At 38.5% G+C, this 72,089-nt stretch overlaps 2 protein-coding genes across 2 annotated transcripts in view; both read left to right on the top strand.

The window, feature by feature from the left end:
* The first annotated feature begins 12,448 nt into the window (after nucleotides 1–12,448).
* On the top strand, nucleotides 12,449–39,985 carry LOC135700884 (endocuticle structural glycoprotein ABD-4-like). The gene is made up of 3 exons (XM_065221542.1): nucleotides 12,449–12,653; nucleotides 12,722–12,916; nucleotides 39,626–39,985. Exons 1-3 carry the CDS (start codon nucleotides 12,642–12,644, stop codon nucleotides 39,818–39,820), a joined length of 402 nt encoding a protein of 133 aa, XP_065077614.1. The 5' UTR covers nucleotides 12,449–12,641; the 3' UTR covers nucleotides 39,821–39,985.
* A 31,986-nt stretch (nucleotides 39,986–71,971) lies between these two features.
* The window catches only part of LOC135700873 (endocuticle structural glycoprotein SgAbd-3-like), a 1,011-nt gene continuing 893 nt past the window's right edge, over nucleotides 71,972–72,089 (top strand). Inside the window, exon 1 of the mRNA XM_065221530.1 lies at nucleotides 71,972–72,089. This exon is cut by the window's right edge and continues 200 nt beyond it. The gene's annotated coding sequence lies outside the window, so the exon portion shown is untranslated.

Below are 72,089 nucleotides of genomic sequence, written 5' to 3'. Positions count from 1 at the left end.
ACGACGCACACACTTATCTCGAATCTCTCCTGCAGAAAAAGCATACGAAGTCGAGCATGCGAGAAAATGAGCGCTTCATGTTTGCTTTTAGGCTGTCTATAATCAGAAGCATGGAGAGAGCAGTGGAGAAAGCACAGGTCTAATAATCGCAACTTCCGTGGTTGGAGTCCAGTCGGCAACCTTTTTTCTATTTTTTCGACATAATTAATTTCACTCACTAATACACTCTACATTTTTCGGTCTCCAATTTTCTTACATCGGACCACAGCTAGGTATATCGCATCCTCGGTTCATGCGGTCTCCACTTACATCCTCTGATGATTAATCCCACATAATTGTAAGCGAATCTTACATCCACCGGTTGGGTGTATATTGTATAAATCATTCATTACATCACGTATAACTGTTACACCCACTCGTTTGGTATGGTATGTCCACGCATCCTTTTATCCCTGAAGATTCATGAAATGAATCGCTGTATCGAAGCATACCCGATATAACCATTACTTTAGGAGACCTGAACGTAGAAAAGTGTGATAGAGTCAGAAATCCTATTTCAATCACACACGAAGAAAGAATAGAGTCCGTTCAAAGCATTGTAGCATTTTTTCTATTGTATGCACTCCGCAAGTTAGGTTGGACTGTATTTCCTTTGCCATCTTACATAGCTCGATGTACACTCTGAAAAATCTTCACGTCCGATTGACCAGAAAACATAGGTCGTCTTCGTCCACCCTATTTTTCACGTAACTTTGACCGGAATTGCACGTAGCCGATCAAAATTCACCTTGAATAATCTACGTGATTAGTCAGGTAAATAAGACCTGATTTCCACGTACTGCTTACGTGAAATCGGGGTGGAAACTACTGGACATCTGGTAAGTTTTTATTTAAAATGCTTTTCATGTAATTGGTACGTGAATTTTTAATGAGAATAATTGGAAGTATATATTGAAGCTTTCAATATTATTCAATTTAATCGGAAAGATATAATTTAACGTGTTTCAATTAATACTTATATCTACTCATAAAATTGGAAACTATTGACTAATTGATTATTATAAGGTAGAAACGTAAATGAGTTTTTTTTATTTCTGGCAAAATATTAACACCTGTTTGCAGACTCAAAATGCTGATGTCACCGTCTGAAATTATAATACTGGAAAAAGGCTACATATAATAATAAATCAATTAATGTAAAAGAATCTAATTACCGTCAGCAAGCGCTGAGGAATTTTGAATCTTTTAGGACTTCTTCCACCATAAACGTTTGTCTTCCACCACGCTCGGTGACGCCATATTGATTTTTTTTGCGTACCTGGAAATCACAGTAATCTCGTTTCACGGAAATATCGAATTTCCTGACACACAAACACAAATACACTAAATCTGTTTACGTGAATATATGGTAAATTTCACCAACATGTTTAGCGGACATGACGTGTAATGCAGTTCAAAGTTACAAACGTCACGTAACATGTGAGATTTTCTAAATACAAATCAGCTACGTGATATTTCACGTAAATCGAACGTGAAGATTTTTTTAAGAGTGTATGTATGCTCATTAGAGTGATGCAAAATTTGAAATTTTCGCTCCAAAATACTTAAACGAACCAAAATCGGATTCTGACTATCCTCTCAAAATTTGAACCCATTTGGTGAGAAACTGAAATTGCACAAACCACTTGAAGTTTGTATGGGAATTACTATGGTAAAACCAAAATTTTTATTATTCATTATATCGGTCTGCTTCAAAAACTTTCAACTGTACTTGTAGGAAATTCAGCTACAGCTTTGCTCAAAACCACTTTTTGATTAAATGCAAGGATCGAAAGTTATCAATGGTTCAATGCACTGATGTCTTATGATTATGCTCAATCAACTGCTCAGCAGGCAACATTTGTGTTTCTGGGGTGTTGAATAGGACTCAAAAATCATGGCTACTATGTCACACTGCAAAATACAGTGTTGCCTACAGAGCAGCTGCTTGATCATGTCATAAGTTTACCAATCTCTTAAATAATTAATAACTTTTTTTCCTTTCTTGTTGTACATAGAAACGATTTGCAGCAGAGTTGTAGCTGAGAAAATTTTCTATAAGAATGGCTATCGAACTGTTTCGCAGCTCAATATGGAAAAAGACTAGAAGGCAATGAACAAAAAGTTGAGATTTCCCATAGTAATTTACATGTAAACTTCAAATGGCTTGTGCGAAGTCTGTTTCAAACCAAATGAGTTGGAACTTTGGGAGGCTAATCAGGATCCGATTTAAAACCATTTAAGCACTGTGGAGCGAAAAAGCCAAATTTTGCATCAGTCTAATGCTCATAAATATCCAAACATCAAAAGAGTGTTGCTATGATTTCATTCGACAATAGAACTTTTGTCATCCTTAAATTTATAAACACTATCTAGGCATCTACACACTAAGATTATTTTACCGAATTCTGTGAATTTTTTACGAAATCTCAACAGCTGAACGTTTGGTAATCAATTCGGTGATTTTTCACAGATATACGGTGTAAAATTACGGGAAAACTGTGAAAAATAACCAAACTGTTTACCGAACGTTCAGCTATTTTGATTTCGGTAAAATTTCACAGCTTTCGGTAAAATAATTTTAGTGTGTACGAAATAGAAATATGTTTGCCATATTTGGACCCTTGAACCAAAATTATGGACCAAAAATGGGTAAAACCAAATTAAAGCAATATTAATTGCTTGCCTAACGTCAGCTAGTAGTAGTAATTTCATATGTTCTCAAGACAAACTAAAATTTATATAACAAAGACAAAATTGTAAAAAATAGCACTTAAGGCAATTGAATGAGCCTGGAAAAATAAACGCATTATAAAAAAAGCACTTAAGGCAACAATTGTGAAACGGTCTACACTGATTGACAAACAAACAAAACAAACAAAGATCTCCAAGAAGTCAAGAGAAGGAAGTCCAAGAAATCCATTTGGCATATAAGCCTATATTTTAATTAAAAGCTATGATGTAGGACCAACCGGCCAAAGGGTACTAGGTCATTCAGCTGTTAGGTCAAATGGGACATTAAGACGAATGCGGAGTAGTGAGATAGAAATCATTTTAGAAGGCTTATAACAACAGGTATCAACCTATACATCAAGTTGAGAACCAATTTTGCGTGCTCATACACATCAGTTTCTATCATGAAAATGTACGTGTAAATCAACCGATGTACTGCATGCCCCAATCACACTAAACACCAAATCATAATGAGCGGTTCACCGTTGCAGAATTCCCCTACTACTGTATCAGAAACACTCTCCCTCCCACCCTCAAAGACCCCACGAAATGTCATCTCCCATGCGGGACCAGCTCGTGTTGGTTGTTTTGTCATCGGCTGACTCTCTTGCTGTGGTTGATTCAGCAGAAATCACGGCAGGCGGCAGGAACAGCCAATTATATTAACGGACACCACCGACCGGACGACCCATCGTTTATGAATGAGTCGGCTTCTCTCGTCGCGGTTCTCGCTCTCTTACGACACTTACCTACCTCTTCTTTAGAGGCAGCAAGCGCAAGAAAGTGCAAGTAAGTGTACACATAAATTTTCCAGCCACACACTTCGGATCGGACGGGACTAGCTCTGCAGGGGAACTGTGGGTAAGACGGACAGTGGGGGTAAGATGGGCAGTAGATTGTTTGATGGTTTTGTTGAATTATTGGGTTTTGTCCAATCCACTCTTATAGCGAATTCGTTTATTATCGGTGCGAAACCGAACTTTTGGTTAGTGTGAACCTCAACCTGAGCTAGGTTTTAAAAAACAAACGAGCAAACTAACGTTAGTCAGTAAACAAGCAGACCCAATCTTGATACCCGATCCAGGTTGGAACTGAATAATAAATGAATTCGCTATTAGTTTACGATATTTGATGCACTTCAGAACACACAACGTGGTACGGGAGCTGTCAAATGTGAAAATATTAACAAAGCAAAAAAAAAAAATGGTCATGCGGCGATGCGATGTGCAATTCCTAAGGTTGTACAGCACCAAAACAGTAGAATGCTAACAACATTGATTTCGATTCTGTTTAACTTCTAGGTTGTTTGTTGAAATAAGTAGTTAAACTTTGTTTTAACGCAAGCGTGTGGATGCGTTTTCTTAAATAGGTTAGCATCGGATTAAGACAATGCCAATAATTAATAAGGAATGGTTTTCAGTTATAGGACTTACTAAATATTGTGAAAGCCTTGAATATATGTGTGACATAGATTCATCGTCATCGCTAATTATCTAGTTCTTGAAAGCTCAAGTGACTTTATGTATCATATGGTCATTTTGGGCTCTGTTGGCTTCCTCCACCATACTACAGACGTGGCCAATGCGTTCTTGGGTCTTTATTATGACCTACAATAATCACTAGGGTGGTTAAACATATCGATTTTGCTCCACCAAGCTCAATCGATTTCAAATCAATTTCTGATCATTCTCTAGAAAATTGAGCTAATTTGGTTGCGAACTCATACTTTGAAGTTTATATGGGAATTACTATGGGAAGAGTGAACTTTTTGTTCTCTTCATCCTAGCCTTTCGCCGAATTGGTTCAAGGGTATTATTGCCAGATATTGTTATATGAAATTTTATCAGGTGGGACTTTGCTCAACACCACTTTTTAATTAAACGTCGATTTAATAAGATTTTGATTGATTTCGAAGCGTATATATCTTACTGATAAGATTAATCGACAGCTTTCAAGGCAACACTGCATCTTGAACTGTGACATAGTAGCCTGGATTGTTTTTGCCCTACACTGGAAGAAAAAAGTAAGTTATTTTCACTCATCTTGGCACTACAGTGCAGGAGCCCAAGCATGATAGAATTCTAGAATGATTCAAATGGAAATCAGAAAAAAAGGAGGAAGATGTCCATTGAAGAGTTCCAACTGAATTCAAACTGATATGGAACCCAGTAAAAACATAAATTCCAGAATTTAGAATCATTTCAAAATCATGAGACTTCAAATAAAACGCGTTCAAGCTTTAATTTTAGTTATTAAATAAAAATTATTGTTTGGCATAAAATTATTCGTAATAGTCATGCGCATAGAGGAGTTACCTGTAGTTAGCTAAACTATGTGTGAGTACAACGATTTTAGACTTTGATTGCCACTTCAGCCAGGTGAATTTAGCTTTAAAATAAAATTTCCTACTAGTCTACTAGATGTTGTGTGTTGTATGCTGTCAAGAATTAAATTATAAGTCTGATCAACCTCAGAGTAATGTTAGAATTTTCAGAGCAAATAAAGTCTTTAGGACATATTCTAGTACTGCATCAAATAGTAAGGACTAAATCGAATATTAGTTAAAAAAAAATCCATCCCATCAAAGTTGCTAGATTCTTTGCTTCTCATTATTTTTTAAATAATTACAGTTTAACAAACAATTCTAAAAATATGTTCTGCAGTATTTTACCAACAATTATTCTTTTTGTACACACTGTGTCATTACTTTTCTTCACTTTTGGATGATTTTAGCAATGCTAATAAGTTATTTGCTTTATATAATTTATTTAAACATGTAATTCATAAACATTCTGGTACTTTGAATAAATTCCAGACGATTATACTGACCAATTTTTACGGGAGATTGGTATATCACTTTGATTTCAATAGCATTATGTAAAAAACAGAAGATTTTGAAGCATTCCAGATTTTTCCAGATTATATATTTTAACTGGTCCAGATTTTTCTGAGAATGACCTGGCAACGCTGACTGTAGTTGACACATTTTCTGTGATAATCGAATGCCTTTCCTTCCGACACTTTCAAACAAGCTATCAAATTACAGTTTCAAACTAAAATGTCATATGACACGCTCTGTCATACGACACTGTTACCGAAGACCGTCACGAATGTATGTATTTTAATTTTTCTCATAGCAAGAGCTGCTGATGTTGTGCTTGTGTGAATTCTGAAAATAGCAAGCAACGATGTCCTAGTAATAATATTTCTGATCAGAAATGGTTTAATTTACACCAGATTCAGGAACTAGAAAAAAATCACACATGTCATATGATAGTTATTTTTGCTCGAATGTTATTCTACCGTTTGTTTTGTGTAAGAGAGACGACGGTAGAGCATGAGAGTACAAACAGACGGTCGTGCACGACAACAAAGCGCGTGTAGTAAAAAACGTCAACCGTTTCAACCCTTTGCTCACACTTTACTACCCCTTTTGGGTAGTTTTGCTCCTCCTGCTTTTGACAACATCAGAAGGAAAAAAGGAGACAAACTACACACATAGAAAAAATCATGCAAATTTAGGTGCTCTGAGACTGACATATACGAGCGTCAATTTTGACATAAAATTGAGTCATAATAGACGCGAAATTCAGTTCAATCAAACGTATTTTTCGTCGAGTAACGAACTTTTCAGACTCGGAGCTCTTAATTTTACATGACATGTTTGTTTACGTCTCATTATTTATGTCAAAGATGGATTCCGTCACGTGTAAAATTTGGTATTTTCAAGTGTGTAGTCAAAAGTAGGTAAAAGTTGGGTACTTTTTTCTTATCGTGTACTCTTTGCGCAAAATACACCAATGCTGCCTGCTGAGTAGTTAATGGAGCATGTCAGAAAAATATTTTAATAATTAATTAATAAGTAATTATCCTGAGGTTCAACTAAAATGTGGTTGTCGTGTTTCACTGTTTTAATTTGGTTTCTTCTTTGATATTATTTTGTATAGTTTGTACATCACGTCTGAAATGTCGAATGAAGGGCAAATCTCGCAGATCAACACAATCCTCGTGCAGCAGACGGATTTCACGCCAACTCGTCTTCGGAGTTGGCAGCACCCTCTTAGAACCTTATGAAACTTTGTGGGTGTGGAGACTTAGCAATTTTAAGCAACTTTGAGTACTTATTTTTTTCAAAATTTATCTCGCCTAACATTTGATAAGGGTCAAAGTTTTTTGTCGATTTTTTTTTCAAATCGATATAGCTTAAAAATGACAAGCCCTACAAAATAGTGATGTATGGCGAACTTTTAGCAAATAATCTGAAATTTTATAAAAAAAATTTAAATAAATAAAAAAAATGGTTTCTACACTCTAAAAAAATATATTTAAAAATTAAAAGTCATTTTCCCAAAAATGGTACCCCTCAGATTTGCTTGATATTTTTTCTCATGAAAGGCAATATAATTACCTAACTTTTCTTGATACATCGCAAAGTGGGCGCTTTTAAGGAAAAAAAGTTGTTCGAACAACAACTTTTTCATGTTAATTTTTTTTTTAGTGTGTTTCACTCAAAGTCGAATTGTAATACGCGCACAACCTTATTAAAATCTGTTGAAACTTAATGAGCATAAAGATTTTGACCTTTTGATAATCTGGGCGTGCTTAAAACAAAAATCTAGCCTAACATTTGAAAGGGCCTAATACAGAGGATTTTCCTGCATTTCGAATGGTGTTTTAATAAATTAAAACTCTAGTGTTTTTGTTTAGTGCATAATTTATTTTCCTATAATTCTCCATACATAATTTGAGTTTTTCATTGATTATTAGTCTATCGGAAACAGAGTGAAATTTTTCGGAGTTTCCTTTGAATGTGAAAATCGCTTAGTAGAAATTATGTTTTGAGAAATAGGTACAAAACAATGAAATTTTTGTGTACCAGGTATAGTTTTTACATGACTGAACAGCTCCTTGAGTTCATCGGACATCTTTGTGTATTGATCATTTGATATGAAGCAGAAGTTCAATTTTGTTATGCTTGTATCTGTTTGTTTAACTGCCCAGTCATACAGTTCTTGTGGAGTTGTGATTGTGTTTCCATAATCTCGAGCAAGACTTGCTCTCTTTGCCATTCGTTTGAGAGTTCCTCCAATTGCGTCACATGGGCCTTTCCCATGAGACGTTGCGAAGAAGTGCCATTCTGCTTCCAATCCATACTTGGACTTGAAGTTGCACAAACTGGCAAAATTCTTTTTATTTTTGTAATGAGCCGCTGCTCCATCTGACATGAAAGTAATTTTTGTGAAACTAATAGATTGTTTAATGAAATCTAACAATTTTGATATAAATAATTGAACTGCTATTGTATCATGGGTCAATACTTCTGAAATAATAATAAAGCTTAAATTTTCCAACTTGTTTTCTTTTATGTAGTAAATTTCGAAAGGATGTATCGTAGCTTGATTATTGTTCCAATGATACCCCTGTGCTGAGTTTTGAATAATAAATGAATAATTTTCAGAAAAGTCGCAAATCACTAAAATTTCATCGTTTTGAAGAGAATTTTTTTTATTACTTAGGTAAGATGATTGCTCTTTATGAATAAAATCATGGGTTATCAGCTTTTCAACTTTTTCCGTCAAATATTGAACAAACTCATCTGCAGGTTTAATAATAGTTTCCAAATTACAACGGTCGGTAGTCAACCACTGTTGAAATAAAACTTCTTCCATATCATCTGCTTCTAATACTGATGTAAGTTCCCTCACGATACTATCTGTGGAAATGCATTCTTCACATGTACGATAAAAACAATCTATGGTTCTAATAGGACTACTGCAAAGTATTTTGTCTGCAATTTCTTTATATGAATCAAATTTTACACTATTAATAATCAATTTAACATTTTCATGTATAGTACAGACACATACATTATGTGTACCTGTACTATCCAACAGTATGCAATGCTTTGGTCGGAGCTGAGTGAACGAAGTAAATCCGATTTTAACAGTTTTGTATTTCTCTTCAAAAATCATAAAAGCCTCTTTAAGAGACATCATCAATAAACGTTTCTGAACATGCTCTTTATATCCATTTCGATATTCAGAAACATAATCATTACTTCCTGGCATAGGCCTACTAATATCATCACTGTCAAAGAAATTTAAAACAATTTGTTTTTCAGTATCATTAAATCCATGACCACTTCTTGCTTTCTTACTACAAAGAATACCTTGTTCTTTGACTAGCCTTTTCATCTGTTTCACTGTATGATGGGGTGCATTAAACTCATTAACTATTTGATTCACTGACCATGATTTAGGGAGCACTGATAACACTTTTAATTTGTCATTTGTACTGATCATTTCGTCAAAATCATTTGATTTGTTGACATCGTCTGAATCCATCCCAAATATATTTTTACGCACTGCCTTTGTGATCTCTGCAGATTTTTGAACACGATAATTCATACTTCTCATACTTCTCGATGAAATTGGTGATAACTGTAAGGTTGAAGCTATACAATTGAATTGTTCCACATTATATGGACCTTGGATCTGATCCGCTGATGGGATTGATTCTAGCGATGGATCTGTATCTGTAAAATTAAAGAAAAGAAAAAAAAAATATTACCACACATTAATATATAACGCTGTTAAGGTGATAGTACCATGAACGGGGGTGGTTTTGATAATAGGGGTAACTTTGGTAATGCAGCTAAGCCAAAAATTTATGACTTAAGGCACATCGTACGCAATATTTTGGATAGGAAACCGATGTTCCCTTCCAAAATAATGAATACGAAGAGCATTAAGTCATAACTTTTTGGATTAGCTGCATTATCAAAGTTACCTCCATTATCAAAGACATCCCCGTTTACGGTACATCGAAGCCGCATCTGAATTTTCCCCATGTTTGTGGAGCACGAGCTGCATAAACCGCATATCGTACAGTCGTGAAAATTTGATAGATTGTTCACCGAGGTTGGCCTACCAATCGATCAAATTTGTACGATAAGCGGTTCATCCAGCTCGTGCTCTAAAAAAATGTTGAAAATGAAGTTGTATCTTCGATGTACAATCCTTAAACCACACAGTTGAAACAGTTAAAGTTATTATTATTTACCTAGTGTATCATCAAATTCCTGATGTTCTGATTGCTGATGACTTGTTGATGGTTGCGGCTCTTCAAACTTCCGAGCATGGCTTGATTCTTTTCCATCCGATCGCCTCTTTTTCGGGAGAGGTGTCCTATTGTGCACTAAAATTCCACGACACGATTCACAAATACGCATTGTTACATCCAATTGATGATCAAAGCCCCATGAATGTATTTTCTCTATGAGACTTGATGATAAATTACGTAAATTATTGCGGCTGCAATTGGGATTGTTTATGTTGGCACTACATTGCACCCTTTTAATAATCAATTCAGCAGATTTTTCCATTGTTGTATATATAAACACTTTTTCGTTTCAACAACTATGCAGCACTACACTTTCAACAACTATGCACTACAGCAACTATGAGCATTGTTGTGATATCACCAAACTTAAATATTAGATTATGTCGGTAGAAACAGACTGCGGTGCTTTAAGTTTATACCTTATATCTCTCATGTGACTACCTGCGTTGTTATATAACTGCTATATAGCAGGTAACTTAACGATTATTTTAGGCATGCCTTAAATAATCGTTAAGTTACCTGCGCTATTATATGTATTCACTTGAGAGATGAGGTATAAACATATATATGCATATTGCTTACTAATGGACACACCTAATACATAAAAATAAATGAATGATTATTTTTCTAATTAAATTAATCACAAATACATGAATTGAAATCTTTTCATGAATAAAACATACTAAGTGATTTTTACTTAGTTTACCTGTTGATTTGGAACAATTTGAGGGTGGTTTTATAGAAGTTGGATAGAGTGTATGCATATATTATAATACAATCCATCACAGGAAAGTGCAAACCATGCTGAGATGGCTGTTCCTCATTAGAACGTTTTGTTCTGAACTCTTATTGGACGATTTGCAGGTAACTTCTCTGTACCCTTTTCAAATGTTAGGCTAGATTTCGCCCAGATTATCGAAAAGTATACCCATAAAGTTTAATCGAATTTTAATAAGGTTGTGCGCGTATTACTATTCGACTTTGAGTGAAACACGCTAAAAAAAAATTAACATGAAAAAGTTGTTGTTCGAACAACTTTTTTTCCTTAAAAGCGCCCACTTTGCAATGTATGAAGAAAAGTTAGGTAATTATATTGCCTTTCATGAGAAAAAATATCAAGCAAATCTGAGGGGTACCATTTTTGGGAAAATGACTTTTAATTTTTAAATATATTTTTTTAGAGTGTAGAAACCGATTTTTTATTTTATTTAAATTTTTTTATAAAATTTCAGATTATTTGTTAAAAGTTCGCCATACATCACTTTTTTGTAGGGCTTGTCATTTTTAATATTGATTTGAAAAAAAAATCGACAAAAAACTTTGACCCTTATCAAATGTTAGGCGAGATAAATTTTGAAAAAAATAAGTACGCAAAGTTGCTTAAAATTGCTAAGTCTCCACACCCACAAAGTTCCATAAGGTTCTGAGAGGGTGCTGCCAACCACTGGATGAGTTGGCGTGAAATCCGTCAACAGTAGAATAAATGAATACATGCATGCAAGTTGCTGCTAAAGCCATATAGTGTCACATCACCAAAGTATCGTTGTGAGTACTGTAAGTATTTTTGTTCTGTTTTTTTTAAAGATGTAATTATTATAAAGATAAAAGATGATTGTGAAGATATAGAATAAAATCCTCAAGACAAACTGAGAATACACAAAGTTTAATTCAAATCTCCGAGTACGCAGTTAATCGGGACCCTTACCTTGCCCCCTTTCGTTTGATTGTCGAGTATCCATCACCGTCACACTATTTGAAGTAGATCCATCGAGCCACCAAGGAATCACAACGTAGAATCCTGATCTACCGCTGGACGAAACAGTGGTCTTCAGCAAAGTTGTAGCTGTGGCAAAATTTACAGATAGCAATCTTATCCGTAAATCATTATGACGAAAGAATAGGACGAGGAGAAAAAATAGTTCACTGTTCCCATATTAATTCCCATATAAATTTCAAAGGGCCAGTGCAGTATAAGTTCGCAACCAAATACCCAACTAGCAATTTTAGCTGCAGACTAGCTTATACAGCCGAAAATTGCCTTATGCAGTTAATCGATCTGCAGCTAAAATTGTTTGTTGGGTAAGCTCACATTTTGGGAGAATGATCAGGAACTGATTTTAAATCGATTGAGCTTGGTGGAGCAAAATCGGAATTTTGAACCACCCTGATAATCACACAAATAGTTTGATTGTTTTTTTTTATAATATGGAAACAATAAATTTTCAAAACTGTCCGTTTTACCCTCAGTACCTTTCCGTTTCACCCGCAACTAAAATAGTAATGCATTTTTGGACCATTTAAGATAAAAACAATTGTGTCATAAATTGGTGTACGTAGTTTCTTGAAACTTGAGTTTAACCTTCAGAATACTGTTATTACCAGCAAAATGATGTATTCATTGATGATAAAACAATAACGATCCCTAGGGTGTCCATCTTACCCCCAGTTCCCCTATGCGCCGTTGGATCGGTTCTTCAATCAAGGGTGGGGTTGTCCGGGCCAATTGTTGCGGTGCGATCTTCGCTCTCATCTTCAGCGTCCAAACGGACCAGGCAGTATGGCTTTCGGTTGCACATCAGAGAGACATCGAGGATTTGCATATAAATATCAACATACTCGTAATAGCACTTCCAGTAGGAGGGTAGTTTTATAGGGTGTATCATTTCCCAGGACCTGAAGGGACTCATCGAGCGCAATAGTGATAATTGTTTTTTTTTTTCGCTTAGAAGAATATTAAGTTAAGCATCATGAAATACATTGTAAGTATGGTGAGGGTTTCTTTTTTGGAAGTGAGAAACTAGATTGATGTGAAATGTGTCTTCTGCAGATTTTTATCAGTGCTTTGTTGGTGTGTGGCTATGGTGCTCCTCAAGGACCCGATACGGATCAGATTCCCATCATTCGACAGGAGCAGGAGGTCAATCCTGATGGGTCGTATCGGTGGAGCTATGAGACCGGGAATGGGATTGTGGCAGAAGAGCAAGGTTTTCTAAAGAACGCCGGCTCAGAACAGGAGACGCAGGTCAGTGTTGTGTGAAGGTTGCGGAACATTCGGAGGGGTGAACATTATTCGTGTTAACTGCATTATGTTCGGGATGATAGGTTTTGAAAAAAATAGTAGAAGAACCAAGGAAAACAGCGTTCACAATTGCTGAAGTGCTCAGATGTGCAGGCTGCTTGTTTTCGGCAAGTGTGTGTTACAAAAGTAGATACGGTACAGTGCTGAAATCCGGACAATTATAAAATTTGATTTTCAATCACTACTATGCCTAAAAAATAACACGTGAATTCTGCCATGTAATCATCACACATATGAATTATGTTGTAAAATAGACGCATTGTTTGTTAAAAAAAAAAACATCTGGATTAATTAACCGTCCGGTATTCGTTGCATTAAGTAATCTGTTTTGTGTAAAAAGTGATAAAATCATTATAAACTCAAGAAGGAGAATTTCTATAATTTAGACAGAACTCCTCACGCCATGTCCAAAGCGCGAAAATTAAAACCTAAATATTTCACAATGCCCCTGCCCGATTTTTGTTTTTTTTAACCACTGGAAAAAGCTTACTAGCAAAAACTTCAACCAAGCTTGACCAAAAGTTCTTGTTCTACGTGTTCTGTCAGTATTCAAGTGTCCATGTTTCCGAACATGCATAAAGTCTGATTTTTTTTTCAAAAATCGGGCTAGGAAATTTTGAGACATTATGGGTTTTATTTTTTTTTTCCCCTTTATTTTGCACATTTTTTTTTTTCAGAAATACATTATTTTTCTTAACAACTTTGTCTCTGACGTTATTTCGATCAGAAATGTCGTTTCCCTGATAAAATTTCCGGTTACCTTCAAGATTTGGGCGTAAGTGCTTGTGTAAACAAACACGTCAATCGCCAATTTCTCGCGAATAAAAGCTCAATATCGAGATCCAATAACACCACATGCTAGATGAATCTTTTCTTTGCCTGTTTGTGTTGATAATTTTCTAGGCTGAGCTTTTATTCGCGAAAAATCGTCAAGTGAAGCGTTTGTTTCCCAAATCTCAAATCACTCCGGATTTGTTGAAAAACGTCAACGACGTCAATTTGAAAAATTTGCAAAATCCAAAAATGGCAGATTGTTGCAAAAATGTGAATTATTGTCCACATCAAACAATTATTCAAAAATTCATGCAAATCGGAGAAGGTTGATTCAAAAATTCATTTTTTTTTCCAATTTTGCTTAAATGTTCTCTTATGCCTTTTCAAGACATTAAAAATCAATGCTTAATTTTTGAACATCAGTATTCAAGGTCCACCATAATTTTAAAAAGTCCTAATTCTTTTGATATTTGTAAGATTTGGTGTCTTTTGTGATGCTTATTTTTTACATTTTAAACAGGTTTTCTATTTGGGCCATTATTAAAATTAGGGGGATCCGAGGGGCTCCCTATTGCCTTTTTAACTGCGTAGTAAGTAGTTACCCAAGTAACAATTTTGGTTTTATGAGGGTTCTGCAGATCATGATTTAGACTTGTGGAATGCTTTAAATCCTCAATAAAACTAGTAATGTTGCTTGAGTACTGTACTATAATTTAATATCGTGTAATTAACACACTGCTGGTTACAACCAAATTTGTAGAAGGAATTGTGTCTAGGTCTTATCCAGTGAACTCTCTGCAACTCGATATTAAAGGGACCATCCAGATATAAAATTATCCTAAATCGATAGAATTATCAATCAATTGAACATCATGTCCAGAGGGAATCACAATCCCCTTAGCGATGAAACTAATTTTTACTACGGATCGATAACTTAATATCGAGTAAAAGGGATAGGGAACAGCACAAATCAAAGACGAGTAAACACATGCATCGTGTTTGCACGTCAATAATAAAGAGACGTGTTTTGTACTTTAACTATATTTATGTTTTGTAATACTTCTGCGTAAAGGTATCGATATAACATAGTTGAAGATGCCACTTTGCATCGTACTCTCTTGCTACAACAAATTTAAACAGCACTTTTCAGTGCTCAATATACCTGTAAATTTTCTACCTTCTTTCACTCTTATTCCTCTTCGATCCTTGTTTGGACCCTACCCGAGGTAATGCTTCTTGGATATCGATTTGAAAAATTCCTCTTCGATCCTTCAGAGTCTTATAGTAATCTGCTTGGAAGTCGATTTGGATAAAAAAATTTACTGCCCTTATGGTGCCTACGTGCAAAATAAAAGGGCAATCTCTTGATCCCCTTTCTGATGAAATTAATTTGAGTAATAAATTTTATTTTCACACGGATGATGCGAATGATCCATCATCCAAGAAAAATTCTAGTAAACTTTCCCGGCTTAATGCCAAGAAGGAAAAGATTTCCCCTATTGCGATAACCACTTCCGATTGCCATGCTCTTCGCATGGAAATTTTGACATTCGTGAAAGTTAAGTTTTCACTACAAATTGGACGTCGGGGTGAATGCCGTGTATTGGCTGAAACCTTGGACGGATTTAAATGCCTTCTCAAGTATCTTACTGAGAAGCAGCACAATTTTTTTACTTACGACACCAAAACTGAACGTGTGTTCAAGGTTGTCATGAAAGGACTGCCCAGTGGTGAATCCCTGGATCAGATCAAAGATGAACTGGCAAAATTACTTGGAGTTGTGCCAATCCAAGTAATCAAAATGGAAATGAAATCCCGTCCTGGCGAGTCGCGCAACGGGATTTCTAATGATTTTTATTTAGTTCACTTCAAGTCTAGTAAACTAAACAACCGTAAGGCCTTGGAAAAATCTAGCCTTATGCTCCATGTTCGAGTGAAGTGGGAACACTTCAGGAAGACTGGAGGAAATTTCCAAAACATCACCCAGTGCCGTAGGTGTCAGAGATGGGGCACGGCACAACAAATTTGCTACATGCCAGCAAAATGCATAAATTGTGGAGATTCCTCTCAAGCAAAAATGTTAATGTACAAATTGTGGTGAAAACCACAAATCCAATTTTTGGGCATGTAAGAATCGCAAAGCGATCCTACAATACGTTCTAAGCGACAGGTACTAAACGCTCCGCGTTTGCGGACGACTATCAAGGATCTGAGAATACTGATCGACTCCAAGCTCAGCTTCAAGGATCATGTTGCATACGTTGTATCCAAAGCTTCCTCACAACTCGGGTTCATATTCCGCTTCGCCAAAAAATACAAAGATGTACACTGCCTAAAAGCAATATACTGTTCGTGTGGTCTCCATACTACCACAATGAAACCATGGGTATTGAAGCTATTCAACGGAAGTTCATCCAGTATGGTTTAAGGTATTTTCGCTGGAATGACCCTAGAAATCTGCCTAGCTATGAAAGCCGCTGTATGTTTATCAACTTAGAGCTTTCGGATGCAAGACGTAACGTAGCAATGGCGAGCTTTGTCGGTGGTCTTCTTCAGGGAAACATTGACTGTTCTACACTGCTGAGTAGTATCGACATCAATACCCGCCGCCGTAATCTACGATCGCATGTTTTCCTGAACAACTGCCTCTCACGAACCAACTACGGATGGAATGAGCGGAGTATTTTATGTTAATTTGTCTAGAATAAGTATACTGTCATTGGGGTGAATAAATTACCTGCAGACCATAACATAAATAAATTGGTTACCCATGCTGACTTCGGTTCTGATCACCTTCCAGTAACTTTTGAAATATCCCAAGAAATATTTTCTAATCCCAACAGCTCTACTTTAAATTACCATTGAGTTGATTGGGAGCAATATTCGATCTTTTATGGAATAGAGCTTTTATCCAATCATTTCTTTGCAAAGCAAAGATGGAAATAATTATGATGTTGAATCTCTGACTACTTCTATAGTTGAAGCAAGAGCTGCCTCAGGACCAAAATGCGAGGTTAAATTCGATTCAATTATAATAGACGAAGGGATGGAAAATCATTTACATTCATTTCGTGCATTCATTTACATTCATTTGCCTGTAACTTTTTTCATCAACAGAATTCCGTAGAATGGTGTTTGAGGCTTTTGTAGGCTTTTATATTAGCTACATCTTCTGTCAATAACTAAAATCTGTATCTCTTGTGCATGAGGAATCAGAGTGATAAGAACCCACAGTTGTTTTTCAGTGAATGTAAATTGCATTCACTGAAAAACAATAACATGTTCTGCCAGCTCTATTTCGGCATGCATAGGAGATTCAGATTTTAGTTGTTGACAAGAGTTGTAGTTAATAGAATAAGCTACAAAAGCTTCATACATCATTTTACGGTGTTCTGTTGATGAAAGGAGTTGGAGGCAGATGAATGTAAGTGAATGCACGAAATGAATGTAAATGATTTTTCATCCCTGTAGACGACGATCTTCAGCTCTTGATCCGTCTTAAAAATGTTCGTAGGAGACAATATCAAAGGACGCGTGATCCTGCCATGAAAGTTATCTGGCGAAATTTGCAAAAACAAATTTAAAAGCGATTCTCTGCCATTATGAACAAAACTTTTGAAAATAATGTTTCGAAATTAAACCCGAGTTCCTAGCCCTATTGAGAAACAGGTTGCTCGGGATTATCTGAATATTTTCTCTCGGGAAAAAATGTTTGATGATTCCTGGAGGACTGATTTGGACGAAGTAAGATCTGTAACTAAATAGTTTCATAATATGAAAGCTCCAGGTGATGATGGAATTTTCTATATCCTCATAAAAAAAACTCCCAGAGAGTAATATGTCTTTCTTGGTAAAATTATTTAACAGATGTTTCCATTTAGCATACTTTCCTGATAAATGGAAAAAAATCAAAAGTTGTTCCAATTTTGAAGCCGGATAAAAATCCAGCTGAAGCTTCTTGCTACCGTCCAATAAGTTTGCTTTCTTCAATAAGTAAACGTTTTGAAAAGACTATTTTAAATAGAATGATGCTTCACATCAATACGAACTCAATTTTTGCAGATGAGCAGTTTGGATTTTGCCATGGGCATTCAACTACTCATCAACTCTTCAGAGGTACCAATGTAATTCGTTCAAACAAATCTGAAGGCTGCTCAACTGGAGTTGCTCTTCTAGACATAGAAAAAGCATTCGACAGTGTTTGGCATGAAGATTAGATTGCTAAATTGAAAAAGACTGCATTCTATATTATGAAATTAGTTCAAAATTATTTAACTGGCAGAACTCTGCAGGTAGCGGCGCCGGTGGTGTAGTAGTAAGCGTGATTACCTCTCACCCCAACAGGCCTGGGTTTAATTCCAGTCAACGCCGCCGCCGTAAATTATCATTATCAGCCAACCTGACGGAAATATTACACTTACAATAAGATCTCTTGTACATGTTGATAAACCGTCTCACACGGCGGTTCGGTAGCTGTCAAGGAGAATCCCTTATCGGCTCGACCAATGTGGCCATGCCACCGTTTGCCGATATCCGCCAACGAAGGAAGATGCCAGCCAGTCAATTTCTGGCCACATAGTAGTGCAGGAGCAGCCGTGTGGGCTAACGCCAGTGCCACTGCAGCAGTGAGTGAGTACTGTTATTTACCGTAACCCTCGTCACTTATCTGTGAAAACCCTCTCCCACACGCCACAGAAAAGGGCAATAAATATTTTAATGAATGTGAAATATCTTAGTGTTTTCATACTTTGTATCGCGTCCTTTAATCAGCCGGTAGTACGCACCAAATTTCGATTTTGAGGATCAGCAAAAAAAAACTGAAAAAGTAGAAGGGTCTATGCCTAGGGGCACGAACGGAAGCTTGACGTAGGACCGCTAGTGGACGGAATAAATGTGAAGAGCATTTAGTTCTTTTAATTGATCAATTATCTATTATCTCAACTCTTTCCATTTTTGAATTGTAGGCGTACCAAATTTGTAGTATTTTTTTTTTCAAAGAGAAAGTTTATTAAGAGAATCAATCAAAATCACTTGCACCCCTGCTTCCAAGTTTGGTTACAAGATTACAACTCTGGAAACATTTTGTGTGGTCGTTGGGGGCATGTGGTTCTGAATATGGACAAACAAGCACAGATAAATTCTATTCCAACTCTTTACTGATGTAAGCTTGATGGCCCTGAAAAGGACCTTTTTATTGAAGAGGACATCCATGACCACTTACGCTTAGCGTGTTTAGTGTAGGTGACAGCATCACGGACCTCATTTTCCAGGAACACCTTCAGCACACCTCGTAGATCAGACCGGAGATACGTTTGACACTATCACGGCGAGCCAGAGGACCGATGGCGGTTATCTCGAAGAACTTTGCGATGACGCTTGGCGCCTCCTTTACCAGACCTTTTCCTCCTTTGCCACGACCAGTCAATTGTTGCTTGTTAGGGGTGAAGGAGTGGACTAGCTATTGCTGTTCACCACGCCGTCCGAAGCGAAAATGAGCTAATGCCATTGTTTTTTTTTTTTTTTTTTTTTAATTTACGTTTATTTTCTGGGTTTTATGTTTCAACATGTGATTTAACATTTCAATTGGTTAGCCTTTGGCTCTTCATCTTTGTTCTAGTTAATTGGTTATTCTAATGTGATGATTGCGTTTAGCGCTAATTTACAGGATACCCTTTGTGGGATTGTTTTGGTTTGAATTTAAAAATTTGATAACCTACCTACTTGAGCACCTAACTACTTATACTAGGTTGCCAAATCACGAATGATCTGGTGGTTTGATCGCAGACAGGCGACTCTGAACCTTTCCAGCGTGGAAGTCTTTCGCTCCTCGAGTGTTTGAAGACCGGCCAGGTGGTGAATCTCAGAATTACGAGTTCGCGGTGGACTGTTAAGGATCATTCTGAGGATCTTGTTTTGGATCCTCTGAAGCTTTAAGTGGTGGCACTTAGCACAACTCTCCCAGATTGGCATACCATACTCAATAGCCGGCAGAATGATTTGCTTGTGGACAGCAAGCTTGTTTTTGAGGGACAGGGTGGACTTCCTGTTTATCAGAGGGTAGAGCGACCTGATCAAGATGTTACACTTGGTGGATGTCTTGTCCACATGGGATCGGAATAGCAATTTGCTATCGAGGGTGAGACCAAGGTAGACTACTTCACTCGACCATTCAATGGGAGTGCTATCAAGATGGACCTTGTTGTTAGCAGGTGGAACAAGCCGAGGTGAATTCGAGTGTGGGAACAGAATGGTTTGTGTTTTAGCTGCATTGATACAAATCTTCCAGCTCTTAAAATAGTCGGACAAAACATCCAGGCCTGATTGTAGTTTACTCGCCAGAGCACGGATCACTCGACCCTTATAGATGATGGAGGTGTCATCTGCGAACATTGACAGGATACCACCACCCGGCAGGGGAGGAACGTCTGACGTGAAAATGTTGAATAGGATAGGCCCAAGCAGGCTACCTTGAGGGACCCCTGCATCAACGTTGAACGTATCAGAGGAGACATTGTTCAAGTAGACCTGGAATGATCTGCCCGACAAGTAGTTTTTGATGATCTTCACGAGGTAGTTCGGAAAGTTGTATCGATGCAGCTTGTACACTAGACCATCATGCCAGACATTGTCGAACGCCTTCTCGACGTCCAACAATGCCATGGCAGATGTATTGGAAACGGACTTGTTCCGCTTGATGATGTTAGTAACCCGTGCGAGTTGGTGGATGGTAGAGTGGCCTTTCCTAAACCCGAATTGCTATTTGAGAAAGATGTTATTATCATTTGAAAACACCAGCAGACGGCTGAGTATCAATTTTTCGAATAGCTTCGAGATGGAGGACAAGAGGCTGATGGGGCGATAGCTTTTGGCACTGGTAGGGTCTTTGCCAGGTTTGTGAATTGGAATAACTTTGGCTAACTTCCAGCATGCAGGGAAGTAGCCAAGCATTAAACACTTGTTGAAGACCACTGCAAGGTGCTTGAAGAAGTCAACACTCAAGTTTTTCAGCTCGAGGTTGACCACTCCATCGACACCAGCGGCCTTCATGTTCTTTGTTGATTTAATCGCTGCTATCACCTCATCAGCCGATATTCTACTTTCGTCAGGGACAACTACGGGGGTGGCAGCGACACTAGCTAATGCCATTTTTTTTTGCCATTTAAATGATCTTTATTTCTTGTGATTGTGTGGTTTACATGTATGAATTTGTTAAGTGACACAGATGCGTCTTTTCAACTTTGGTACATTTGAGATTTTAATTATTATTTACAGTTCCTAGTCCTATCAGGCCTATTTTAAAGTATGACCACCTTGGTGGGATTGGTTTGATTTGAATTGGAAAAAGGAGACTACTTATAACTACTATTTACAACTACAACTAACCTACAACTACTATGTACACCTAACCTACTATATACAAATTGCTTATCAAAGCATGCTCTGATAAATTACATTTTTGTGTAAATTTAGTCTTAATTTCGTTAATTTTGGAATCTATTTCATTATGATGGCTACCAAGCCTTTGGGGATTTTCCTTATTAGAGAGTTGTATAGATTTTTCTCCTTTATCTTACTTAAATCTTTGGTTTTTATTAGTTAGGTAGGTTCCGATTCAACACATTGTAGTTTCATTTTTATACCTATGATCTTGACTTTTTTTACCTAGGGGATGAGTACTTAAGGGGGTTAGATTTTGATAAGTTCTTTAGTGGGAATGACACTGATGAAGACTGCACATTGTAGTCGAAATACGTATCTGTCATGGATACCAAAATTAATTAAGTGGAATTAAATGGAAGATAACCTTTTTTGCTGTTTTATTTAGCATTCCGCTAACAACCCAATTTCATTACTTCATTTGTAAAACATGTCAAATCAATTAATCAAGATTAATGATGCAAAAAAGAAAAAAAAAAATTAGGGTAGTCGTAACAAAAATTCTTTTATATCTCGCTAAACTTATGATGTAGAAACTTAGTGTCTTGAGCAAAGTTTCATGAATTTTGCATTTCTACAACTTTTCGCAAGGCATGAACATTTTATCTTGTGAGTACATAATGTTAGTTTTTCCAAGTGTAACGCTACCTTAATAAGATCTTAATTTGAATATTTTAAAAGATGAAAAATAATATTTCAAGAAACTTCTTCCTAAACGCGAAAACATATCGAGAAAAGCGAGAAAGGGTTAGGACCGCATTTTTTCAGAATGGTCCCACTGTGCAACGGTATAAAAACATTAGAAAACGGGTAAACAGAATCCGAGATACAGTACTTTGAAAATAGTGGTGATTTAATTTTCAGTTTGGTGCTCGAGGAGCTACACATCTTACTTACTGCATTGGAGCTACACATCTGTTTTGTTTACAATCCACTTGTGCTTGTGCGAGCGATCACAGGAAGGTTCGGTTACATCGACGGCAGTCTTATTACTGGTGTTGACGGCGACTCTGTAGCTCTTTACTCCTATGAGAAAATTCATAAGCAAACGTCAGACTGTGCGTGAAACATGGCGGACTTTGTACTATCCTTTAACTCCACCGAAAACTCCCATAAGAAACTGTCTACATTTGCTGGAAGAGCAAATTTTTCGACAGTGCCGTCAACGCCAATTACTACTTTTGTCCTATACTTCACCAATACCGTTGCATGCAGGTCGCAAAACGACAAAATCGATTGCCTTGCAATGCAAGATAAGGAATGCAAAAAAGACACATTCAAGACCAGTTTCAGAGCAAAGATGGGCAAATATGGCATTATGTTTTTTTTTTTTTTCAGTTAAAGGGACGATTCAAAATGACGTTTCCATTTATCTGGACGAGGGGGGGAGGGGGGGGGGGGCGGTGGCGTTCGCAAAAATTGTGATCGGCTTCAAAGAGTCTGTCCATTACTCTTTTGAACATTTTTTGGGAGGTTTTAAAACCTCCCTCCCCCTGCGTCGACAATTATCCATAAATTTTGCTATGGAATTGAATCGAACACTCAATAAACCCCCCCCCCCCAAACTTTCCACGAGTAGTATAGCTAGACTCTAAATGCATATAGGACAATATCGTACGAAGGAGTTTAAGTTAGGTTTAAAATTGGTTCATGTATGCCACGTCATTTAAGTAAGTACCTAAGTTATATAAAACAATGTCAAATGTTTGCCCTGAAAAGACTATGCATGTAAGTGTGCAAACCATGTAAGGGGATAATCACAAATTATGTATGGGTTCTTTTTTATTGCTTATTAAAGATGCTGTAACATTTTTCGATATCAACTCTCTCCCCAAAAATCTAAGTTAGATTTCAAAATCTGATCACAATTGATCACTTTTTATACAATAATTATATGCATGTAATGATGTTTTGGCACCGACAAACCGACATGAAACTTAAATTTAACTCTTGATCGAGAATGTGCAAATGTGCAGCGATCCCATCTGTCAAAACCATAGAAATTTGTTATCTAGATAAAAATCATTTGCCCGGAATAGATTAGACACGAACCAACTCATACATTTCGTATGCGTGTTTGTGGCTAGGATACACATTTTTCGCGAACACGGCGGTAGATGTCAGTTTTGTGCTTTGATAAGAAATTCGATGGTACTTTGTATGGTCATTCATGTCGGTTTTTCGGTGTTTTTGGTATAAAAATGGGAAAGATCAATTTATTTTCTGGAAAATATTACATATTTTGTAAGAAACTGTGAATTCTCCCTCTCCCATTGCATGATATTTTTTGATATTATGAGACCCCTCCCTTCTTATTCCATGACATACTTTGTGTATGTCCTCTATACAAAATGTAATCACTTTTTCGCATCTTTCTTGTATTTAATACCATTAGGGGAGATTTCTACTTCGGTCTATGGGCCTATTTCCAGCCTATCGAGCAGAAAACATACAATATATCTATGGTAAATCTCGTAAACTAATCAATCATACGTTCGGTAGGCTATTTGAGTTCAAAACTTGCAAAATAAGGTCCTACAACACAATATAATCAATTTATAACTCCTTACAGAATTCAACGGTACATACGGAATTGTAAATCAATTAACAATTCATCTGTTGTAGGAACATTCCCTTGTTGTGTAAAAATCCGTTCGAAAAAAGGCGGATTGTGCTTAGTAGGCAAAAAATTAGATTTTATTCCTACTTCAGCTCATTCTGACAAACAAAAGTAGTAGTAGAATTCATCGTAAGCAAATCAAAGTGACATGGTTCCAACGTTCCAAGCTTTCTACCCAAGCTGAGTTTCATATTCCTATAGGATTTGTGTGCGATTTGTGCCTGTATCGATTGAAAGTTTCTGGAATATTTGCATTAGGGTGACTCAAAGTTGCTATTTAAGTACTCTAGGGTAGGGCTATACTAGGGCTAGTCGGACAAGCGACAAGGTCGTTTGACAAACTCGAATCTAATCTGTTGATATTAGCAAGCTATTGACTTCTAGGGCAACCAGGAATTTTTGATGATTACAAGTTCAGCCCTGCTAGCTTTCACTGTGTTATTGAACTTCACTTTTTCAACAGAAATAATTGAAATTCATTAGATATTAGTTTTATTAATTTCAGTTTTAATTTTATGATGAAATTTGTCTCAATGGAGCAAGCCTTTAGATAGCAGTTCAATCTTCTGAGGATTGGTCAATGATCAATTCAAAACAAGCCGTTATTTTGAACCACCCTAACGTGCATTTCTCAACTGCTCCAGGATTGGTAGAAATGCAGGTCCCATAATCATACCTAAGCCACATTTATTTGGTACAGTCACAGAAACGGGCCTTAGTCATTAGCAAACCTTCACTCGATAATGATCTACAGTGAGTTCTATTCGACAATAGCGTTTCTGGACAAGCAAAAATTCGGTAAATTGCAGAAGAATTCCTCCTCCGTCGCCGCCACCACAATGGGAAACGAATTTGCTAAAGAGGCGGCAATCTTAAAGGAATTGAACGAGGAAGTGCTAAAACAAGCACGGGATATGGAGCTTCCCGTGGAAGAACAACAGAGGGAAGTTATCGGGGGTGATCGAGAGAATAAACGTATGGCTCAGATGATGGAACAAAAGAAAAAGAAGGTAGCACTGGATGAGATCAGTTCTCGAGCGGCGCATGTTGAGCAGAAATTGGATAAACTCAGTGTAAACGTGAAACCGGATTCAGGATCAGGTCGTAACAAGAAGCATGATTCTGAAAAATCGAATAAGAAACTACCCAAACCAAACGAAGCCAACCAGCTTGTGCCATCGAAAGCTCTACTAGCAGCACGCAACGCAACGAAACTGAAGCTGCCAACGTTCTCCGGCAATCCTGAAGAGTGGCACTATTTCCGGGCCAGTTACGAAACATCAACAGCTTCGTGTGGATTCAATGATTCCGAAAATCTAGTTCGATTGCTGGATAGCCTCCAAGGGCCTGCGCTCGAAAGCGTTCGTGGATTGTTGGTGCTACCAAAGCTGGTACCAAAGGCAATCGATGCGCTTCATCGACTTTACGGCAATCCTGAAATCTTGCTCGAATGGCACGTGGGGAGAGTGACGAAGCTGGAAAATCCTAATCCCACAAAAATGAGTACCTGTGTGGCATTTGCAAATGCATTGGAACAGTTGTGCGATCTAATGGAGGTAGCAGAATTGAAACACCGCATGACTGACTCGGCTCTGTTGGAGGAACTTGTTCATAAACTTCCCAATATGCAAATACTTGAATGGAACGATCATGCAAAACTAATTAAGTCGGTAACGCTACGTGATTTCAGTGATTTTGCTTCGATGAAGTTGGGTCAGGCACTGGAAGCCAACCCTACGCCAACGTTGCGATTTGTCAATAAGTTTCCATAATAATAATACTGTGAATTTGACTACTATCTTAATGTTGTATAACCGTGATGCGTAAATAAAATAAAGCACATTGCTATTTCATCATAGCTTTTGGTTTTCAAATTAACTGACTATCCCTTTATTATAATCTTTATGGTGACGATGACGATACACGAACTGTGGAATCTTGTTAATCATGATATCAAAGATCATGGCACTTTTAAAGAAGCTTCCTGAACATGTGAAAATGTTACCAAGGTTCAACGAAGAGCTTCAAAACGTTTTTCAGTCAAAGAGAACTATTGTAAACGGCTACCTTTCAGATCTTCGTAAATAATCCACGTGTATAGTACAATGTGCATTTTGCTTTGTAAAAACAAGTCTTTGCTGATTTTTTTTAATAATTACTTTATTTGTACAGGCTCAATGGAATAAACTTTACAGAGCCGAGTTATCCTTTCCGTTATACATTATTACTGTCTTAAATTTAAAGTTAAAGGAACTGGACCGAGCACTGGCGGTTGTCTCGAGGTTAGTGGAGATTTGCAATTTTTTGGATGGGAAAAGAGAAGAAGGAGGTTTGAAATGTGGTTTACGATACAAATATTTAATTAATCCTAAAACATGAAATTATCTTGAAAACAAACATTGAAAAAAAAAAACCCCCACACGTACAAAATACATACTAAACACAAGGTTAATAAAACTTACAATCTAAGGTTAATATGCTTAAAGTAAACATATATGAGTTTCATAAACTCCAGATCGCGTCTAGCCAAAATATCCCGAACTGGAACATTAGGTTGTCTCCCTCGAGCCCGAAGGGAATCATAAAAATGTGATCTGACTTCACGATACTCCGCACAAGACCAAAGGATGTGATCAGCGTCTTGGTAACCTTGTCCACATTCACAGAGATTGCTGAAGTTTTTGGTGATGCAATTGAAAAATAATCAAACCATTCAAGGGTACGCATTTATCGTTTAGAAAACATATTGGAAGGATTTTGCCATAAATTTCTGAACAATTTCCCATCTTAGCCAAGGTTGCAAATGCTTATTTCACTAAAAACCCCTAATGAAACCACAAGTGACAAGTACCTTCGAGCAGCATTAAAAAGGTTTTTTTTTTTCCAAATTTAAAATAAATTACAGTTCATTTTAACCGAGGTGCTCCAGTTACTACAGTAACATACCAGCCTTAATTGTTATGATATATAACTAAGTGTTTTTACAACGTTCCTGTCATCGCAATTCAATATTTTAATATGGTTTTTTAAACCTGCATGTCAGTATGACAATTGACATCTTAAAACTAAAAACTAAAACTAAATCTTATTTAAGTATAAAGGGAATTATTCGTTTCAATTGAGCATTTAAAAGGAACACCTGCTCTAACAGGCAGTATTGAAGATTTGGAATTTTTATAATTTACCAGCAGAGTTCTGTCAGTTAAATAATTTTGAACTAATTTCATAATGTATAAATTTTTCAATTTAGCAATCAAACCTTCATACAAAACACTGTCGAATGCTTTTTCTATGTCTAAAAGAGCAACTCCATTTGAGCAGCCTTCAGATTTATTTGATCGAATTAAATTTTGATAATTCTTAGGAGTTGATGAATAGTTAAATCATGGCTGTTCATCTGTAAAAATCGAGTTCGTATTGAAGCATCATCCTATTCAAAATATTTTTTTCAAAAGGTTTACTTGGTGTCCGCCTATTTGGCCGAATGGGTCGTTTGGCCGAATACTTGAAGAGAGGTTTCGAAATTTTGAACACTACTAGATTCCTAAATGGCAGTCCTGTGTTGTTTTTTTTAGTTTCCACAGTTCTGGTTTATTGGTATTATTAATATGGGGTTTTCGAAAAATTGTACAGGGGTTACTCAAAATAACTAGGATAGGCAAATTTTTGGTCAACTTTGGAGTGTTGATACTTCGTCTAATATGATCCGATTTTAAATCTGTGTAGCCACGAAAATAATCCTGGTCACCGGACACCGGAGATATTCCGGGTTTGCGGAGGGCTTGTCTAACTTGCTAAATTTTTGGTGAAATTTTATATATGATGCTGGTTAAATATATATAAATTTTTAGTAAATACAACGAAATAAAAACCACTTCTAAAGCGAATCATATGCCAAGAACTAAAATCGGCTTATAATCAACCGAGATATGGCCATTTCCCTGTAATCGGTTCTGGTGGAGGGTTCTGAATGCGGGCAGATCATTTAATCACTCAAAACATGCCGTGCGACAGCTCTTTCTTCATGGTTTCTCGTCAATAGACTTTCGATAAACTTTAAATGCATCATTGACCACATTGGCCCCTCTCGGAACATCAAGTATGCCCCCGGGGGAACCTGGAGCAGGAGACAATTGCATTTTTACACCAAAACATGCCGTGCGACAGCTCATTCTTCATGTTTTTTCAAGAATAGGCTTTCCATAAACTTCAAATGAATCATTGACCACATTGGCCACTCTTGGAATCACGGGATACCCTCGAGGGATCCTGTAGCAGGCTGGGTCAATTGCGTCTTTACACCAATACATGCCGTGCGACAGCTTTTTCTGCAAGCTTTTTCATGAATAGACTTTGATAGACTTTAAATGGATTAGTGACCACATTGGCCGCTCTCGGGACCTCCGGTATGCCCCCGGGGGAACCTGTAGCAGAGGACAATTGCATTTTTACACCAAAACATGCCGTGTGACAGTTCATTCTTCATGGTTTTTCATAAATAGGCATTCATTAAACTTCAAATGGATCAGTGACCCCATTGGCAGCTCTCGGAATCACGGGATACCCCCGAAGGAACCTGTAGCAGGGGACAATTGCGTTTTTACTCAAAAACATGCCGTGCGACAGCTCTTTCTTCATGGATTTTCATGAATATGCTTTCTATAGAATTGAAGTGGATCATTGACCACATTGACCTTTCCGGAGTCACTGGAATGCCCTGGGGGGAACCTGTAGTAGGATGCAATCACATTTTTACACAAAACAATGCCATTTTGGAGCTCATTCTGGAACCAGCAGATGCCCCAGGATAACATGTAAGAGGAAAATTGTATCTTCACTTCACAATGCCGTTCGACAGCTCGAACTATCTGAAGTCTTGAAATGGACCATTGACTCCTAGCAGTGGATAGGGAGATTAGGTCTTTAAACTCTGGTTGTAGATCAATAAAAGTCTCTCTCTTGTATTAATGTAAGGTGTAGCAAGAGCACAACAACAACTGTTTAATGAACAAAATGACTGTCGACGTCAGCTATGGAGATGTTCGCCAGCACTTTTGTGCTCGCTACCCAAGTAACAAATCTAGAGCTGCTTGGCTATATTCAAAACTTATAAAGGTTTTATTGCAGCTGCAACCATTACCTACTGCTTTATGACGGTCATATACAATGCAATGTAAAATCGCTGTTAAAAGCAAATGCAGTAATTTCCAACTTCGCTGTCTTAAGAAAAGATGTGAATTTTGATTATATGAAAGCTTTGTAAAACATGTCAAATCAATAAATCAAGATTAATGATGCAAAAAAGAAAAAAAAAAATTAGGGTAGTCGTAACAAAAATTCTGTTATATCTCGCTAAACTTATGATGTAGAAACTTAGTGTCTTGAGCAAAGTTTCATGAATTTTGCATTTCTACAACTTTTCGCAAGACATGAACATTTTATCTTGTGAGTACATAATGTTAGTTTTTCCAAGTGTAACGCTACCTTAATAAGATCTTAATTTGGATATTTTAAAAGATGAAAAATAATATTTCAAGAAACTTCTTCCTAAACGCGAAAACATATCGAGAAAAGCGAGAAAGGGTTAGGACCGCATTTTTTTCAGAATGGTCCCACTGTGCAACGGTATAAAAACATTAGAAAACGGGTACACAGAATCCGAGATACAGTACTTTGAAAATAGTGGTGATTTAATTTTCAGTTTGGTGCTCGAGGAGCTACACATCTTACTTACTGCATTGGAGCTACACATCTGTTTTGTTTACAATCCACTTGTGCTTGTGCGAGCGATCACAGGAAGGTTCGGTTACATCGACGGCAGTCTTATTACTGGTGTTGACGGCGACTCTGTAGCTCTTTACTCCTATGAGAAAATTCATAAGCAAACGTCAGACTGTGCGTGAAACATGGCGGACTTTGTACTATCCTTTCACTCCACCGAAAATTCCCATAAGAAACTGTCTACATTTGCTGGCAGAGCAAATTTTTCGACAGTGCCGTCAACGCCAATTACTACTTTTGTCCTATACTTCACCAATACCGTTGCATGCAGGTCGCAAAACGACAAAATCGATTGCCTTGCAATGCAAGATAAGGAATGCAAAAAAGACACATTCAAGACCAGTTTCAGAGCAAAGATGGGCAAATATGGCATTATGTTTTTTTTTTTTCAGTTAAAGGGACGATTCAAAATGACGTTACCATTTATCTGGACGAGGGGGGGGGCGGTGGCGTTCGCAAAAATTGTGATCGGCTTCAAAGAGTCTGTCCATTACTCTTTTGAACATTTTTTGGGAGGTTTTAAAACCTCCCTCCCCCTGCGTCGACAATTATCCATAAATTTTGCTATGGAATTGAATCGAACACTCAATAACCCCCCCCCCCCCCTAAACTTTCCACGAGTAGTATAGCTAGACTCTAAATGCATATAGGACAATATCGTACGAAGGAGTTTAAGTTAGGTTTAAAATTGGTTCATGTATGCCACGTCATTTAAGTAAGTACCTAAGTTATATAAAACAATGTCAAATGTTTGCCCTGAAAAGACTATGCATGTAAGTGTGCAAACCATGTAAGGGGATAATCACAAATTATGTATGGGTTCTTTTTTATTGCTTATTAAAGATGCTGTAACATTTTTCGAAATCAACTCTCTCCCCAAAAATCTAAGATAGATTTCAAAATCTGATCACAATTGATCACTTTTTATACAATAATTATATGCATGTAATGATGTTTTGGCACCGACAAACCGACATGAAACTTAAATTTAACACTTGATCGAGAATCCATAACGATGGATTCAAATGTGCAGCGATCCCATCTGTCAAAACCATAGAAATTTGTTATCTAGATAAAAATAATTTGCCCGGAATAGATTAGACACGAACCAACTCATACATTTCGTATGCGTGTTTGTGGCTAGGATACCCATTTTTCGCGAACACGGCGGTAGAGGTCAGTTTTGTGCTTTGATCAGAAATTCGATGGTACTTTGTATGATCATTCATGTCGGTTTTTCGGTGGTTTTGGTATAAAAATGGGAAAGATCAATTTATTTTCTGGAAAATATTAAATATTTTGTAAGAAACTGTGAATTCTCCCTCTCCCATTGCATGATATTTTATGATATTATGAGACCCCTCCCTTCTTATTCCATGACATACTTTGTGTATGTCCTCTATACAAAATGTAATCACTTTTTCGCATCTTTCTTGTATTTAATACCATTAGGGGAGATTTCTACTTCGGTCTATGGGCCTGTTTCCAGCCTATCGAGCAGAAAACATACAATATATCTATGGTAAATCCCGTAAACTAATCAATCATACGTTCGGTAGGCTACTTGAGTTCAAAACTTGCAAAACAAGGTCCTACAACACAATTTAATCAATTTATAACTCCTTACAGAATTCAACGGTACATACGGAATTGTATATCAATTAACAATTCATCTGTTGTAGGAACATTCCCTTGTTGTGTAAAAATCCGTTCGAAAAAAGGCGGATTGTGCTTAGCAGGCCAAAAATTAGATTTTATTCCTGGTTCAGCTCATTCTGACAAACAAAGCTAGTAGTAGAATTCATCGTAAGCAAATCAAAGTGACATGGTTCCAACGTTCCAAGCTTTCTACCCAAGCTGAGTTTCATATTCCTATAGGATTTGTGTGCGATTTGTGCCTGTATCGATTGAAAGTTTCTGGAATATTTGCATTAGGGTGACTCAAAGTTGCTATTTAAGTACTCTAGGGTAGGGCTATACTAGGGCTAGTCGGACAAGCGACAAGGTCGTTTGACAAACTCGAATCTAATCTGTTGATATTAGCAAGCTATTGACTTCTAGGGCAACCAGGAATTTTTGATGATTACAAGTTCAGCCCTGCTAGCTTTCACTGTGTTATTGAACTTCACTTTTTCAACAGAAATAATTGAAATTCATTAGTTATTAGTTTTATTAATTTCAGTTTTAATTTTATGATGAAATTTGTCTCAATGGAGCAAACCTTTAGATAGCAGTTCAATCTTCTGAGGATTGGTCAATGATCAATTCAAATCAAGCCGTTATTTTGAACCACCCTAACGTGCATTTCTCAACTGCTCCAGTATTGGTAGAAATGCTGGTCCCATAATCATACCTAAGCCACATTTATTTGGTACAGTCACAGAAACGGGCCTTAGTCATTAGCAAACCTTCACTCGATAATGATCTACAGTGAGTTCTATTCGACAATAGCGTTTCTGGACAAGCAAAAATTCGGTAAATTGCAGAAGAATTCCTCCTCCGTCGCCGCCACCACCACCGTCATCACAATGGGAAACGAATTTGCTAAAGAGGCGGCAGACAAGGAATCGTACGAGGAAGTGCTAAAACGAGCACGGCATATGGAGCTTCTTGTGGAAGAACAACAGAGGGAAGTTATCGGGGGTGATCGAGAGAATAAACGTATGGCTCAGATGATGGAACAAAAGAAAAAGAAGGTAGCACTGGATGAGATCAGTTCTCGAGGGGCACATGTTGAGCAGAAATTGGATAAACTCAGTGTAAACGTGAAACCGAATTCAGGATCAGGTCGTAACAAGGAGCATGATTCTGAAAAATCGAACAAGAAACTACCCAAACCAAACGAAGCCAACCAGCTTGTGCCATCGAAAGCTCTACTAGCAGCACGCAACGCAACGAAACTGAAGCTGCCAACGTTCTCCGGCAATCCTGAAGAGTGGCACTATTTCCGGGCCAGTTACGAAACATCAACAGCTTCGTGTGGATTCAATGATTCCGAAAATCTAGTTCGATTGCTGGATAGCCTCCAAGGGCCTGCGCTCGAAAGCGTTCGTGGATTGTTGGTGCTACCAAAGCTGGTACCAAAGGCAATCGATGCGCTTCATCGACTTTACGGCAATCCTGAAATCTTGCTCGAATGGCACGTGGGGAAAGTGACGAAGCTGGAAAACCCTAATCCCACAAAAATGAGTACCTGTGTGGCATTTGCAAATGCATTGGAACAGTTGTGCGATCTAATGGAGGTAGCAGAATTGAAACACCGCATGACTGACTTGGCTCTGTTGGAGGAACTTGTTCATAAACTTCCCAATATGCAAATACTTGAATGGAACGATCATGCAAAACTAATTAAGTCGGTAACGCTACGTGATTTCAGTGATTTTGCTTCGATGAAGTTGGGTCAGGCACGGGAAGCCAACCCTACTGGTTACAGAAGTGTACTGAAGAATGCACTACCTAACCAAGGGTCGATAACAGATCAATCAAATTCCGTGAAAACCGGTGCAGTCAATCGCGGGAAATCAAATCCTGCCACTACTGGTGCTGCTGGTGAGAAAGACAAGAAGGATGACAGAAAACAATGCCGATTGTGCAAACGATTTGGTCATCCCCTTTGGTACTGCCGAGAATTTATCGCACTGAAAGTGGCAGCCCGTTCGTCGCTGGTAGATTCTTGGAACGTTTGCAAAATTTGCCTCGGTGATCATTTAATCGAAGGCAAGCCGAAATGTTCGCATAGAATTCGATGCAACGTGTGCCGCGAGAGCCACAACGCACTGTTGCATCCCGAAAAGGCTGAGGAAGAATCGGATGAAGACAACACCAGGAGCCTCAATTCGTTTGAACATATTGCCTATTATGATGATGAAGGAACGTTGCGATTTGTCAAAATTTAAGTTTCCATAATAATAATACTGTGAATTTGACTACTATCTTAATGTTGTATAACCGTGATGCGTAAATAAAATAAAGCACATTGCTATTTCATCATAGCTTTTGGTTTTCAAATTAACTGACTATCCCTTTATTATAATCTTTATGGTGACGATGACGATACACGAACTGTGGAATCTTGTTAATCATGATATCAAAGATCATGGCACTTTTAAAGAAGCTTCCTGAACATGTGAAAATGTTACCAAGGTTCAACGAAGAGCTTCAAAACGTTTTTCAGTCAAATAGAACTATTGTAAACGGCTACCTTTCAGATCTTCGTAAATAATCCACGTGTATAGTACAATGTGCATTTTGCTTTGTAAAAACAAGTCTTTGCTGATTTTTTTTAATAATTACTTTATTTGTACAGGCTCAATGGAATAAACTTTACAGAGCCGAGTTATCCTTTCCGTTATACATTATTACTGTCTTAAATTTAAAGTTAAAGGAACTGGACCGAGCACTCGCGGTTGTCTCAAGGTTAGTGGAGATTTACAATTTTTTGGATGGGAAAAGAGAAGAAGGAGGTTTGAAATGTGGTTTGCGATACAAATATTTATTTAATCCTAGAACATGAAATTATCTTGAAACAAACAAAAAACCTCACACGTACAAAATACAAACTAAACACAAGGTTAATCAAACTTACAATCTAAGGTTAATATTCTTAAAGTAAACATATATGAGTTTCATAAACTCCAGATCGCGTCTAGCCAAAATATCCCGAACTGGAACATTAGGTTGTCTCCCTCGAGCCCGAAGGGAATCATAAAAATGTGATCTGACTCCACGATACTCCGCACAAGGCCAAAGGATGTGATCAGCGTCTTGGTAACCTTGTCCACATTCACAGAGATTGCTGAAGTTTTTGGTGATGCAATTGAAAAAAAATCAAACCATTCAAGGCTACGCATTTATCGTTTAGAAAACATATTGGAAGGATTTTGCCATAAATTTCTGAACAATTTCCCATGTTAGCCAAGGTTGCAAATGCTTATTTCACTAAAAACCCCTAATGAAACCACAAGTGACAAGTACCTTCGAGCAGCATTAAAAAGGTTTTTTTTTTCCAAATTTAAAATAAATTACAGTTCATTTTAACCAAGGTGCTCCAGTTACTACAGTAACATACCAGCCTTAATTGTTATGATATATAACTAAGTGTTTTTACAACGTTCCTGTCATCGCAATTCAATATTTTAATATGGTTTTTTTAAACCTGCATGTCAGTATGACAATTGACATCTTAAAATCAAAAACTAAAACTAAATCTTATCTAAGTATAAAGGGAATTATTCGTTTCAATTGAGCATTTAAAAGGAACACCTGCTCTAACAGGCAGTATTGAAGATTTGGAATTTTCATAATTTACCTGCAGAGTTCTGTCATAATGTAGAAATTTTTCAATTTAGCAATCAAACCTTCATGCAAAACACTGTCGAATGCTTTTTCTATGTCTAAAAGAGCAACTCCATTTGAGCAGCCTTCAGATTTATTTGAGCGAATTAAATTTTGATAATTCTTAGGAGTTGATGGATAGTTGAATCATGGCTAGTCATCTGTAAAAATCGAGCTCGTATTGAAGCATCCGAGTTTGTGATCAAAATAGGATTTTGAGTTTTTTCAATTTTTTTTTGAGTTTCCAAAAGGGTTTCGAACTTGGGTCTAATTTCGAAACATTATTTTCAAAAGTTTTGTTCCTCATGGCAGAGAGTCGCCTTTTTATTTGTTATTGCAAATCCCGCCAGATAACTCTCATGGCACGATCACGTGTTCTTTGATATTGCCTCCTACGGACATTTTTCAGATGGATCAAGAGCAAAAGATCATCGTCTATTATAATTGAATCGAATTTAACCTCGCAACTACAGAAGTAGTCAGAGATTCAAGAGCATTATTAATTTCATCTTTGGTTTGCAAAGGAATGTTTGGATCGAAGCTGTATTCCATAAATGTCCGATATTGCTTCAAATCAGCTATATGGTAATTGAAAGTAGAGCTGTTGGGATTAGAAATTATTTCTTGGGACATTTCAAAAGTTACTGGAAGGTGATGAGAACCGAAGTCAGCATGGGTAACCAATTGGTTACAAAATTAACATGAATCAGTTAAGACCAAATCAAAAGTTGAGGGATTTCTCGCTGAAGAAAAGCATGTTGGGCTGTTTGGATACTGAATAGTGTAATAACCTGCAGAACAATCATCAAACATAATATTACCATTGGAATTGCTTTGAGCGTTATTCTATGAGCGATGTTGACCAATAATAAAGAATGACGGCTAAATTTCTGACGATTATCCTGAGAAAATTCTATTGATGGATTACGCATTGGAATGTCAAATGTCAACTATAAAAGAAAGTTGTCCAAAACTTTGGTTTCTAATGAAGAAATAATTTGATGTTTGATACGTCTATGAACAATGATGGCAACGCCACCACAGTGTGCATCAAGACGATCATTTCCATAAATGAAATAAATTGCCAACCTTTTAACCTTATGGTCAGGGTTAAGGAACGTTTCAGTTATAACGGAAATATGCACTTTATGAACTCTCAAAAAGATTAATAACTTGTCCTCATTATCTTAAAGAGGTCAAGCATTCCAATTCAAAATATTTAATGATTTAAAATCCATTACTTAATTTCAAAGTCATGACGATATTGTTCGCAAATTGAACTACAGTTTGTATAGCATCAAACATGGAGTTAGTTTTCAAAATATCAAAAATCATGTCAATTACAGATTTCTGTAAAAAATCCATTTTAGGAGCAGTAAGTCAAAATCATCAAAATTACCGTTAGAATTATGTTATCTTGAACTTTGATTTCAACCAGCTGCATAGCAGCATTTACTCATTGAATATTGCAGCAAGGGGAGCAGGTTTAGATGAAGAATTTGATGCAGGGGTGATTTTTGTACCTCCGGGTAAGAATGTAGCATTTGTTCCTCACTGACCGTTTTTAACAGCAGAGGAATTTGTACCTGGTCGAGAACGTGGAGCCTCCTACCCGGCACTTAGAACGAGATTGTAGGATCGCTTTGCGAGTCTTACATTTCCAAAAATTGGATTTATGGTTTTTACCATTAACATTTTTTTAGGATCTTTCTTCAAATGACAGTCGTCCTTTGCATGAGAGGAATCTCCACAATTCATGCATTTTGCTGGCATGTAGCAATTTTTTGTGCCGAGACCCCATCCATGGCACTGGGTGACGTTTTGGAAATTTCCTCCAGTCTTCCTGAAGTGTTCCCACTTCACACGGGCATGGAGCATAAGGCTAGCTTTTTTCCAAGACCTTAAGGTTATTTAGTAAACTAAATAAAAATTATTAGAAATCCCTTTGCGCCAATCTCCAGGACGGGATTTCATTCTCAATTTTATTACTTGGACAGGCTCAACTCCAAGTAATTTTATCTTTGATCTAATCCAGGGATTCACCACTAGACAGACCTTTCAAAACAACCTTGAACACACGTTCAGTTTTGGTGTCGTAAGTACAAAATGTGTGTTGCTTCTCAATAAGGTACTTGAGAAGACATTTGAATCCGTCCAAGGTTTCAGCCAATACACGGCATTCATTGCGACGCCCAATTTGAAGTTCAAACGATCTTTGCGAAGAGCATGGAAATCGGAAGTGGTTACATCAATAGCTGGAACCTTTTCCTTTTTGACATTTAGCCGGGAATGTTTGATGGAATTTTTCCTGCATGATGGATCATTCTCATCATCCGTAAGCACATCAAATTGATTGCTCAATTGAATTTCATCAGCACGGGGATCAAGCGATTTCCTTTTTCTTTTGCGCTTAGGCGCCATGGCGGCAGAACCAAGTTTCTCCAAATCGATTTCCAAGCAGAATAACTATAAGAATCCGATGGATCGAAGAGCAATTTTCCAAGTCATTTCTAAGCTGTCGTGTTTCATTTGAGAGAAACTTTGAGCGATGCGATATGGATTATAGAATAGTTGGACATCTTAAGAACGATACCTGATTCTGAAATCTTGAAAAATCATACTTATTTTTCAAGGTGATCACTTTGACGTCTTTTGAATAATCTCTGAGCAACCTGCCATCCGAGAGACTATCTGAGAGATGTGATTTGAAATGTTGGGCAGATGAAAATCTTCAAAATTATTGCTGAAGTCTTTAACAAATAACCTGAGATTTTTTTTAGAAATTTCTAATCACTTGGAGTTTTTTTGAAATAATTTCCGAGCATTTGAGAGAATATCCGGGAGATGCAACATGAGTTGCTGAGCAGTTGAGGATCTTCAGTACGATATCTGATCAAATTTAATTTTAAACAAGGATAATTTAGAGATCTATGATCACTTGGTTTTTTGAATAATTTCTGAGCAACTTGTATCTTGAAAAATACATGGGATATATAATTTGGATTGGCAGTGTAGTTTTGGAGGTCTTTGATCAGGTACTATGACAATTTACGTATTAAAAAAATAAATAAACGATTTGTGTTTAAGTTTAATACGTCAACCTATAGCTCTCAATCTTTATTTAACTAGTAAAATGTTACATTATGATTAAATTGTACACGTTTTTCGAAAACTCATCCTTCATTAATAGGTACACGGTACCAATAGTTGTACTGTCGTTATACGCATAACTGTCCCATGTTCTATGCAATCCTTATGTACCGTGGGACTCTTATGCGTATAACGGCAGTGTAGTAGTAACTAACTTTGGCTCCTATAATAGTGTGTTTCACTTATACATTTTTGCCAAAACATCAGCCTTGTACATTCCATAAGACAAACTACATAGGTGCTATAAGAGGTATGTGTGACCGCTTATGCATTTCATTTGCCACATGGGGCCTTATTACGGGTGTCACTACACGGTGATAAGGGAGTGATATTCAGAATAAGAGCAGTTAATGGCGTACAGATCAAATGGGAATCACTTCACCGTGATGACAAGTGACAAGTTTTCACCGTGAAGTGACATCCATAATATGCCCCATGATCTTCATTAACTTTTTGCAAGGCGTCTGCTTATTAATTGACTAATACATTTTATGAATAATCAGCAATAGAAATTTGCCAAAAGGTATAAGGAGATTTCTATCCGTGTAGGTACACCACTTTCACTGGATCACCTACCGAGTTATCAAAATTGAAATCGACCCTATTTTATCTCAACTCATCCATCATCGCATTATTTGACACGTCGTTCAATTCAATCAGGTAAGGAACAGCTGAACCCTTTCTTCAGTTACTGTGCCTATGAACCGAACCGCTCTGCACTGTGGGCGTTCCAATCGAAATATTTCGTTTGAAAAGGTGTAACTGAATATGCTAATCAACCGTTGCTTACCTGTTTGAGGTTAACTCTCAGAAGTAAACAAATCCACCACACAGTGACGAAGGTGCGCACTTGGTTCAAATTTCGTAATCGCTTCTCGATCTATCCGAAGACTCCGAGAAATTGAAAAAAAAAAATGCGTACCGTACACCGGAGAAGATAAATTATTGAATTCGCCTTCACAGGGGACAGCTTATTCCACAGTGGTCTCAATAGCAAACGCAAGAATACAACGCACCTATTCGGAGATGTGGACCCGAAAAAGGCCAACCGGTGCATCCTCTTGCAGCTCAGACGACCAACAACGACCGGATCGGTTGCAAAAGAAATCTTTATTTGCTCTTTAGCCTCTCTGTTGGTCTTCTGAGCTGGTCTCATCATCGCTCGTCGTCATGCGGTAAAAACCATCTCGGTTCTAGGCTGAAGTGCGTCGGAGCGAAAAGATGTGACCATAATTAATTGATTCTGTAGTCGTCGTCGTCGTCGTCGTTGTCGCAAGAGTGGCTGACCCATGAACTCGCTTTAGCTCGTTGCGATGGCAAGCCCAAAGATGCGAAACGAGTTTTTTTTTTCTCCAAAGAAGTTGACTTTTCTTTGTGAGGGTAACCCGAGCGATGACTCCGACACGATGATGTTCTTTTGCTGGCAAATAAACAGACTGGCAAAGGTCAAGATTGTCATCTGTTTCGGTCGTCCAGTGATGGATAGGCTGATTAAATTCACGGTTGAATTAGAAGGCATTTATAATTTGGATCTTCAATTATGCTTTCCCTTACAGGTAGCCCAGGGCGAGTACTCCTACACGGCACCGGATGGCCAGCTGATCCGGGTGCAGTACATAGCCGACGAGAACGGATTCCAACCGATCGGAGATCATCTTCCCACGCCACCGCCCATCCCACCAGCAATCCAGCGAGCACTGGAATACCTCGCCAGCCAACCACCAAGTAACGACGTCTCACGGAGGTTCTAAACCTAGTTGCAAAGTGTTATATCAATCACAGTCACGATTTCTTTCTATATTACACCATTTCATTCCTCGTGGCTACATTTCTCTCGATCTGTTTAAGATGCTATCGAACGATTCAAGTGTGAAAATTACCTGTAAGTTAACAATAAATCGAACCAAAATTGAGAAGTGAGGTCAAGAATCTTCGAACATTTCCATCATCCAGCAAATGGATTCCCATGAGACTAAAGGGTGTAGCGCGGAATTGTGCCACGGGGTGACCTTCTCTTTAAATGTCAAATTCATGATGCATTCCACATGGTTGGGAAAAAAAAATTCGTCGTCTTCACTCGATTATCATGTGTGTGAAAAAGGTAGGTACCTACCTACATCACGTTGTCCAACAGAGAATTTAGCCAACACCCGCTGGTGCAGCTGAAACAGTCGAACCATCCATAAGCCGGGATTCGGTCGTGTCACGCGCTGTCGTCATTATCGAGCTAGGACATCGAACATGTGCTGTTAATTATGCTGCAATCTGATTCACCTTCATTGCTATTACGACCATGCGGAATCCGTACGCCTGTCCTTAACCAAAATTGTTAAGTAATGTGCTTAGGCTTTATTCATAGACCGAAATAGGAATCGATGCCACCACTTCGAGTATGGCCTTACTTTCTAGCGACGCTTTTACAGACTATGCTACGGGAGACCACCTGTGATGCTAATCCATCTCTACTAGGTGAATGTGATTTGAGGCTGATCAATTTTATCACTAGGAAAACCTGAATTTGAACAATACGACCAGTGAATAGGGTTATTTTGAACGTTAAAACATTGATGCTGGAAGATCCAGATGGTTTTCAAATATGAGCCGTGAGCACTAATTTAAGAATTGCAAAATTTGCCTTTGTCGTCGGCAGAAGGCCTCTATATCTATAGATGATCTATAATTATTTCCATATAGTATTTAAAAACTTAAAGAACGCCCAAGAAACATCGCAGATTTAATCATAATTTTAATGCATTATTCTTGTCTAAATTTTGGTCTACAAGATTGTAAGAAAACCTAAATTGTTACTTGGGCACCCTAACTAAAAACACATATTATCACGAGCAAATATTCATGGATCATGGATCTAAATCGACCGACTCCGCTCCGACTCCGCTCCGACTCCAACTCTGGCTCCGATTCGAAGAAAATAAAAAGGTTCTTCAACACATTTTGGTTGATTGAGTATTTGAGAAAATATTGAAAACATTTCAAAGGGATTAAACATTTTTTGAAAGAAAATAAATTTAATAAACAAATTGAATGTAAATATAGTTATTCATGTTACGTATTGTGAGAAATCATAAGAATACATTTGAGTAAGAATGTTCTAAACTTTGAAGCGATTCATGTTTGCTGATAATCAGCAAATCCAAACTAGACCTGTGTGCAACCAGGCCACAACACCGCCGCCGACACATTTTCACACGCCACTGTGATGTCCCCATTTGCAGCTGCGCACGCAAAACCAAGCTTTTCATCGCCAACAAAATGATGGACTTGGCCGGCTCCGGTGGTGTAGTGGTAAGCGTGACTGCTTTCTAACACCTCGATGGGTCTGGGTTCAATCCCAGCCGAGGTCGGTGGGATTTTTCTGAGGCATAAAAATCTCTGGTCACGTCTTCCTTCGGAAGGGAAGTAAAGCCGTTGGTCCCGGCCCATGTGTGTTGAATGGGTGCGATATCCTACGCAGGAGTGGAAGCTGCCTTCCTGCACATTCGATTGACTTCAATGGATGGCAATCGATGTCCGTCGGTGATTGGCACCAGATTGCGGAACAGAGACCGACGTTAAATAAAGGAAAGACAAAAATGATGGACTCGACACTGTAGAAGTAAGAGTGCCCGGAAAAATGTATACTGTCTTTCATTAAGGCTCACAAAGGTCCTGTGAAGTTCTTGCCAAATTTGGCAAGCTGCCACTACAGCCAGGAGGTGCTACAGTCGTACCGAGACAATAAGGTGGATTTCATTGTCAGCTGCCGCCGCCGAAGCTAAAACAGTGGCGTGGAAGCCGCCTAATCCAAAAACATAAAACAATCAATTATAAAGACAAAACGCTTGCTACTACTACCAAAAACAACTCTTTTTTTTGTAATATAGCTTCTGTTGGCGCGAGAATTAGGAGCGCTACCCTATTCGTTGCAACCGCAACCTATTGAATTATTTGCCTTGCACGGACAGGGTCAATCAACTAACACATTACTCAACAATAAAATGTGTGTATCTCTCCCTTACCGTATTGTAAAGGGAATCTTCTGGGCCTTCTGCCTTTTGTAGTAATGGGTTATATAAACCCCACACTGAAGAGAAAATATATAGCAAGTGTTGAATTGTTAGAAGTAGCACGTCGTTTTTTTATCCCGTTTTCTGAAAGTTTCCCGGTAGTTTGTCCGCCTCTTCTTGTGATTTTCCGCGCAGTTTTTTTGGACCTCACGCTAACATATGGTCCTTCGAACCGGATAGCGAACATTTCGCCGCGAACCGAGTATTCTGTGACCACTAGTGCCCGTGAATTGGCCCCGTCGCCGCCTACTGGCCCCGAGTGCTTCTGCCGATCGGCATCTCAGTGGAGCAGAAACAAAAGGTGTGAGCAGTGTTAAAGTACCAGTTACTTTTTGAACAATAAGTGCGCGAAATCCACAAAGATGGATAAACTCGTCCGCGAACGAAAATCGCTCGAACCGCGATTAAAACGCATTTCGGATACAGTGGACAAAATTAGCCTAGAAACGGTTGAAGAAATCGATATTCAAATCGAGCTGGACGCTTTGAGTGAGGTTTGGGCAGCCTTTTGTTCCGTGCATAAGAAGATTTTGGATGTGAGTGAGGATGACAAAGCCTATGATGATGCGGTGCAACGTCAGGGGAAATTTGAAGCGTGCTACATCGCACTGAAGAACCGTTTATTGAAAACTCTAAAAGTGATGAAAGATCGCGATAGTGCTACTGCTCAACCGATCCCGTCACATGACGTCATCAGGCAGCTCGCCGACCAACAGGCTGAGTTTTTACGAATAATGTCCACTAACATGGCCGCCACTTCCACCACTTCTTCCGTCGTCCGCAATAACGCCGCTGTATCCCCTCTCTCGGACCTCAAGTTACCGAGGATGAACATGCCTGTCTTCAGTGGTAATTTTCTTGAGTGGCAGTCTTTTTATGACTTGTTCGACAGTTTGGTTCACCAAAATCCGATGCTGAAGGACAGCCAAAAGCTGTACTTTTTGAAAATGAATCTCGCTGGTGAGGCAGCGTCGTTGATTTCGCATCTGAAAATCAAGGATGCCAATTACCGATCTGCCCTGGAGAAGCTGAAATCCAGGTACGACAAGCCACGTGAGATTGCTAACCAACATATTAAGCGATTCTTAGCACAGCCAACGCTGACGTCATCCTCTTCACATGGCTTGCGATCACTGCATGACGTGTCAGATGAGGTTATCCGAGCTCTCCAAGCAATGGATAGGGAAGATCGTGACACGTGGCTCCTACTCATTCTCAGCGAAAAGGTGGATCCCGACACGAAACAGCTGTGGTGCCAGAAGATTGCAGAAATGGAAGAAGCTGACATCACTCTGCAGTGCTTCCTGAAGTTCGTCGAATCCCGCAGTTTCACTCTACAGTCAACGTAACCAACGAAGCCGAAAGTCAGCGTGCCTTTCAAGCAACCTTTAAAACCTCAACCCAGAGGTGCTACCGCATTCGTCGCCACGAACCCTCCGTTCTGCAACATGTGCACCAAACAAAACCACCATCTCTACCAATGTGGTAAGTTCATTCACATGAACCATGACGATCGACTCGCTCACGTCAACAAGATGAAGCTGTGCAACAATTGCCTGAAAGTACATCCCGGTGAAAACTGCAAATCAGGTACGTGTAGGAAGTGCAACTTACCTCACCACACCTTGCTACACCCGGTGTCGACATCAGCAAACTTACAACCAGCATCATCATCATCAGTCATAGCTCAGGCTAATCCCGGACCACCAGCACAGTCTTTGATTTCGGCCCTTGATTCACCAACATGCCTCGATGCGTCTAGTGTTCTCCTTGCCACCGTAGCCATCAATGTTTTGGATAGCCATGGGTGCCCACACGCCTGCCGTGCTGTCTTGGATTGTGCATCCCAAGTCAGCTTTATCAGCGGTAGTTTCTGCAAGCAACTCGGCCTCAAAACACTAGCAGCCGACATGGACCTTGAAGGCATTTCTTCTACACCAGCCCACGCTGACAAGTGTGCCGAAATCATCATCTCCTCGCGCTGCACGGATTATCGTACCTCCGTACCTTGCATGGTGTTGGAGAAAATCACTAAAACGCTTCCCTGCAAGCCAGCGAATATCGAAGATTGGCCTATTCCAGGATCAATACATCTGGCCGATCCACTCTTCCATCGCCCGGGTAAGGTAGAAGTTTTACTGGGCATTGAACTTTTCTTTCAGCTGCTCGAGCCTGGCAAAATTGCCCTCAGTCCCGACGACAGCTTACCAACACTACAAAACACCAAGCTCGGCTGGGTAGTTGCAGGCCGTTATCACGAGACAAATACTTCGATTGGATTTCACGCTTCGACCTGCTTATTGACCTCTACCGACGATGATCTCTCTCAGCAGTTGCGAAAGTTTTGGGAACTTGAGGAATACACCACAGCATCCAACCATCTCACCGAAGAAGAGCAACGATGCGAGAAACACTTTGCTGATCACACCGTGCGAGATGAGTCGGGAAAATTCGTTGTCCGTCTCCCGTTTTTGCTCGACCCAAATCAACTAGGCGAGTCGAAGCAAATTGCGGAGAAAAGGCTTCACCACATCGAGAGAAAGCTTGACCGAAACCCACAGCTTAAAAATGAGTACCATGCGTTTATTCGTGAGTATATCGATCTCGATCACATGTCGCTCGTCGATGATACTATCACAGCAAACAAATCGGTTTATCTCCCACACCACTGCGTGGTCAAAACAACAAGTTCGACCACCAAATGTCGAGTCGTTTTCGATGCTTCGGCAAAGACTACAAGTGGTCTCTCATTGAATGACGTGCTCATGTGCGGCCCTGTCGTTCAAGATTCATTGGTCAATATTTTGATCCGATTTCGCTTCCCACCCATCGTTCTTGTTGGTGACGCGAAGCAAATGTATCGCATGGTTTGGTTGAACGAGCGTGATCGTGACTTTCACAAGGTCCTGTGGAGGTGGACCAAGGACGAGGTCATGAGGGAGTATCGTCTAAATACGGTCACTTTTGGGACTAAAAGCGCATCCTACCTGGCTACAAAATGTGTGCAGCAGCTCCTAGAGTCCTACAGGCAGCAATATCCGGTAGCTGTTGAGAAGGCGGAAAAGGGCATCTACGTCGACGACATTCTTACTGGTGCGTCGTCCGAAGAAGAAGCAAAGGTGCTACGGGAACAACTCACCGAAATGTTTGCGGCAGGTGGATTCCATCTTCGGAAATGGGCCTCGAACAGCGCTGCGGTATTAGAAGGAGTTCCTGATGCAGATTTGGAGGTGAAAATTTCTATTGAACAGAACGAAAGCAGTACCATCAAGGCCCTCGGAATGCAATGGCAGCCGTGCAGTGACGAGTTCCATTTCTCCTACCAGCCTACCGAGATCCTTCAGCCCACAAAACGAATCATCCTATCGCAAATCGCCAGCCTTTTCGATCCGCTTGGCCTTCTTGCCCCAATCATCGTGAAGGCAAAGCTGGTGATGCAGCGGATGTGGGAGCTGAAGGTGGCCTGGGATGCAACACCTCCCGGTGAGTTAACCAACGATTGGTTAGTTTTGGTGCAAAAGTTCTCGCTTCTCAATTCGTTTCAGATTCCCCGAAAGGTGATCGACATGAGGAACTGGTCTTGTCTCTACCTGCACGGCTACTGCGACGCATCCGATGTGGCAATGGGTGCTTGCATCTACATTCGAGCTGTGAACGACGACGGCAATACTTCGTCCCATCTTCTCTGCGCTAAATCGAAACTGGCACCTATAGGCAACGGCAGAACGACTACACCCCGTCTGGAATTGTGTGCAGCGGTTATTCTCGCACGACTTATCTCCAGCGTGAGAGCTACTCTTTCTACGACGAATTTTTACGAGGTTCGAGCGTTCTCCGATTCCAAAGTCGTCTTGGCATGGCTGGCTGGCGGCGCTGCAAGGTGGAAGACATTTGTGGCCAATCGCGTTGCGGAGATTTCCACTCATCTGCCCTCCATCAACTGGTATCACGTGGGCACTCATTACAATCCCGCAGATCTGGTATCTCGTGGAGCATTTCCTGATCAACTTCAAGATAACCCTCTCTGGTGGCATGGACCCACCTGGGAACCATCGGAGACGAACAACGGATCATCACCGAACGGCGATCTTGACACTATTGAGCGACGGCAAATTGATAGAGAGCAGCGATCCACAGCCGTAGTTTGTTTCACTGTGTATGAGAACAGTTTCTTGGATGACATGATGGCCAGGTACTACCCGAATCTCCAGCTTCTACTTCGTATAACTGCCCGAATGCTTCGTTTTGGACACTCTGAGTTCCGATGCACATCTCGCCTCTCTCCAGATGAAATCGATTTCGCTTTGAGAAAGTATCTGCAACACACACAACAGCAACATTTTCCCGAAGAACTCCGTCGACTGAAAAGAGATCTCGGCGTCGAACGCAGTAGTCCGCTACATCAACTCAATCCGTTCCTGGATGTAAACGGTCTCGTCAGGGTGGGCGGACGGCTGCAGCAATCGGATTTGAGTTACGACACCAAACACCCGATCTTGTTGCCCCGTCATTCGATATTGACTTCGCTCATTCTTCTCCACGAACACCAAGAACGTCTCCACTGTGGACCTCAGTCGTTACTTGCAGCTTCACGGACCAGGTTCTGGATACTACGAGGTAGCAGCGCCACCCGCAAAGTATGCCGTGATTGTGTAAAGTGCAATCGAGCTCGGCCAGCACGTGTAACACAGCAAATGGGACAGTTGCCAGCAGACCGTTTGAAGCCACTTCCACCATTTTCCATCAAGGGCGTAGACTACGCCGGTCCGGTGAATATCGTCGGTCGAAGAATTCGTGGAGCAGTACCGTCAAAGGGTTACATTGCCCTGTTCGTTTGCTTTGGAACGCGAGCTGTGCATCTGGAAGCAGTTTCTGATCTAAGTGCGTCATCCTTTCTCGCCGCCTTTACACGGTTCACCAGTCGGTACGGCGTACCCAGCAAGATGTACTACGACAACGCTACAAATCTATGAGCAGCAGCGAGAACACTTCGGGAACTCTACCAGCAGATAGATGCCACTGAACACAGCGACGAGGTCAACGACTTCCTGACCAACAGACGGGTGCAATGGCTCTTTATACCCGCTCGTTCTCCACACCATGGTGGATTGTGGGAGGCTGGTATCAAGGTTGCGAAAGGATTTCTCAGTAAAATTGGAGGTAATTACAATTACACATTTGAAGAATTAAGCACTCTTCTCGCCCAGGTAGCTGCCTGTATGAACTCGCGTCCGATCTCTGCGATCTCGGACGACCCCACCGATCCACAACCCCTTACGCCCGCACACTTCTTAATCGGGCGACCTCTTGACGCTCTCCCGGAAGTCAACCATTTGGAACAACAGATAGGCTCTCTGTCAAGGTGGAACTATGTGCAGCGTGTCACTCAAGAGTTTCGAGCTCGGTGGCAGTCCGAGTATGTGCTATCGCTCCAACGGCTAGCGAAATGGCAAGCATCATTCCCTAATTTCGCAGAAGGTGATTTTGTGCTCCTCGTTGATGAAAACGAAAAATCGCAGCAGTGGCCCTTGGGACGTGTTGTGGAGCTCTTCCCCGGGAACGATGGACTCGTCAGGGTTGTCTCGGTCAAGACAGCCAAGGGTGTTTTCCGTCGAGACGTCAGGAAGCTTCGACGATTCCCAATCGACAGTGACGAGTACGTTTCAGGCAGACATGGGTCGGAAATTCCTACTCGTAATTTGGTGGGCGGATTATGTTGGCGCGAGAATTAGGAGCGCTACCCTATTCGTTGCAACCGCAACCTATTGAATTATTTGCCTTGCACGGACAGGGTCAATCAACTAACACATTACTCAACAATAAAATGTGTGTATCTCTCCCTTACCGTATTGTAAAGGGAATCTTCTGGGCCTTCTGCCTTTTGTAGTAATGGGTTATATAAACCCCACACTGAAGAGAAAATATATAGCAAGTGTTGAATTGTTAGAAGTAGCACGTCGTTTTTTTATCCCGTTTTCTGAAAGTTTCCCGGTAGTTTGTCCGCCTCTTCTTGTGATTTTCCGCGCAGTTTTTTTTTTGGACCTCACGCTAACAGCTTCATTGGAGTTATATAAGGATAATGATATCGGGAAGCAGTGCTGCAAAATCTCGACAGTACACGGTGATATTGACAATTCTGCTATGGTCACTCATTTTAGCTAACAGTCATAGTCAAGGCAAACCATGTCAATTGTCAATGACAATGGTGTCAGTGACGAACATGTGCAGATTTGTTTATTAGCTAAATTTGTAACAAAATTAAATGACTTGAGCAAAACAATTACATGGATCCATTTTAGTGAACAAGTATTTACAAGTATTTAAGGTCCTGAGCTACTTGGATAACAATAATGTGACACAGAATGTACTAAATTACACTTTTTGTTACCAGGTGAATCTTTGTCATTGACGAAAAAATGAATGAGATTTTGACGAAGGTTTTTTTGAGGATCAAGTCTGTCAGTGACTATGTGACGAACAATTTTGTCAATATCGCGCGAAAGTCTGTCAATGACAATGACAAATCTCAGCACTGTCGGGAAGAACTGCCAATAATGCACCTCTGGGGTAAAATGCCCACATGCAGAGAAAAAACGAAAGCTTTTTCTTAGGTAATGGAATGTGTTTACTTTCAACTGGAAGTTTCAAAAGTAATTCCTGGTCAAGAAATCATGGCTGAGCTCACTAATTCTCCTTACAATTTATATTTTGTACAAAACAGGTCATAGTTGTTAAGATCATCGACCACAAATTAAGCTTCTAACTGAATATATCACAAATGAATGGAACGAATTCACTTATTTATTGGAAAAACCTCACGCCTTTTTGTTCTCAAATATGTTTCACTTCTTTCAAGCGGTGCATTTTACCCCAATATTGTAGTGCGTCTTGTCCATTGTTGTCATGCGCCTCACCCCAATGTAGTGGTGCAATTTGTACTAGGCATCAGGCGTTTTACCCCGCTGTCATTTTGGAAACGAGTTACTATGAAAAATCATTGTCTTGGAGTTTGAAAACACTTGATGTTCGTAGAAAACATTGCAATGAACCATACTCAAATACACTTTTATTAGTTTTAACAGGCATACACTAGCAATTCACGATCTTGCTTAAATGGTGCGTTTTGCTCCACCAGCACCCTATTGCTTTCCTGGTTTGTTGCAATATACACGGTTGAGGACATAGCTTGATCGGAATCAAAAAACACAAGTGTATCATCTTCGGCTTTACCTACTTCGTGAAGCAGCTTGCCAAAAATTTGGTCGTTTTTTCAACAGGCCCGAGCGAGCTATATTGCAAAGGCAGTGTTTCATCACAAAATGGGAAGAAGATTCTATCATCATTGCTTTTCATTTCTGACATAGCGTTTTGTTCAGCGTATTCTAAAATGTCATTGAGTTTTTGACGTAGAACTACGTCTTTGTCTACTATACTGGGGTGCAAATTAAAAAATATGTGTGTTGAAGTAGTGTTAGGTTCTGAACGCTTGTAATTTTGTCATTTATAGATGGAAATAACGTCCAAATATGCCAATCGATAGGATATTACATTACAAACCTGCTGAAATAAATATTTTCCAATTTGTCTGTCGTAAAACTTTTGAAAAATGTACAAATGATAATGTTATTACTTTTTTCATGAAATAAGCGTTTTTCCCAAACCCAGTCATCATATTCGAGTACCACTTGGTTGCACATCGTTCTGAAAAGATATAAAACAGCACTGCTGTTGCGCTTCTGCTCATTTTCGCTTCGGACGGCGTGGCGCTTGGTCCTGCAGTAAGCAGGAGCAAGTCAGTGGTTAAAGCTCAAGTAACATTGCAAGTTTTATCGAGGATTTAAAGCATGCTACAATTCTAAATCATGGTCTCCAGAACCTTCATAAAACCAAAATTGTTACTTGGGAGGTGACTTGGGTCCCGTTCAAGAGGGGGGCAAGAATCCCAAAAAATTGTCTACGTAGTTAATGAACAGCCCCTAATACGAAACGCGGAAAATGTATTTATGCAAAACACCCCCCCCCCCCTCTTCCCATATAACGACAACCTGAAAAAAACATGAACTTTAACGATCACTTTTTCCCGGGAAATAATTGTTAAGCAAGCTACAATGTAGTATAAAAAAAAGTTTAATTCCGTTAAATTTTTACCCAACTCCTGCCCAGAGAGCTTCGAATTTGAGAAAAAAAATCGCTCCCAATATTGTGATGTTATTCTGTGGGTGATTTACCACCAACTGACTGTAAAACATATTTGGTACCTCTATATATGCAATTAGGTAAACATCAAAAGTCCATCCTTTTTTACATATTCTGCACAAAAGACAATTTCTGCCCCATCCCATTCATAAAAAAACGGGGAAAATGCTGTCAGGGGCGGGGCTTAGAAAGTATTTTTTGTGCAGAATATGTAAAGAAGGAGGGGCGTCAGATGTTAACCCAAATGCATTTACCGTGCATCATAGAGAAAGCAGCTCTATCGACTGTTTCCAATTGGATTCTTTACGGTTATTGAGGTAAAGGCATATTTGTAATCTACATTAAACATGGAACCGAAATCCAAAATTTGATCAAAATTGGAGCACTGGAACTATTTTAAATAAGTGCGATTACATTAGCAAATATCACCATCTTAGCGCCCCTCAGTGGGACCTTGTATGGGAGCGAGCTGTCAATTTGTTAGTTTAGTTTCAAGAAGCGACGTTATTATTTTGCTTTAAACTTTGATTTAAAAATCGAGATGAAAGTCTACAGTTTCGAAAAAAGTATCGTTCAATCGCTCAAAAAACGAAGCTCTTTCAGATGATGTATAAAAATCGACACACTTTTTTCAAATTAAAGAACCCAATTAGCGCAATTACTCAGGAATGCTTGTATGATTTCGAGCCCGCGTTTCAATAAAATCCTATTTTGAGAACATTGTTGATTTTTTAGTATTATTAGGTCCAACCAAAATCCATTACCCTACACCGAGGCAAGTAGAAACGCGTGGGGAAGTTGAAACGACAGATGTAGCTCTTAGCGGAAGTGAATAATCACTGAGATTATTTCTAATATAGTTTGCGGTAGTACACAATGCCTCTCAAAAATAATTACAGTGAATATTCACTTCCAAAGAGATATACGTACTGTTTCAACTGGCCCCGGTGTTGATTTACTTATGATGTTTACAATCAAAACATTAAACAGGTGGAGAACCTGTATACAAGCTTTCAGAGCGACTTTGAAATTTAATAGTTGAATCCCCTAATTTTCAATTAATGTTGTACTAAGCACCTACTTCTTGGAAACCAAACATTTAATTTTAGAAAAACAACAATATTCTACTTTGCAATCATTCTACGAAGTACATAATGATGATTCATGGTAATTTTATGTTAGGGTTGTCCTCCAAATTGGAGAACAAAGAGGTGTTTAAAAACCGTATGATCGTCCTCCCCTACTTCGTTGACATATGAACCAAGAATTTGTTCAATTTTTAAAGTACCGTCTTCTGACAGGTAAAACAACTGCCTGTTGCGTTATCATAACATGCAATCTTCACTTTCTTCTCTTCTTCTTAACTAAAAACTAACTTAAAACTTAAAACTAATGATGGAGCTACTGAAAAAAATGAATGTATTTTTTGGAAATTGTTTTATCCCACAACATGCACGGCGTTTTTGCGTACTATACTGAGGTGCCAATCAACAAAAATTGTGTGACGAAATAGTGTCAGTTCCTATTGTAGTCGATGTCGATGCCAAATTTAGTGTACATTGATCACAGCAAAATAACTCAACATTGATCATCCCAAGGTAGTTATGTAAGGGAAATTCTGTCAATTCTTAACCATTACATTAAATTTAAATACATTATCTCATGTGTAAGATGATCCGTGGTCTGATTATGCCAACATGAATTGTCGCGAGTTTTTAACCATAACCGAAACATTGAAATACTTTAAAAAATTAAGATAAAGTATAATAATCAAAAATGCATGACATACATCAATTTTGCGTAGTTCTACGTCATACTGCGGCCACGTCTAGGACACAACCCTTTAATTTTTTTAAATTGTCTATAAAAATTGCCAATTATCTTTAAAAAAAATGTCACAAATTCAAACTATATTGAATAGCTATGAACTAAACTGATCCCTCAATATTTAACTAATCATTCACAACTTCTAAAGGAACCGAATAGCTTTGACAATGACGGTGGATACATAATATATCGAAATTCCTAGCAGAATGAAATTCAAGAACTTCGCTTCAAAAACATTCGAAATTTCTAACAAAATGGATAGCATTTGTACAGGTGTTTGTCCCAACTTATAACAAAATCGATCACAGCTTTGCAAACACATTTTCCAACTAATTTCGTCAAAAGCCAACTCAATGAAATGGCCACAATTTGTTACAGAATTTCAAGAGAAAATGTACGTAGCTTGATCTCAAATTTTCACCAATTTCAACAAAAAAGGACACAGCATTCTAAGCACCTGTCACAATTTCTAAATAAATTGATATTGTTTTCGGCTCAACTGTCAAAGCGATCAATTTATAAAGATATAAAACTCAGATGCAAACATTTGAAATATATTGGTCGTAAACAAAATTGCTCAAAATTAAAAAATAAGTAGGATACAACTTCAAATTAAATTGATTACAATTTTTAATGAAATGAGTCACAGCTTATATCTAAATAAATTGTGTACTTTTTTTAAATGGCACACCTAAAATCTTCTGTAACTTTTGAAAAACCTGAAAATCGGCATGACTGAACAACAACAATGACTCAAAACAAGAAATTGCCCGTGAAAAAAAAATTGGTACGCTTAAAATCACAATCCAGAGGCGTAACACCGATGGATCGCTAAAAAGCTTGGAATTTCAAATACAACTGTGTCTCGTGTGATAAGAACCTTCAAGGAGCGTCTAAGTACCCGAAGGAAGTAAAACTGGTCCAATGGACAGTAAAATGACCAGGAAAGTGGTGCGACAGTTCAAGAACCATTCAAACATTTCAATTCGAGATGTCGCTAAAAAGTCCAATCATCATTCCTTTATTTAACGTCGATCTCTGTTCCGCAATCTAGTGCCAATCACCGACGGACATCGATTGCCATCCATTGACGCAATCGAATGTGCAGGAAGGCAGCTTCCACACTTGCGTAGGATATCGCACCCATTCAACATACATGGGCCGGGACCAACGGCTTTACTTCCCTTCCGAAAGAAGACGTGACCAGAGATTTTTATGCCTCAGAAAAATCCCACCGACCTCGGCTGGGATTGAACCCAGACCCATTGGGGTGTTAGAAAGTAGTCACACTTACCACTACACCACTGGCGCCGGCTAAAAAGTCCAAGGTGTCAGTCGATTTTGTACAGAGTACCATGAAGCGTGTTAGGCTACATGTTTACAAGGTGCAAAAAGCCCCAAACCAGAATGAAAAGCAAAACATAACTGCGAAAACCCACGCCCGAAAACTTTACACGAAGTTGCTCACCAAATCGTGTTGCATCGCGATGGATGACGAAACTTACGTCCAGGTTGACTTCCGTCAACTTCTTGCGCAAGAATATTTGATTGCCAAGTCTAAGTTTGATGCTCCGAAGGATGTTCGGAAGAAGAAATTATCGAAATTTGCAAAGAAGGCAGGCGATTTGCGGATGTGGTGAAATAAGCGCACCCTCCATCAGTTCTGGAACAATTAACGGTGCGATTTACATGGAAGAGTGCCAAAAGAAGCGTCTCTTGCCATTCATAAGGAAGCACAAAGGATCAACTCGCTCGAAACGTTTTGGAGTGGTACCGAGCCAAAGAAGTCAATTTTGTGCTAAAAGATATGAATCCACCAAAGTCACCGGACTTCACCCATTTGAAAAATTCTGGGCAAATATGCAGACGGAACTTCGCAAACATCCCAAAACTATTAAAACAGAGTTGGAGTTGAAGAAAATATGGGTAAAAACAACAAAAACACTGGGAAAATCGGTTGTACAAAATGTGATGGGTGGGGTGAAAGGGAAGGTGCGGTAGTCCAGGAAGGGAGATAAATTTAGTAGTTTTTCATTCCCTGAAAATTTCAAGAAAATCCCATAATCGGTTTAATTCTGGTGAGTAAATATGTGTGTGTCATTTTTATCGAATACACCCTTTAATACGTAGACCATTCGCTGTTTTTAGCATACTCTCTCATTTAAAATTTTTATCTCATAACTCATAACCCACGCGTCATCCACCTGGTTGTACATGGGGCATCTCTAATTGACTTTATTACTGGCAACTGTACAAGTAATGGGATTAATGTCTGTTGGTGGTATTAGTGATCATGACTTGATATGCATTATACTTATATAAAAACTCAAAAACTCCACCCGAAACCTATTGGTATCGTGACTAATACAAAGTTAATCAAAATCCGTTAATATGGAATCTACGTCATATTAATTATAATTCTATCAATTCTTATTCCAATGTTAATGAAAAATTAAACTGCTTGAACAACACATTATTGTCACTCATAAACCAGCATGCGCCTCTAACAAGAAAATTTTTCAGAGGCCCTTCCATGGATTAACCAACATGTGCACCGGATATTTCAAAATCGTACCAATGCATGGAACCGTAATAAAAATAATGCTCACAAATGAAATAATTTGGTAAAACTACGAACATTACTAACCGTACGGTTAAAAACCCTAAACAAAAATATTTTGCTTCTCAACTGAATGTAATAAAATAAAAAGATTGGGCTTGAAACATTCGTACACGAAAGTTGGTGGTGGTGATGTCACTGCTACTTCATTGAATTGTTATTTTATTTCACATTATGTGTCTTCTACATTCCATGAAAATCCGCAAGCCAATGAAGTTTCTGCTAGTAAATAAATAAATAACTTAATAAATAAATAAATAAATAAATATATCAGTAAATAAAAATAAATAGTAAGTCCTTTAAATCCCGTAAAATAATTCAGTAATTTTTTGTTTGTACTATCCTGAGATATCAACATTTAAAAAGGGCGTACTTTTATAAGAAAATTGTTAATAACTCTTGATGTATGTATGTATGTAAGGTAGCCACCATCCCTTCGAAGATCTTGTCTTGTATGCAGCTCCACTTAATAGCAAGATCAATTTGAGCTACCGATCTGAATTCACAATATCGCTGTATGAAGGACCAAAAACGGTGGGGTGGACCCGTAAGCAGAGGCACTTACGCGAAATCCACGGGAATTTAAGAATCTCCTTCCAGCGATACGATCCAACAAATCGAATAACGCAATTCGCAATACTTATTAAGCTTCCTACAGGATGGTTTGTTAAGAAGGGCGCGTCAATCTCCATGAAACTGTTGGAGTAGAATTCACACCATCACAATCGAATCGGTAGGATAAAGAAAATGATAGTGTTTATTCCCTCCTAGACTCCGGTTGTCATACCACTCCAATCGTCCAGTTCCAGGTCAAATGATACCCTGATGCTCCCTCCCAACCCAGTATTTATTTATATATATATAGTAAAAATATGCAATGGAGAAATGAAATATATCAGAACATTAAAATACATAATAATGAAAATACATTTATATGGATACAAAAAACTGGTATTCTGCAATGAAAATATTAATTATTTTACATACAATATGATGCAGCTCTATGTCTCCTCAGCTTCCAATAAGGAAGATGTAACCCTGAAATTTCCAGGTTATATTATGCAAATAAATATTTTTAGCTAGAATGATACTTAATATGTTTGTGTTGTGTTATGTTGTGGGAGAGCTTGGGATTAAACCCATGATGTTCTGCTCATTAAGCAAAACCGATCCCTCTAAGGTTATCGAACATCTCAAAACCAAAACACTAGATGGCAAAACATGATTAAGCCCTCACCTGGTATGTAATGAACAACAGAAATACGCGATAATTCATATATTTTCAGCATATGATGCAATATCACAACTGTTGATAAAAGGAACGGATCCCATCTTATTTAAGACCTGGATGACCTGAAATGTGTGTAACCGGGTTAATACTTATTTAAATGTAATGTAATATTAAAAAAGGGTTATAATGCCATGTAACAAGATACAATAAACACAAGATTTTTACAAAACAGATAATGAACGATTCAGATTTCTTTTCAAGCTGACACTATGCTTCCCTGGAGCCGCTCATAATAGCTAACATTAAGAATTAAGTATAATAAAATGTAATTTACAATAATATTAAATGATGTAAAGTCAATAATGAAAGATATGTAGTACTATAAACACTATACAAATAGGATAACCAATAGCTAGCTTAGCTTAGATTGACTGCACTCCGTGATTGATAAGAATCAGTGAAATTGTACAATGAATCAACTGAATGGGGCTGGGAGTGACCGTCCATTCTCATTGTACAAGTTTCAGTGACTCTATATGTTGTAGATCAATAACGGCGCCGACCACGTCCTTGCAATCAGGTGGGAGTAGGGAAGGAATATTAGAGTGACCTTTGTTGTTTGTGGGCCGTGTTTACCTCTGCACCCCAACAAAAGACACAGAAAAGGAGATTTTGTTAGTAAGTTGGGTTCGTTGGATCAGGATTCACCTTGATAAGTGATGCGACCATGGTTTTAAATGAATCAGTGTTATCATGCATTATACTTGGATTTTCCCGAAGCCAAAACCAAATGGTGTATCATTGGGCCTTATTACGGGTGTCACTACACGGTGATAAGAAAGTGATACTCAGAATAAGAGCCGTGATTACCGTACAAATCAAATGGGAATCACTTCACCGTGACGACAAGTGACAACTTTTCACCGTGATGTGACATCCGTAATAAGCCCCATTATAATATAAATCTGAAGACGTTCGATCATCGAAATGCTGAAAATGAACTTAGAGCATGAGCATGAGCAAAATTGATCGCCCGCGACTGCCAACACCAAAGAGCTGAAAACCAATTCAAACAAATCAAATCAACAGGCAAAACCAGGGTGAAAGCTGTAAGAGTGAATCATTACAGTATAAATCTAGTGATGTTCCATCATCAAAGAGCTGGAAGAAAACTCAAATAATTTAAATCAATAGATCCAGTCTGAATGAAGGCTGCAAAAAGAGAATAATTATACAGCAATGACCCCATTTTGTCAGCTAGCAAAGTATGTGTATCTTAAACATTCATCTTGAAGGAGGAAGGTATGAAATTACAATTATGTGGAATTATTGAAAAATAACAGTCTGATGCGCGGAGAGATTGACAGGATCGGGTCATAACTGTAATGTGAATATTAGGAAGATTTATCATCATCAAACTATTCTTGAATTGACCTGGAAGAATGCTTGTGAATAATTGTTATACAGATAAATAAACTACATGGTTCAAACAACAACTCCAGCCTGTAAAAAAGCTGGAAATAGGGAATCTTTACAATGTGGATCCCCGACGGTCTTCTACTCAGTAAGCAAAAGCGGCAGCCACCAGGCTAGTCGATCTGCTCAATTTAAATATTGAAACCTTATTTTCTTAAGTTCTTAAGAATACCGATTGAAACACAATGTAAACAAATAAAAGTTAAGAGTCTCATCCGAATCAAATGATTCCAAACGATACGCATTCATAGAAATTAAGTTTAAATAGACAAAAGTAGAAAAATGGAACAATCTCACCAAATCAGTCCAACTGAATCCCTTGCAAGCAGCTATGTCACGCTTGGTGTAGTAGCTCCGATCATAGACCCGCCCTACGGGGATCAATCCTCTGGTCGAATGTAGTCGATTGCTCCATGTCGCGAACACGAAGCGACCGCTCACAAAATCATACAACGCGTAAACAAACTGAAATCAAAAACTATCACACGCGACGCCACAAATTTCTGTACCGGGAGCACAAGCGAAGAAAAAACAAACAACGCAGATAGCGACACTTATTCTGATGCCTGCAAACATGATGCATCACGTTTTCTTTTTCGATTCCAAAACTTCTCGGAAAGCGAGAAAACCACCAATCACACACGTATAACCGTCCGGGAGGCAGAGTGCCAGCGCTAATCTGGCAAAATCAGCGAACGTACGCACAAAACAGAAATAAACTTATACACAACCGTATCCAAACAGGTTCGAAGCTGAACTGAATTGTTAATAACTCTTGATTGGCACAAAATATGAACTTGGTTTTTTATCAAAGTTGCTTGAAATTAGTTGAGCTAAAGCTTTGCAGAAAATATTATATTTTTATTGCTGCAAATAAAAAAGTTAAGCTATGCTGTCAGCTACAACTTTGCTTAAAACCACTTTTCAATTAAATGTAAGAAATAAATGTTATCAATGAATCCAGACGCGAATGTCGTATGATCATGCACAATCGAGCACGTGAAATAGAACACAAAACTCATGCCTATTATGTCACACTGCACAATACAGGGTTGACCACAGTGCAGCTTGATTATGTCATAAAATTACCAATCTGCTAAATAATTAATAACGGTTTCTGTTGACGCATATTCAAGCGTCTGTTGAACCAGTGGTGCCGTGAATCTGGTCAGGTGAGGACGATTACTATTCGGCACACGGATACGAATAAACCGGACTCTTCCACTGTTTCTTTGCTCGGACACAGTAACGGGAAACACCGCCTAATCACACTGTTGAAGAAGGTTTTATTCGACGGAACACGGGATTCAGAACACTTATCTTTGGTCAGTTTTCAGGTACGTTTACTTATAATTAGGACGGTTAAAGCACGGATAACTTAAGACGAATGGCTTATTTGTATGAAGACAACTGGAGTTTTATAATCTCCCGAGACTACTATATTTTGGCAGAAGAGCCGACCTTCGGCACAAGAACATGACGAATGGGCTCTTTGTTTGGCTGTTTTCAGCTGCTCGATTATGTTGCCGACAAAAGAGTTTCCCAAATCTGAATTTGAATTTATACTTAGTGGCGCAAACAGTTTCATTTGTCGTTTGAATAAAAAGCTATCTTCAGCAAAGTTGTAGCTGTGAAAATTTCCTTCATGAATGGCTAATCCATTTCAGAGCAAAATAGAAAAAGGGTAGAAGACAACAAATCAAGAAGATTGGCAACTCTTCCATTTTCTCTTACGAACGCTATGAGACAGGTACAATCGCCTAATCTGCCGCTCAAAGGTAAATGCTTAGAACGAATTTGATAGCAAAGATTACATCCTCAGAAGAAAGGTTTGTGTCGCTTGGAGTCTGGAAAAGTTGCCAGTCTTCTTGATATGATGTTTTCGGTAGAAGGCAATTCATAAGAAGTTTGGATTTCCCATACAAACTTCAAAAGATTATTTGTGGGCTACTCAGAACCTGATACCCGTTTTGTATCGAGTTTCTACTACATCAGTAGTCTTCTCCAAAATGTTTAATGCCCTTTGGTCCACAAGAGATCTTTATAAATCTTCTAAGTTCAGAATAATATCATAATTAAGTAACAGTTTTCAACTATCTTCTTCTTCCCCAATTTATGATCACCACTCGAGGCAATTAATACTTGAAGCTCAGCCAGAAAATGGTTATTCAACACCTCTTTGTCTAGTTATCATAGCTTCCTACAGAACGAATCACAGAACAGATCCACAGCCGTTGGAAACATCGTATCGGTTCCCTAGCCCAAAAGCACACATACATGCTGATTGATTCCGACAATAAAAGCATAACCATAAATCTGTGTCCAATAAAAATGTTAATACCAAGGTAAGTAACTCCATCAAAATCATACGACCACATCACCCGGTTCCACTCAAGATGGCGCTTACCTACGTGCGCTGCTCACATGCTGAATATGTGACAACCTCCGGCTAATGTCTTGCTTGAGGATATGATCCGCAAATGAGCCATGCCATGGATGTCATTGCCGCTGTGAATATTTGCACCTCCTTTCTTGAAGCAAATGGAAGAAGCAACATAAAGATCAGTTAGTTACGATTGAAAAAGTGACTGTCAACCGAATGGTACCGATTTGTCAATACCTCTTTCGGAATTTCATCTTGATGTACCTGCGGCACACAGAAGAGCAGTTCATTCATCATAATGTGAATATGATGCTCTATTGATATGATACCATGGCAGAGGAAGAAAATCCACTATTTGTTGCTATAAAGGTTTGTTCCGTCAGTGTCTGGTGACTAGTAAGACGCACATTATGAAACGTGAAATTTATGCAAAATATATCGGTAGGGGTTGTTGTCTACGATGGCGACTGTTCTTTTCATGTATTCTTTTTTGTTATCATTTGAAATATATGCGCTTCGGGTTGGTTCACTGTAAGGATCAGAAAATTTGTAATTATTGCATGAAAGGCGTTGGATTCACAGAATAATGGAAGAGTGGTTACAAACCGTAACAAACACTTCTGTAGAGTAAAATGGGGGCATAATATTCTTGTATCTTTTTTACCGTAATATAATTTTAGTTTAAAACCGTCAGTAGATTGCTTCACTATTTGACCATGGACAGCTATTTTAAAAAACCATGACATTTTTCTCAAATCGTTGATTAAGTCAAAATCTCTAATAGTATGATTTTTTTTTTTAATTTTTTTTTTTAGAACATTAGAATACATGCAACATTTCAGCTTTATTTTCGAAAATGTTCAGCCCAAAATATAATTTTTTTCTGCTGTTGGCAGCTTTGCAATCAGACAGGTGCAGGTGATATTTTCGTCGCTTGCAGGACAGCGTTGTCAGCACTGAAACATCGGGGAAAATAAAAATTAGTGTTTCGAGTTCTTTATTAAAATATCTCAAATCTTACATAGAATTTTCCCAAAATTCACAAAAATATAAAAATGGCAGCGTTCAAAAAAAATCTCGATTTTATGTTGACTCGACGATCTTTGATCTGCTTGAAACTTTGCATAATTGTTAGTTATGGGCCATCATTCACATTTGTGCTAAAATTCGGCCATTTTTAACCTTGCATTTTTCTTTTTCAAAATTCTTGTATTCGACATTTTTCTATAAATCGCAGCACCAAAATGTCACTTTTAATCAAAATGACGTCTGAGACAAAGCTCTGATCTTCAAAAAAAAAAAAGAACCCAAAAATTGTTAAACAATTTGAATAACAGAAAATGTCCTTGTTTAATATTGTTGATTTTCTTAAAAGCTTATGAAAAACGAGCATTCCAACTTTTTCTCGAGTCTCTCCTATTACCTTTGAGACGGCGCCATTTGCAAAGTCAACGATCTCAACATCTTTGGACAGCTTAAGCGTCAGAACTCCGATGTACATCTCGTTCCAGAGCATTGACCGAGGATGAAGCTTTGTGACAAACCTGAAGTGGCCCTAATCGATCTCCTTCCAATGTCTGTCTTGTAGACTAGTACCGACTTCTGTAATTAATTCTGCAGGCGTAAGTAGTCAGGTATCCTCAATCTTTACAAAAAATTGGCAATGGATTTCCAGCGCGAAGTAAGTTAGTTTTATTTACTATCGGGACTTTCAGCCGTGGACTGATTCATCTCCCAACTCATACTATTGAATGCATTCTTAACCTCAATCGTTATCACGACGCAATATATAGATTTCCCATATTTTTGTTTCGATCACTGTCCAGGTTCTGCTTCAAGGCTTTGACGCTTCTGTAGCGAGCGTTTTTCCGGCTCTCAAATAAGTGTTCTTGCGTTCACTTCCACAGTTAGCTTCCGGCTATATAATACCATGCCTTTACTAATCAAACCCCAGGTACATGCAGCCTGCAAAGAGAGTTTGTGCGGCCTTGGAATTTTTGTCAGTATTTCCTTGTAATTCTCATCAGTACTTTTTTCTTTTCCATACTTAGAATAATTTTAAGGATTCCCTCTAAATTTTCCAGAAATTCTCTCAAATTTTCTAAATTTGTTTGAAAATTTCGAATTTTGCCAAAATTCCAATCGAAATATTTTTAATTTTATTAAGTACTCATCAAATTCCCATGACACTATCCTCAGATGTTGTACGTTTGAACTTCAATGGAATTCATCTCAAAACTACCGCTAATTGACTTCTCCTTACTGCTGTCGGAAATATTACATTCCCCCTAAAATTCAATTGAAGTCAGATCAACTTCAGATGCTGTTTCCTTTGGAAGTCTAATTACAATTATTTTGAATTTAATGCCGTGATTTCTTAAAATCATTATCAAAATATACTTGGTTTTGTGGAGTTTTGAATATTTTTATGAATTATCTTCTGAATTCTCTTTGAGTTTATCTCAGAGATTCTTCGAAATTCTTCAGGACATTTCCTCACGATTCCCTTGGAATCAACTTCAGAATTACTATACTTATAACTATCATTAAACTATCCAAACCTTAAACTTTGCTTACAAAGTTTTTTTTTTTTAAATTAATTTATTTGATAAGGCTCAATCGAATCAGCTGTACGGAGCCGAGGATTCTTATTCACTATATCTTAAAACTATAGTCAAAATATACAACACAATAAATACTTCCGCTAACCAATAAGCCTCCTCTTTCAGAGTGGGAGCCGCTGGTCACAAATTCAAAGGGTTTTGACATTTATGTTATATATTCAGAACCTTCACGTTTCTTGTGCAAGAACAGCAGTATACCACAGAAGTGATAGGGTTCTGTACCGCTGTGAAAATGTTGTGCCGTTACGTTATGTCCACAATAGAACTACAAACAACCATAGAAAACTAGGATGACGGGATGAAAGAAAATTGGGGAGAAGAACGGCCATTGCCCAAAATCGGGCTCTTTTAATATCAGGCGTCCGTGTGCTAAGACGCAATTTAATTAGCTAAGTGCAGTGGTTGGTGTTTTAGAACGTGAACCAGGAACCCCCCCCCCCCCCTAGCAGCAGCTAGGTGCGCTAGGGCAAGCTAACGTTCAGGTAACTAAATACCCTGCACCAAAAACCGTAAATTAATTACGTATTCGTCCGATAGGACCTCTTTTTTATATTGGACCTTAAAAAGGTCATCCGTCAGCACACGGCCGGCTCGTGAAATTGGAAACAGTTTCCGAGCCTAATTGTCAAGGACCAAACAATATTATCTGGCCAAACGTAGGTCATAATCGTAAAGGAGTTTTCCCTTCTCGGCTTGACCAAGGTGGCCTTGCCACGGTCGGCAACGAAGGACGACGCCTGCCATCCCACCGTACAGCAACGCCCGCTGGCCCGTCATCCGCTCGCTTTGCCAATCTGGCGAGAGTTTCGGCCGCACAGTAGGACAGGAGTCACTGTGTCGGCCATCCCGATTCACCATCAACGGCAGCAGCGGTATGTACCGATACAGTAAACACCGCGATTAGGCTACACGACACATATTACACGAAATTATGAACACAGAACAACACGCACATAATACAGAAAGTGGTGAATAAATGCGTTTAAAGAAAAGTGAAAGTTCTTCGTTTTTGTATCGCGAAACCCTCTGATTACCCGGTAGCTAGCCGACCCTGGGTGTTCCGGAGCTTGCTCTTGTCGCCTGAGTCGACCGGGTGCTGTATGTTTGATCTCCGAGTAGGTGGTTGGTGAGTGCTGAGTTCTTACATCAGTTATAATTACCAACGAGAGGCAGAGCGCTTCCATTGCAGCAATGGACGCAAAACATGGTCAGCACTCAGACACTCATCACGAAACGTTTGCTTTCCAAAGTCGACGACGAATCGACCGAAAGAACTGCTGATGAAGAACAATGAGGAGGACCACACAATGGTTGCTGCCGAATACACAGACGATCGCGTGACACACATTGAGAGTGGTTTGCTTCTGTCGACAGCCTAGTGAACCTTACAAAGTATTTGAATTTATTTTCATAATTACTTTTAAGTCACATTGGAATTCCTCAAAAATACTTTTCAAACTTCCATAGGAAGAGGAATAAACTTTAAATTATATTTTATCCTGTAAGTTCATCCAAGTTCAAGGCAGATCCCAAGATGTTTTAATCAATCCTAAGTTTTTTTTCACAAGCTCATGGTTACTAATGTAATGTTTTGCTACAATCTTTCACCTTCCAAAATTCGACCTTTATCACTGATGTAAGAACTCAGCACTCACCAACTACCTACTCGGAGATCAAACATCTGCTCAGGCGACAAGAGTAAGCTCCGGAATACACAGGATCGGCTAGCTATCGGTTAATCACACGGTTTCACGATACAAAAACGAAGAACTTTCACTACTCTTTAAATGCGTTTATTCGTCGCTTACTGTATCGTGTGCGTGTTGTGCTGAGCTAATAATTTCGTGTAATGTGTGTCGTGTAGCCACGTTCACTTGTACCGGTACATACTGCTGCTGTCGTTGATTGTGAATCGGGATGGCCGACACAGCGACTCCTGTCCTACTGCGCGGTCGGGATGATGGGCCAGCGGGTGATGCCTTGGTTGGCACGATCGGCCGACCGTGGCAAGACCACCTCGGTCAAGCCAAGAAAAGAAAACTCCTTGGCGATCATGGTCTTCGTTTCGCCAGAGAATGGTATTTGGTCCTTGACAATTAGGCTCGGAAAACGTTTCCAATTTCGCGTGCCGGCCGTGTGCTGATGGATGATCTTTTGCAGGTCCAAAACAAAAGAGGTCCTTAACGTTAAATGTCCCTAGCGCACACTAGCTGCTGCTGCTAGGGGGTGAAGGTTGCACGTACAATTTTCACCACTGCACTAGTTAATTCAAATCGACCCATCAACTCATGAACCTGGGACAAACGGCTTTGCTTCCCTTCCAAAGGAAGGCGTGATTAGAGATGTTATGCCTCAGAACATCCCGGCGGCGCCGACTTGGATTGAAAACCCAGGCCTGCTGGGGTGAAAGGTAATCACGCTTACAACTACACCACCGGTGCTGCTATTGCATCATGTTAATTCAGCACAATTATGCTACCTTGTCTCTTGCAACTTGTAACGATTACAGTTTCTTTACAGCGGTACCAACCCTATCGCTGCTGTGGTAGATGCCTTCTGTTTGTTGGCTCCGAAAACAACAAATATAAATAAACCTTGTTACCCATTCAGCTTAATGGCATTCAGCATAGCAGCCTTTGTAGAATTTGCATGATTCGGTAACTCGGAAAGCTTCTTAAGTCTTAATGAGACTTAGAAAATCCTTCGAGATCTTGAACTCCAACATATTAACTTAATTTAGAGCTCAGAAAACTTGCAGTTTTATAGCAAAAATATTTTTCATGATTCTTGAAAATAACATATGTTTAAATATCTAAAAAAAATATGTTCGTATTGATGCAATGAATGTTGTGTAAAGGCACTCAAAAGAAACTCTTTGAATTCGACCCTTTAGCTGTGTGCTGGTGTGTGCCGCACTTTGCGTAGAAACTAGTGTGACATGTGAATCTTACATGTCATCCAATTCTAGAACCATGTTTGCTATCCTTATTTCCAAGAACCATTAGTTTGATGACCACACTCGTGGAACCTTGCTTCCAATATTTCCCAAGCTAACAAACTGCATAAAGCGGTTCGATGATCGAAAACACGTGTCAGCGATTCCACTTTCTGTCCCATAAGGATAATGTTCACATTTCACTGTTACCAAGGATTTGTTACCAAGCAGCTATTAACGACTTCTCCATTACACACACTTTTCTCTCCGTTCACCACACTATCTCATTTTAAATGTCGATCGCTGATTGGTGATCGTTTACATAAAGCAAGAGAGAATGTTTCCACTTCAGATGGTAATATTGTATTTTGAATTATCCAAATGGACAATCGTTCTAACCGTCAACCAAGAACGGTCTATCAATATACGAGTATCACATCCCGTGTCTGGGTAGAAACCCAATAAATTAAAATATTACACTAGCAATGGGCCTAACATATGCCTTCAGCTGAGCACCACTTAGGGTCAAGGTTGCAAAGACTCATTTCAGCTAAAACAATGTTTTTCTAAATTATGAAATAATTAGATGCCATGATCAAATTTTGAATTGGTAGGATACAAGAAGAGGTTGCAAAGAATGTGTTTGACATATTAAACCTGTTTATTTCACAAACTCACTCACTCACTCACTCACTCACTCACTCAGCGATCAGCAAATCGCTGATTGTGACTCATAGAAAGCAAAATTTACAGGTTTTATGTTTCCAACGCATACTTTGTAACCTCTTCTTGTAAGTTACAAGTAAAACATGCCATCATACCATCTTTTGGTTTTATTATTCCGAAAAACATTATTTTAGCTGAAATGAGTCTTTGCAACCTTGCTTAGGGTTGATTAATCGGTTTTACCGGTTTTACCATGCTATTTTACAATACCAAAATACCGGTTACGATAAAAAAACCGGTATTGTCGGTATCTTTTATTTTTTATTATTTTTTCATTATTTTTTTAAATGTTTACCATAGCGACTGAAATTTAAATAAATGAATGCTTGTAATATTAAAAACAAAACAAAAACAAAAGCCATATATAATTTAAATACAATGACAAATGACTTTGTAGTAGAGAGCGTTTAGTATAAGAGAGGAGCGGCATGGCTGGTTTTGAGCCAAACGAACTGTCAAAGCCAGAGCTAATCGAGCAGCACCTATCTTGATTGCATTGGCAGTGTTGCTAGAATTCACCTAGGCATAGGTTGCCAAGACAGTTTGTTTTGGTTCCGCTGCTCTCTTATACTAGACTTTCTCTAGTTTAGAGTATTCTTCAAGACATCGCGGTCTACTTTGATAAATCATTCGCTTGAAATTCTTCGTCGTTTGATTGATTTGGAAGACAACGGAAAACATGCATAAGCCGAGCGAAGAGAGGAGCTGAATCGACTGGATGATGCAGCTGATGTAGAGAACGATGGTTTGACCGTGAAGGAAAAATTTGAAGACGGTTGCAACAGTCAAAGTTTGCAGCTTCCAGAACTCAGCGTCAACGTCGGCAAACAGTTTGAAAAAAGTTATTAAACAAGAGTTTGCCTACTACGATGCTGAGGGTTTGAAAGGCAAATATATGAAGATGATTTACTATACCCTTTGTATTGTACGTCCTACTTACTTCGTCAGTAAGATCCGTTCTCGTGTGGAAAATAATACGATTAATGCTCTTTGAATTCTTAAATTTTGCTTAAAGGAACAAGCCTAGCTTTGATGAGCGCATTTCTAACTGAATCATTTACCATTAAACACATTTTATTATAACCATGCAGTTTTTTTTTATAGTACCTAATAATACCGGTTTTACCGGCTTTACCGATATTAGGTTTTTCAATACCGGAAAACCGGTTTTAGATATAAGCGTCCGGTATTGCCAACCCTAGCACAACTGGACTAGACTATCTGAGGCCACCTTAGACCTTCCTTTACAGAATCCTGATTCCCTTGTCATCGCCGATTTCTTGCGAATAAAAGATTTATCTTGGACACTAAGAACTGAATTAAGTAGAGGAATGATTCCTCTACCATTTGGTATATGATAGGTTTTCAAGGAATAGTGGTGCACCTACAGGGTTAGTGAGCAGGTTTTTGGGCCTAGTGGTCCTCTAAATGGCACTATCTTAATTTTCAATTTTATTTTATTTGTTTATTAAGTTTATTTCGATGCTAGGCTGAACCATAATTTAACATATGTTTGTTAACCCTTTGTCTGTATCTTGAGGTCAATATGACCCCAGGCAATTTTTTGCAATCTTGATTATTCATTTAAAAGGTTTTTTCTCTCAGAAATTTTGCATGCTAAAGTCTTCTTGATATACCTGCCACTTAGTTGAGACATATTTAGAATTTTATTTAACACCCGATTTGAAGAATTTTTGCAATGAACTAAGCTTCATGTTAGAGGTACAGACAAATGGTTAATTGGGTGCTAGTGTGAACTGTCAAACGGGAGCCAAACATTCAGAAGTCACAAATGAAGTTACACTTCCCATCTATCGTAAAGAAATTCCTTAGGCCAGAATTGTAACACACTATAACAGGAACGTATAGCTATAGCTAGTACATCTACCCTATTGTTATCTCATAAAAATGAATCATACTTTATCTTAACACATTATTAATCGTAAGCTCAAAGGCAGAAACCGACAGGTTCAGTGGCAGGGAATCGAACATAACTCAAAATTACAAAATGGCAAACGAATAACGAATCAAACGATAACGGTAACGGCAAGTAATAATGCCCTGTTTTCATGAAAAAAAATTAAGGTCAAAATGACGGGAAAAGTCGCTTCTTTCCAATAGTAAGGGTATTAGGATGCCAATTTGTTTTAAGATATTAAAATAAATACACCGTGTAGTGAGTGGAAGCGAGATTTTTAGGTACGGGAAATGGAGCGGAAAAGTTAATCCACTGCTATAGATTGACGTATAAAAGCGGTATGCAAATCGTTTATTTATTTTTTAATAAATAAATTGTCTAAGTTCCTCTACTACTGGTTCGTCGTCTTCTTTTTATTATTATTATTATTATTATTATTATTATTATTATTATTATTATTATTATTATTATTATTATTATTATTATTATTATTATTATTATTATTATTATTATTATTATTATTATTATTATTATTATTATTATTATTATTATTATTATTATTATTATTATTATTATTATTATTATTATTATTATTATTATTATTATTATTATTATTATTATTATTATTATTATTATTATTATTATTATTATTATTATTATTCTTCGCATTTCAAGCTTACCACTTATCGCATATAAGCTTATTGTGTTATCTCAACTTGTTCTAGATGCACTTCTAAAGTTATTAATTGAGCGCTTTCCATGCCTGTACCATTTTTGCATTCTATAATTGTGAGGCAAGAACTACAGGCTCACCCTAGTTTCTGTACGAGATTAAACTTTATCTGCGAGAAATCAGTGATTTATCTCTTTGCTTACAAAAGCATGTAAGGTAGAGTGCTACTTCGTCGTAATCATCCATTTCAGTTCTATCGAGCATAAAACATCAATAATATCAATGATTTCACTTACTCTGGTGTCTCTTCAATGGTCAAGTTAATGTTTTAGGTAAAGCAGGTGTATGTAAAATAAGCTGTAATGATTGTAACAAAGTTTATATAGGACGAACCAAGAGAAATTTAGTAACTAGATTTAAAAAAAATATATATCGGAGGTTAATAAGACAAGCGAGAGGAAAAGGCCTAACATTTGATTTCAAAGATCATCAAAGGTTGCAGAACACATCTTCCCAGAGGACCATCAACTGACGACGGAGGACATCACGATTTTAAGAACCGTATCTACACCATGGAAATTGGATGTTGCAGAGAGCCTCGAGATCAGTCAGCTCATTGTAGATGAAATCTAGATAGAGCTGGAATTAGGGCGTAACAGCTTTTGTAAACAATGACTTCTCTCGATGATTTCTAGAAACTCAAGGCTCGCCCGAGCAAATCAATATCACCATCAGACAGTGTTGGGAAAATATCAAAAAATCAAATTTCACCAACGCCCAATATCACGCTTGATTTTCGTAGACAAAAATCAACAAGCAGACAACTGCGTTTGATTTTGCAAGCTGTGATATCGCAGCTCAGAATATCAAGCTAACAAAACTCACCAACTGCAAATCTCACCAGACTGTGGGGAGATTGCATTTAATGATGTTTGCTTTACACCCGAATGCAACCGAAACTTCCATTCGCCTTGACACTAGTCCCGAAGTGACGTTTCTTCACACACATTTTGACAGTTCCTTATGGGGTTTTGCGTTGGAGTGAGAGAATAAGAAAAAGTCCGCCATGTTTCACACATAGACTGACAGTTACACATGAGATTTCTTCATAGGAGTAAAGAGTTACAAAGCTCTCGTCAACGCCAATAACGGCTAGCAGCAGTCCCTTTGCGTCTGCCATCGGTGAAGATTAAAAAGAGATAGCAAACTATGCTTTCTTTTTCTAGAAAACGATGTGCAATGGAATCATTTTTGTGTCGAGTCGGTCGAGTCAGCTCTCAGCTTGATTTTTGCAGGTTTGAATAGTCTCGCAATATCAAAGGAGCTTGTAAAATCAATATCAAGCATGATATTTTGTTCCAATACCACGCGTGGTATTGCGAGCGCATGAGAGCGGAAAATATCAATTGATTTCTGATTTTGCCAACACTGCCATCAGATAGTGGAAATATTCCCCTATCCAATGGTTATGTTGGTTTGCGTGGGCCCGCCTTGAATTTCTATAAATCATCGAAAGAAGTCATTGTTTACAAAAGCTGTTAGGCCCTAATTCCAGCTCTATCTAGAAATAGTCCGCACATTGTAGATGACATAAGCGTTTTTGCAAAGGATAAGGCAAATAAGGTATTGGAATTAAATGAAAATCACCAGAGACGAACCAGCCAACGGCTGAAAGTCTCTATAATAAAGAAATCAATCAATCAATCAATGAAAATCACTAATTTTACTCTCTTTATTTATACTGGGATTCTAGTTGAACGCCCACATTCATCAGGATACAATTTACATTTTTTTTATTGATTTATATTCCGTCGATCTTATTTTTCGTACTGAGTACCAATGCTACGAAGGCAGCTCCCACACCTGGACCCTACCCTATCGACCCATCAACTCATGAACCGGGGACCAACGGCTTTAGTTACTTTCCTCCCGAAGGAAGGCGTGATCAGAGATATTATGCCTCAGAAAATCCCGGTGGCGCCGACTGGGATTGAACGCAGGCCTTTTAGGGTGAGAGGCAATCACGTTTACGCGCCGCTACAATTTACACTTAACGTAAAGGATAAAACGTAAACAAGATCTCGATGCACCGAACTTACATCATTTTTTCATTGTGAGTACTGTGTACTAAACATCCACACTTAGAAAAAATTACCGACTTCGGTAATTCATTTACCGAATTCTCAACAGCTGAACGGTCGGTAATGTGTTCGGTAATCGAGAACATTACCGAAAAATCTGTAAACTGAATCAGAAAAACTAGCTGTCAAATTTACCGAACGATCGGTAACGTTTACCGAAAAAACAAGCTTGATCTGTAATTGAGTTTACCGGAGAATTGTAATTTTGGAGTCGATATGGAAAATGAAAATTACCGAAAGATCTGTAATTTTTAAAAAAGTTCACCGACTCAAATTTAATTCGCTTCAATATTGAGGTAATGAAATTGGGTTGTTAGCGGAATGCTTAAATAAAACAGTAAAAAAGAGGGTTATCTTCCATTTAATTCCACTTAATTAATTTTGGTATCCAAAATTCAATGTGCAGTCTTCATTAAGTTTTTGTCGGAAAGATTCGGCGCTACACTGAAAACAAGGAAGCATTAGAAGATCGTCGTTAACGGGAATGGAACTTGGACCGACAGAAAAAAAAACAAGCAACAACATCGGCCATCTGTAATCGGTATTTATTTAGATAACGAAAATTAATTATTTACGAAAAATATCTACGATTCACTCATCCTGGTGTTGCATAACAGCCTCCATAATTTCACCTTTTTTATTTTTCACAAGCACGAACGCTTTTAATGTCGATCGAAAATAACAATATGGTGGATTTGACGTTTATCTAGACCGTTACCGAACTCAGTAACGGAACGCTTTGTTTACCGAAACTTCAGTAAAATATTTCACCGAAGTCAGTGATGAAGCTAATTTACAGACCGCCCGGTAAAAATATTTACCGTATTCGGTAAATTAAAATAAAATTACCGAAATTCGGTAATTTCATTTACAGTTTTCAGCAATAATGCGAGAAAATACCGAATCATCTGTAATTTTTAGCATTACCGATCTAAGACGGTAATTTTTTTTACCGAACTCAGGGTCTCTGTTTAAGTGTGTCAGTTATGCACGTGTGTCCGATAGGTTAGGTGGATAACTCCTCCACTATAGTCTCAAAACCGTCTACATTCAAACTTCCATACAGAAGAAAAAGAAGAAGCGCTCCATCCGTTTCAACTCGATGATCCACCCTCTTTTGTATGCAGGCTTCTATCCGGTTTGCCACCAAAACAAAGTGGTTTTATCACTGCGAGGGCCAAATAGAAGAAGATTTGGTTTCTTGCC

Source organism: Ochlerotatus camptorhynchus, unplaced genomic scaffold, assembly GCF_037179485.1.
Source record: "Ochlerotatus camptorhynchus isolate MF236.1 unplaced genomic scaffold, CSIRO-AGI_Acam_v1.1 ptg000144l, whole genome shotgun sequence".
Lineage (NCBI taxonomy): Eukaryota > Metazoa > Arthropoda > Insecta > Diptera > Culicidae > Ochlerotatus > Ochlerotatus camptorhynchus.
Note: the sequence above shows the minus strand (reverse complement) of the source record. Positions and strands in the feature narration are given on the sequence as shown.

What these genes read in the sequence shown, in the direction of transcription:
- LOC135700884 (XM_065221542.1), top strand. An exon ending in GCTCAGAACAGGAGACGCAG is followed by an intron (nt 12,917 to 39,625) that starts GTCAGTGTTGTG and finishes TTTCCCTTACAG; the next exon opens with GTAGCCCAGGGCGAGTACTC.